Source organism: Camellia sinensis, chromosome 5 (genome assembly GCF_055761805.1).
Source record: "Camellia sinensis isolate YWXY chromosome 5, ASM5576180v1, whole genome shotgun sequence".
In the NCBI taxonomy this organism is placed as follows: Eukaryota; Viridiplantae; Streptophyta; class Magnoliopsida; order Ericales; family Theaceae; genus Camellia; species Camellia sinensis.
In genome coordinates this window covers 173506957-173579045 of record NC_138965.1, presented here as the reverse complement: position 1 = coordinate 173579045, position 72089 = coordinate 173506957, and the positions used below count along the sequence as shown (strand labels likewise).

The 72089-nt window shown below is 44.4% G+C and overlaps 1 protein-coding gene across 1 annotated transcript; it reads right to left on the bottom strand.

Moving 5' to 3' along the window:
- Positions 1-49720: 49720 nt before the first annotated feature.
- Positions 49721-50434, bottom strand: LOC145791875 (uncharacterized). The gene has a single exon (XM_082872334.1). The coding sequence runs from the start codon at positions 50432-50434 to the stop codon at positions 49721-49723; it is 714 nt and encodes a 237-aa protein (XP_082728460.1).
- Positions 50435-72089: the final 21655 nt, after the last annotated feature.

The following is a 72089-nucleotide window of genomic DNA, read 5'->3' as shown; positions in this document are numbered from 1 at the left end:
TAGAGGCCAATCTTTGATCGGACGAGCGGGGGTGCTCATTTCAGGACCTTCCCCTCTCGTACCCAAGTTCCCGAGCTGAGGGAACTTTGGTGATGACGAACACGCGGCCTTAGGCACGAGTCAGGGTTTCCTAAATTTCCCAAAATAAAATATTAAGGCGGCGACTCTGTATCTAGCAAAGCAGTCCATGTTTGGCACTTCTTTATTAAAATCAATTTTCCAAAACGATTTGCCGGATTTGGACTCTTTGGTGATTTATTGGTCTTGCATTGCAGTTTGCGAGATTAGATTCAGAACCGTGACATTGAGTCTGAACTGTAGTAGCTAATGAACAGAACGGATTCCGCGCCATTCGCGCTCGAAGCCGAGACATTCGGGCATTTTATAGGGTCTAATCTCGAAACCAGGATTAGAGAATGAACTAACAAGTAGTACCTCGACTTCCTGGTAGCCCATACCAAGGCTAAGCAAACTTTCTCCAGCAGAGTATAGCGGGTCTCATAATCCAGCATTTTCTTACTCAAGTAGTAGATGGCTTTCTCCACCCTATCTTTAGTTTCCTGAGCGAGCATGCATCCCATAGTCGTGTCTATCACTAATAGGTACAGAATCAAAAGCTTCCCCGACTCTAGCGGCGACAACACAGGCAAATTCTAGAGGTACTGCTTAATCAGCTCAAAGGCGAATTGACATCGATCATCCCATCATAATTTCTTCCCTTTCTTCAGGAGACCAAATAGTGGTTCACAAGTCAAAGGTAATTTGGAAATAAACTGTCTTATGAATTGCAGTTTGCCAAGAAAGCCTCGCACCTCCTTTTCAGTCCTTGGTGGTGGCATTTCTAGGATGGCCTTAATTTTTGAAGTATCTACTTCGACACCCCTCTGTGTGACCAAAAAGCCCAGCATTTTCCCTGCTATTACACTGAAGGAGCATTTCTGGGGATTTAATCTCAATCTATACTCTCTGATCCATTGAAAGAATTTCTCCAAGGCGGTGTAGTGGCACTCTCTTTCTTTGGACTTGACAATCATGTCATCCACGTACACCTCGACCTCTTTGTGGATCATACATGCAGAATATTGGTCGCAGCGCTCTGACAGGTAGCCCCGGCATTCTTCAACCCAAACAGCATAACCAGATGGCAATAGGTACCTGTGGATGCGCCTCGAGGGCTTCATGCTACTACAGTTTAGACTCATATGTCACGGTTCTGAATCTAATCCCGTAAAGTGCAATGCGAGACCGATAAATCACCAAAGAGTCCAAATCCGGCAAATCATTTTGGAAAACTGATTTTTGAGAAAGAAGTGCCAAACATAGACTGCTTTGCCAGATACAGAGTCGCCACCTAAATATTTTATTTTGGGAGAATTTAGGAAACCCTGACTCGTGCCTAAGGCCACGTGTCCGTCATCACCAAAGTTGCCTCGGCTCAGGAACTTGGGTACAAGAGGGGAAGGTCATCTATGAGCACCCCAACTCGCCCGATCAAAGATCGGCCTTTACTAACATGATATCTTGTTTTCCAAAACACATGCGTTCTTATTCTGGTTATTAGCTTAGAATTACTATGTGATGCGCACAACACACAAGTATAGACTAGATCGCCTAAGTTGGAACAAATCATCTCATGTTTGTTTGTTTGAAAATGGTTTGAAGGTGCTACTCACGAGTAGGCTAAGACGTGGATTTACCACCCTCAAGTGGACTTAGAAAACATGATTTTGCCACTCTCAAGTGGGCTTAAAACTCGCATTTCAATGAATTGTTCCAATTCAAGTAATCTAACATTCACCTATAGGCATTCAGGGAGTTATACACATAAGCAGTTAGCCTCATGGCAAGCATGCTATAATGGCAACACTTACACTCATGCAAGATGTTAAAGCATAAACACTTACCTAGTACTCCGAGCCAAAACAATAGCTAGTTAGAAATCAATGCATGATCCTAGCTATGTTAAGATGCCTAATGCAACACATACAAAATGCAACTAGAACAAGCTCGACTAATCTAAGAATGGCATGTGAAATGCGACACTTGATACATGTATTCAACTCGAAATGGAAATACAATGCAGTTAGTATGATGCGCCGAGCCCGGTGCATGTAACACAGATGAATGAATGCAAACATGCTATCATAAGGATGCTAATTGAAACATGACCTAAAACTAACCATTGAAAGCAGGTAAGTAAAAGGGAGAAAGACGTGGGGTCGGAAGACATTCACACACGCACGCACACTTATTACAAAGTTCGCCCTCTCGACGAAGAGTCCGAATGAATAATACAAACTGACTAATTAACTAACTAATTAGCTAATTAATTATTACACAACACTTAACTAATTAAACAGATTAATTAAGCTACTAAAGCGGTAAAGAGGCCTCGAAAAGAGGGACAAATGCGTCCATGCTCGGCTCCACTCGGAAATCTATCGCCATGCTCATGCTGCCTCTGTTTACACTTCTCTGCACCTCTGAAAACTGTGCAAGTCTCAAGGATGCTTCTGAATCACCTTCTGGGTGCTGTGAGAGGCCATCGACCAAGTGGAAAGGCCATCGACCAAGGGGAACTGATCATCGACCAATAATGGGGCCCTCGGCCAAAAATTTGTAGCCGACCAGCACTGAAGATGGCCAGCCGGCCATCTCTTCCTGTAGAATGCTATTTTGCTGCAGTAGAGGACAAACAGAGTATGGCAATGCATTTTTAAAGCAATGTGTGCACAAACACCCTCCCTATCATGTCATGAACTCAAGGGAGTATGGTTCTCGACCCTCGAGCCATTAATCACGCATTTCAATGCATGATGGCCAAAGGAGCCAAGTGTGCAAAGGAATATGGAATGAATGCACAAAACACTTGAAGGCCTCACACTCTATCATGTTGGATCAAGAGCGTCGGCGACTAAGGATTGAGGCACGTTTCATCACTTCAAGTACGAACGTTACTCGCTCCTCGTGTTTGGTTTGACACCCCAAACCAAACACAATGCAATGCTTGCAACATGGAAATGCAAGGTGATGTAACATGAGCATGACAAATGCCATGCAATGCAACCTAACATGTAAACAACATGGTATACAAATATGTAATACTACTATGCATCCTAGATATACAAACATAAAATATGATAAGCATGCAACAATGATAGCAACAATAAGTATGCAACAACATCCAATGCGATAGGCATACAACAATATACAAACCACATGATCCATGGACTTACACTGAAGATGGATAGGCCTCAGCCACACCAAAACAGTGGCCAAAATGATGAAGTGATAGAATGAAATGCACAATGAGCATGCACATGCAATGGTCCAAGAGTTAAGGCATAAGGTCACAACAACCAAACATGGGCGAGGGGTGACAATCATGGTAGTATGGTGACACCATAAGCTCTGAAATTATGTTAAGAGTGATACCAAATCAAACACATAACACAAGCAAGGCATGCTAATGGACTTCAAGTTCAAAGCTAGCCAAGATACTTGAACCATGGCCATGTCAACCAAGCCCCAAAGGACCAAGTTGACCCAAAACAGTCCCAAGGCAGTCTAAAACAAGGCTAGAACATGCATGGGATGAGGCCAAAACATGCTAGAAAGGTGAGCACAAAACAAGACACATACAAGGCCAAAAAGGGCAATTGCACTACACCTATTACAACCAAGCATGGCATGACTTAGGCCAATAAAATCAGAGTTATGGCATGTTAGAATAAGCCCAAAAAACCACTTAGATGGCATCCCAAAGGCCTAAGTATGATGGAATGCACAATGACCTATTCTTAAGGCATGAAACACAAACTATCCAAAGCATGGAATAGGTGATAAATGCAAGTATGTGACCATGAAACATGGACTGAAATTACATTTCACATGATGCCAAATCATGAAAATACTTCAAGTAACACATGCTAATGAACTCAAGGGACAAAGTTTACAAGCTAGAATGAACCAAGGCTATGCAAAAAAATGCATGCATGACCAAGACAACACCACACAGAGTTTAATCGTGGTAAAACATGAGGGAAAGCTCCTTGGAGTCGAGCCAAAACATGCAAGAATAGTGGTCCAAACACAAGATGCATGTTATGCAAACATGCAAGATTACTCTACAAGTATGTGAAGCATGCAAGATGCCGTCAAACCAACATGGAACAGAGTTAAGGCAGGTCCTAAAAGCCACTAAAAAGTGCTGAAATAGAACGAAGACATGCTAAGTAAACATGCTACTCTTATAAGCCAACAACACAAGCATATGAGACATAAGGACAGGGGGGTGTCCTCCTCCTATACAAAACTCCAAAACCACTTCTCCACCACTGAAAATCCTCTTGATTTCAGTGGTGGGAAGGTCAAAATAAGATGATCCCAAAGCTCAAAAGTAAAGGCACAAAACAAGGCCAAACAAGGCCTCAGAGTGGGTAGACAGCCCCCAACCAAAAAGTGACCTTAAGCAACCATAACAAGCATACAAAATCAGAACTTTTTGTAGTTTAGAGTCAAGCTTGAAACAATATAGAGGTATGTGTAAAAGCTTAAGCAAGAATGGGGTATCTAAAGTTTAGGATCTCACCTTTGAAGAACAACTTCAAGAACACAAGACCAACAACTCTCTCTGATCAAAACCAGCTCAAGAACCTTAAAACTAACCTCCTAGTACCTCAGCACATAAGGATGGTGTAACTCTAGGTGTTCTAGTGCAAAAGTATGAACAAAATGCACTTTAGAACACAAATGCACACACAAATGTAGAGAGAGGGAGATATAGAGAGAGATATATCTAACTTGTATATCAGATTTCTAGAACCCCTGGAAAGGGAAAGGAGGCTCTCCTTTTATAGAAATGGATGGGGGAATTGTACGTGCCAGCTATGCCTGCTGGCACAAAATATCTGCCAAAAGCAGATGGAGAGGGGTCGGCCGGAAAATATGGTCGATTGACCAACAAAGGTGGCCGATCGACCAAAAACAGTGCCAATCGGCCAGCACCTTTGGCCGATGGCAAGAAAAAGGGGCCGATGGCTTCATGCCTTGGCCGATGGGTTGAGGAAATGGCCAACAAGCCACCCTCTTTCCTTAAAAGAAAAAACACAAGTGCTTGGTCCACAACCAAGCACAAAACAGTCAAGTTGAGAGATCTTGAGGCAAGGCGCATGGCTGAGACCTCCGGGAACTCAAAACGAACACGAGCATAGATGAGCATCGAGTGTTCAAACGATGACGTCCAAGTCTTGAGGACGGTCAAAAATGGGGTGTCTACAGTTGCCCCTCTTTGACAGAACTCGAAAGTCATAACAATGACGGGAGTGAATGTCAAAGCCCAAAGACGACCTATTTTCGACAAGGCCGAAGACTTGGACAAGCATACAAGATAACAAAGATATGCACCCGCAGGCAGGGGCAAGATGCAAAGGACATGCACAAAGCCGAGCATAACTTATGATCATGCAGAGGGAGCTGTAATGAAGCACAACATGCAATAGTTTAAGCAAGCGAATAAGAATCAAACCGCATTTCATGTAGAAAGGATGTAGGAGAATTATACAATTCCTGCTACGTCTCACGCGGAGTACATACAATATTGTCTGCCTCGTCTGGTCATGCCAGCTTCAAATGAACCGTACATACAGTATCGTGCTTGCAAAAGAAAGAAACTTAACAGGTACAACACCGTTAGAAACATGCATAGCAATGCAAGTGAAAAGTGCGTGACAACGCAAGTGAAGGGGTGCATGACAATGCAACCTAAGTGTGACGCATAACAATGCGGAAGGGATGCAAAACAATGCAATTTGAAACAAGCGTAACAATGCAAGGAGGGCATGCACGACAACGCAAGCAAGGGTGCATAACAATACAACCTAAGTGTGACGCATAACAATGCGGAAGGGATGCAAAACAATACAACTGAAACAGGCATAACAATGCTTGTAGAACATGCGCGACAACGCAAGCAAGGAGTGCATAAGAATGTAGTTGAGCCATAAACACAAGTAAGTAAAGTATGCGCGGCGACGCAAGCAATGTGTAAAGCAAGGAAAGCATGAACACATGTAAGTAAAGCATACGCGACAACGTATAGCAATGTGTATAGCAGGAAAGCATGAACACATGTAAGTAAAGCATACACGACAACGTATAGCAATGTGTATAGCAAGAAAGAGCGTGAACACATGTAAGTAAAGCATACGCGACAACATATAGCAATGTGTATACCAGGAAAGCATGAACACATGTAAGGAAAGCATACACGACAACGTATAGCAATGTGTATAGCAAGAAAGAGCATGAACACATGTAAGTAAAGCATACGCGACAACGTATAGCAATGTGTATAGCAAGAAAGAGCATGAACACATGTAAGTAAAGCATACGCGACAACGTATAGCAATGTGTATAGCAGGAAAGAGCACGAACACATGTAAGTAAAGCATACGCGACAACGTATAGCAATGTGTATAGCAAGAAAGAGCATGAACACATGTAATTAAAGCATACGCGACAACGTATAGCAATGTGTATAGCAGGAAAGCATGAACACATGTAAGTAAAGCATACGCGACAATGTATAGCAATGTGTATAGCAAGAAAGAGCATGAACACATGTAAGTAAAGCATACGCGACAACGTATAGCAATGTGTATAACAATGCAACAACAAAAAGAGGTATATATTCCACGGAAGCATGGTAAAGGCATGTTATTCATGATGTTGATATGCAACTCGAAAGCAAGATGAAGCATGCTCAATGCAAGGGCAAAAACACGCATAACAAGCTCGCTTATTACAATTATGATAAAACATTGTAACATAACATGCTCTAAAGCAATTCTTGAATTTTGCAATATACAAAAGGATATGAAAAGGATACACCTCACGCGCATCGAATGCCGTACACGGAAGACACAGTTCGAGGTCAACACAAAAACCGATTGAGCTTTAAAAGTGTACTTTCTTGCACTATCTTGAGAGATGAAGGTCCCAAACCACATAACTGACCCAAACAAGGGTGTGGGAGGTGCATCGACCACAAGGGGAGGCCACCGGCCATACATCGGCCAAAAAAGGAGCTCATCGGCCAACTATTTAGGCGATCGGCTAACAATTTGGCCGACCGACCAAAAATGGCAGTTTCGGGGACAGTTTTGTCCTTTGGCCACGGGTCTTTAAATATAAGGTTCCAAACCTTATATTTCCACTTCACCCTAGCTCGAAAAACATTTATCTTCCTTTCTAGGTGATTTCCCGACCATCGATCCGTGTTTTTCTCTTATTTTCGACCCTTTTTCGTCGTTCGATTCGCGAAACCCTTCCCGTTTCGCACACTTTAAACCGAACAAAACTCGATTTTTGGTGTTTCTTTCTTGGTTTCCACTACTTGGGGTTTGTTCCCTCCCGAGTTTACTTGGTTTTTGTGCCTTTTCCACACTCCAACCTTTTCTCCCATTTTTCATCCTCTCGGGGTTGACTTTTGGGTTGACCTTTCGCATTCTTGCCCGTTTTTCACATTCTCGGCCATTTTCACGCCCCTTTTGAGATGGCGGACGACATTCCACGTGGTGGAACCCCCCGAGAGATGGATGTGAACCCCGAGGTCGAGCTCCTACCTCTTTGCATCCGGCCGTTCGATCCGGCGACTTACAGGCCGGCGATACACGTGTTGCCTCCCGACGACATCCGCCACTTTAGGAGCTACACGCGGGGCGCGCCATTGGAGCTTTTGCTGCGCGAGCCAGAGTCACATCTGTCCTACGGCGCTTCTGAGGTACACTCTTCCTCTGTTTCATTTTCTGTAATGTAGAACCTATAACTGTGATAGTCGATTCTGTTCTTTAACTACTTAACTTAGACACACTGATACATCACATGCTGTAGTTTACTATGAGCACACCCACACCTGATATCTGTTTAAATATGAACATATGCATCCGCATTGCATTTTTAACTGAACAATTCTGAGCGCATTCAACATTATATTTCTAACACTGCTTCGCAACTGTTTATTTTAAACACAGGGAGATTCCCATGCCTTCCGGGGGTATGGGAACACTGTCGCCTGAGGTTAGTATATGGAGCTGCCCGACGCGGTCCGTCATATTGTTGACCAGGGTGGTTTTGGGACTTTCTGCATGGGACTCTCGCGCCTCACTGCGAGCAGGCCCCTTCTTGCTGCTTTGGTGGAGAGGTGGTGGGACACCACCAACTCCCTCCACCTTTCTGCCACCGGGGAGATGACGATGACTTCCTTTGACTTCTCCATGCTCACAGGCATCGAAGTGGGGGGTGATTCGATCCCCTTTGACACAGATATGGATGAGTGGGACGCCGCTCAGCTATACTTGCTCGGCACTCAGCCACCTCTTGCCCGATCAGGGTTTGTGAGGTACTCATGGTTCGAGGATCACTTCCAGATCCAGGCGCCTACTACTCGGGAGGAGGAGGAGCAGTATGACCGTGGCTTCATCATGTTCCTGCTGGGGACCACGCTCTTCACCAACCCGGCGAACACTGTCGCCCTCTACCTACTGAGCACACTTGTGGATGTGATGCGGATCCGCGGCTACGACTGGGATGGCGCGAGCTTGGCCACCATTTACAGATATATGAGCTCATCCTCCCGCCTCAGCGAGCAGTTGCTTGGAGGCTACTGGTGAGCCTAGGAGGTATATGTTCCCTTTTCTGTTTTACAATTCTGCTTTACATTATCTGTATACCACACACACTGCACACATGCAATCTGCTTTACACTGGTTGTACACTGCACACACTGCACAATACACTGCACATACTACACTCTGCTTTATCTGTATACGGCTTTATCTGATAAGCATACTCATATCTGCTCTGTTGCATGATGTAGTTGTGGGTGTATGCCTACTTTCCTAGTCTTGCCCCAGTGCCGGATGAGGAGATGCCCCCCATGGTTCCGTTTTCCCACCGCTTCGATGTGAGATACGAGCGGAGGCCACGGGAGTCCTTCATGTTCTTCCGCCACTACTTTGACACCATCACCGCTGCCGAGGTATGTCAAACATTTCAGTTTATTTAAGTTTTGCTTTATACCGTACTCTCAATAATAGTAGATAACAAACTGTGTATTATTTGCAGATCACCTGGTAGTTTTGGGCCCCTTTGCCTGACGCAGTTCGGGAGCGGTATGCCGGTGCTCGAGAGACTACCTGGTTTAGGGTCTTGCTGGAGGGTCCAGTCTACCGAGCGTGGTACTTGGGTAAGCGCTTCTTGTGACAGACCCTCGGCTTACCGGAGCAGGTAGTCCCGAGGTCGCCTCTCACCCATATGAGGCATACTGAGAGGTATACCTTTGAGGAGATGATGGATTCTATGATCAGCTGGGACTCGGAGCGCTTTAGAGACGAGGGCGATTACGCCGGGTTCATTCAGGCTTATCTCATGCGGCCTCCGACCGGTGCTCGCTGAGTAGAGAGGGAGAGGCCTGCGGCGCTGACAGGAGTAGAAGCACCGAGGGCGACTTAGGCCCGTGGTAGGAGTGGATCTCGAAGGGGACGGGGTGCTGAGTGGCCAGCACTGCCCACGACGATCACATGCCGAGGGCAGGGTGGGGAGACTTATTAGATCCCTTTTGCTCCTTTCTCCTACTGATTATGAGCTTGTCGGAGTCTATGGCTCAACCCCGGTATGTACTACTAGACTTTGCATTCTGTACAGTCATTTCAATTCATCTGGTATCCCGCAAAATACTAATGACTTCAATACTTTTGCAGGCTTCCGTCAAGTACACTCGCCAGTCCCTGGAGTTGACAGCCTCAGCGGTAGGGATGCTGCAGCGGTGCATCGACTTGTTGACCATCTACAATATCCCGGTAAGTTCTTTCAACCACAGTCTCAAACTCTGCCTAATCTGTTTCATACATAATCTGATGCATCACACTATCAACACGACACTTGATACACAGCACTCACGGCACTGATACCCTGTAACCCACATACTGCTTACAGCGTTGCTCACGGCATTCATACACTGTACTCACACACTGCATTCTGTACTGATATACTGCTCACAGCATTCATACACTGTTTTGCGTAGCATGACTGATGCATTTTCTATTTGTCCTTTCCAGGCCCCATTCCAGATTCCGGCTACGGGAGGTGCTCCAGCTGGACCATCTGTTCCTGCTCGAGGAGGAGGGGGAACCAGGCAGGGGATGACTTTCCATAGCCGGGGCAGACGTAGGCACGCTCAGGGTGAGAGCAGTTCGCGAGAGCCCTCCCCTGATGATTTTGACGAGGAGGCGGCGTCGTCCCAGGGCAAGGCTGAAGACGGCTCAGACTCTGACTATGGAGATGGCGGTGGTGATCCTGGACCCTCGTCCAGGAAAATGACCAGGACTGACTCCCGCACTTGAGACCATTGATGTTGATCCAGACTTTCTGTTGCTTTTCTTCTTTTTTGCTCTGTTCAGACACTTTGTTGCATTTCTCCTCTTTTTTGCTTGGCTTTATTTTTCTTTTTACTGGTAGTTTGAGCACATTGTACTGCCTCAGGCTGGTTTTACTTTCTCAAAACTATGTACTTTTTGCAAAAGACATGATGAAATGAAATAGCAGTTTTGTTCAAAAAGTGTTACATTTTTTGCATTTTATGCATCGCATCGCATCGCATTACATAACAATGTAAATGAGATTTGAACTTTTGTTTGAAAATTAAGCACTTGCATCGTAATAATCAAGTAGTGAACCGAGTAAAAACAACTCGATAATCAAAACAAAGAACTAGATAAGCTAACCAAGTATAAATACAACTCGACAAGCAAAGCAGAGACTTAAAGAATGTAAAATACAACTCGATAAGCAAGAGTACAACAACTCGACAAACAAATTGCAGTACCAGGCGCGACTTCGCAAAATCATCACCGAAAGGCATTGAAAATGGAACCAGTTACAAGTTCTCAGCATGTTTCATACATAATCAGCTCAGGGAACAAGAAGGAAGGCCACCGGCCAAAGGGAAAAGCCACCGGCCACAAGAAATGGCCATCGGCCAACAGTTTTAGCCGATCGGCCAAAAGAGATGGTCGGTCGGCATTATTTTTGGCCCGTCGGCCAAAAATGGCAAACACCTCTAGAATGTTGACATCTGTCTTCCACTCACCACCTTATCTTCTATAAAAGCCTCAGCTTCGTAGTTTTCCTCATTTGAACACTAATTTGCACCAAATGGAAGAGCTTCTTGTCCAAAATCTCACAACTTGGATTGCCAACTTGGATGGCTCGGAAAAGCTGAATTTCCAGGGCTTTGGCATAAATGCACTATTCACGTTGAGTCGCACTCCGCTGCATTTTCCGTTCCTCCATGTCGTGGCAAGGTTTTGGAATCCGGTGACACACGTCTTTAGCTTTGGTAGCCAAATGATGTGTCCCACTTTCGAGGATTTCCAAGCTTTAATGGAATCCGAGCGCGATGAAGAAATCTTGCCTTAGCACCGGTTCGGCCACGTCCAAGCCTTATGATAGATGTGCGACCTTACTTTGCACGACGCTCGGTCATTGATTTACAACGGAGAGATGGATATTCCGAGCTTGGTTTGTCGATTTTCTGATGCGGGTGACCGTGGCGACCGTCATTGGCAGGGTTATGGACGACGTGCGCTCTGCTTATGCATGCTATCTCATTTCTTACTAGCCCCAGGCTCCGGCGGGTTTAGCACTCGTTTGATTGAGGTCGCTGAGGGCTTGAAAGAGGGCAAATGCTGCATCGCCATGACATTGGCCGAGACATTGATGGGCTTAGACGTTTTTCATCGTTAGGAGACAACTAGGTTTGCAGGGAGTCTACTACTATTGCAGGTAATGTTTCCCACCCCATCTCACATATGTATCTCACATCACTCAACCCTCAGGCTCGATTTTTCCCTCAAAACCTTCTGCTCAGTTTTTCTCTCAACGAACATCTCTTTATTCTTTATTCTCTCATTTTTCATCCCTCCCCAGGTGTGGTTGATGGACAAGTTGAGAGTTGTGGACTCGTGTCTGGCATATTCAGCTTGCAGCTATTTCTCCCGATGACGTCTAGTCGATGCTTCGGATGAAGGATAGTGGTACAGCTGGATGTGCAATTTGTCTGCGGACCATATTGCTTGGCGCTACCCTTAGCTTAACCTGCCAACAATGAGTTACAGCATGACCCGTCAGTCCGGGATTCAGTTGATTGGCTTGACACACTACGTCCTCTATTTTCCGTTCCAGTTCTAGCGCCAGTTCGAACATGATCAGACTTGCCCAGAAGAGGGGATTGAGTACCCTGCTACATTTCCGGTCCGAGGCGCGTAGCTAGCTCGGTATGCCGTAGCCTGGAGGATGAGAGAACTTCTGGCCCCCGCTCCTACTTTCAATTACACCCTCTCTGATGAGTGCTTAGATTGGCTCAATGAAGAGGCACAGATCGGGCCCAGCTTGGCATCAGAGGCTTCGACCGGCTCTGGTAGAGGACGCAGGAACACCTGACTATGCCCCGGATTTATTTGCTTTTAATCAGAACTTTCAAGCTTTCTTTATGAATGTAATAAAAAGCAACTTCAATTTTGTATTCAAGAGTAGGAGAACTCTGTATTGAAATCAATGTAATTGAAGGTTGTGGGTAATGAAAATTTTCTGTTCGGTCCCAAAATGGTCAAAGTTGTAAAAAGATTAATTTGAACAAAATCAACTTTTATTACAACTTTTCAAAACCATTTTCGATATGGATCAGAACTGGACACGCCTGAGATCTGTCACTGAGATGCACAACCCCGGATCCCAACAACTGGAAAGTTGCCCCTAGTCTGAGTAGCACTGCACCGGAGATTACAACCGAGCTTTTGAATGCTGAATGGACAAAGATGACCAAGGCGATCACATGGACAAAGTTGATCGGGGAAGTGTTTATTGCTGGACTTCAAAATGAAGTTGCCTACGTATCCCAAACATGGGAATCAAGCCTTACGTAGTTTGGCTTAGGTTCACTCGTGTATTAACCCTCACCTTTTACGCTCTAACTTTTGCCAAGGCCGCCCTTTGCAGTTTTTATCATTTCAAATTTTCTGTGCTCTAACTTTTGCCTAGGTCACCCTTTCAGGTTTTCGGCCTAGCGAGCCACTCAGGGAAAATATTTCTTCAACTTGTCCATATTGATCGGTTGGAAGAACTCTCGGCCATCTAGGTCCATCAGAACGATAGCTCCACCCGACTAGATAGACTTGATGATATAAGGACCAGTCCAATCGGGTCTAAACTTGCCCTTAGGGTCGTGGATGGGAGCTCGGTTGTCTTTGAGCACTAAATCTCCTTCCTTCAAATTCTTGGACTTAACTTTCTTGTTGAAAGCCCTGGCAATTCGTCGTTGATTACCTTGAACATGGTACAGTGCTTTCAGCCTTCTTTTATCAAAAAACATGAGTTCTTTGAATCTGCGATGCTACCAATCTGCCTTAGCTATTTGACACTCAGCCAGTGCTTGCAATGACGGAATCTCAATTTCAATAGGTAGAACGGCCTCCATCCCATAGACCAAGGAATACGGAGTCGCCTCAGTAGAAGTTCGAATTGAAGTCCAGTAGCCCCACAGAACAAACGCCAGCTTATCTAGCCAGTCCCAGTAGGTTTCCACCATCTTCTGCGGAATACGCTTGATATTCTTGTTGACGGCCTCAACTGCTCCGTTGGTTTGCGGCCAATATGTAGATGACTTGTGAAAAGCCACGTTGTATTTCTCCAACAAGTCGATCACTTCCTTTTTGAAATGGGAACCATTATCTGAAATAATCTTGTCCGAGACCCCGTAGCGACAGATGATGTTGTTCCTGATGAACTTTGCAACATACGACGCCTTCAACACCGCATAAGATTGGGCCTCAACCCACTTTGTGAAATAGTCTATCACGATCAGAATGAACTCATGCCCATTAGACCCCTTCGGAGTGACAACCCCGATCACATCAATCCCCAAGACTGAAATGGCCATGGCGAAGTCATGTTGTATAGCTTCGACGGCGGAATGTTCATGCGGTTTGCATGGATCTGGCATTTGTGGCAGCGCTGGACAAAGCCAATACAATCCTCCTCCATGGTGGACCAGTAGTAACCCTGCCTAAGGATTTTCCGGGCTAGTGTCACCCCGTTCATATGCACTCGACACTCTCCTCCATAGATGGCCTCCATTAGGCGCTTGGACTCTTCGGCATCAACACACAACTTATGCAACCCGAGATGACCTCTCTTGTACAGTTTTCCTCCGCAGACGATGAACTGGGCAGCCATTCTTCTAATTGCCCTTTTGTCCTTGGCATTTGCCCCTGGTGGATACGCCTCTTTTTCCAATAAGTTCCAGACATCGTAATACCAAGGGTTCTCATCTTGAACCTCATCTATTGCAGCAATCAGTTCGTAGGCTGGCACAAATTTCTGTTCGATGATGATCGGACGCATCCGGACTCCAAAAGGGATGTCTATCATGGAAGATAGAGTTGCTAGTGAATTTGCGAACCTATTGTTCTCTCTTAGTAGATGAGCGAAGTTCAGCTTCTCAAACCGAGGAATTAGCAAGTCCAAGGTCTGGTGGTATATTCTCATCTTTTCTTCTTTGACTTTCTAATCTCCTTTTGCTTGAGATACAACAAGGTTCGAGTCTCTGATGATGTCCAACCGTTTTTTCCCTAGTTCCAAAGCTGCTTCTAGTCCAGCAATACACATTTCATACTCTGCCTCATTGTTTGAGACTTTAAACCGGAGTTTGAATGCTAGAGGTAAACGGGAATTGTCGGGTGCTATCAGCAACACCCCTATCCCATACCCGTATTAGTTTGACACTCCGTCAAAGTACATTGTCCAAAACTCTTCTTCGACATGCAGGATGGCCTCGTCTAGGAATAGATACTCAATTGCTTCACCCCCTTCAACTGGGTGATCGGCTAGGAATTCTGCTACCGATCTCCCCTTCACTGACTTGCGCGTCACATACTTCAGATCGAATTCGGAAAACAGAAGCAACTGACGAGCTAGCCTACCCATAAGTGTCGGTTTCTCGAAGAGATATTTGATGGGATCTAATCTTGAAACCAATATTACAGAGTGAGTTAACAGGTAGTGCCGCAGCTTCCTGGTAGCCCATACCAAGGCCAGACAAGCCTTCTTCAGCGGGGTGTAGCGGGTCTCGTATTCCAATATCTTCTTGCTCAGGTAGTAGATAACTTTTTCCACTTTGTCCTCGGACTCCTGTGCGAGCATGCAGCCCATTGTAGTTTCAGTCACTGAAAGGTACAAAATCAACGGTTTCCCCGGCTCAGGTGGTGACAACACAGGTGGGTTCTGTAAATATTGCTTGATCTGTTCAAAAGCAGCTTGGCATCGGCCGTCCCATTGGAACTTCGTTCCTTTCTTCAGGAGACCAAAGAGTGGTTCACAAGTCAAGGTTAATTTTGTAATAAACCGTCTTATGAATTGCACTTTACCCAGAAAGTCCCGCACCTCCTTTTCAGTCCTTGGTGGTGGCATTTCTAAGATGGCCTTGATTTTGGAAGGGTCGACTTCGATACCTCTCTGTGAAATCAAGAACCCCAGCATTTTCCCTGCTATAACCCCAAACGTACATTTCTGAGGATTCAACCGCAACCGAAATTCTCTGATCCTTTGGAAGAACTTTTGCATGGCGGTGTAGTGGCCCTCTCTTTGTTTGGACTTGACAATCATGTCATCCACGTACACCTCAACCTCTTTGTGGATCATGTCGTGCAATATTGTGGTCGCAGCCCGTTGATACGTAGCTCCAGCATTCTTCAATCCAAATGGCATTACTCTGTAATAGTAGGTCCCCCACGAGGTGGTGAAAGCAGTCTTCTCCCGATCTTCGGGTGCCATCACAATCTGATTGTAGCCTGAAAAGCCATCTATGAACGAAAACAATGCGTGCCCAGCAGTGAAGTCCACTAATTCGTCAATATGCGGCAGAGGAAAGTCGTCCTTCGAACTGGCTTTATTCAAATCCCTGAAATCCACACATATCCGGATTCTGCAATCCTTCTTCGGCACCAGAACTATGTTGGCCAACTATGTTGGCCAACCAAGTTGGGTATTCAGATACCAGCAGGAACCCTGCGTCGATTTTCTTGGTGACCTCTTCTTTGATCTTGATAGCCCAGTTTGGGCGGATCCTTCGGAGCTTCTGCTTAACAGGTCGGGCCTCGAGGTTAAGAGGGATCCGGTGCTGTACAATCTCAGGATCGATTCCAGGCATGTCTTCGTAGGACCACGCGAAAACATCTTTGAAATCTTTTAATAAAGCGACTAAGCGCTTGCGCTCCTCCGAACACAACGTGGACCCGATCTGGACCAGCCACGGGTCCTTTTCAGTACCAACATTAATTTGGGTGATTTCATCAACCAGCGATTTTACAAACCTCTCTTGCTCTTGATCTAGCAAATATTTCAAAACCAGAGGAATTTCTTCCCCGTCGTTTTCATCCAAATTTTGAAAGTTTGAATTAATGCAATAAATCAAAGGCATAGAAAAATACTCAAAGGCCACAGCTATTCCATTCTCATTAATCACTTCCAAGTCGCCTGATTCCTCTGTTACAACAGACTCAAAGGAAAAAGAAAAAGACGACCTAGACAGGACTATGGCATCCGGGTTATCACCCCCAGGAATACCGAACTCAGACTCAGACGAGTTGGAACCTGATTCCGACCCACAAGACTCGGTGGAATCAGATTCTGGCTCACTACCTGACCCGGTGCTACTCGATAAGAATCCCTCCTTGTATTGCCAGACGAGGGAGGGTGCGATGGACGCGTCCAAAATGCTTGAAGATAGGCTCGCAACCGTTTCATTTCTAATCATGGACACTGAGAGGTCATCCCCTAAGCACTCATGTACAATCGAAAGATCTGATAGTAGACAAGCCAGTGCTACCCCCATTTCAATCTCGGTGCTCTCGAAATCCACTTCCTTACACTCCTCAACCTCAGCTAATGGGTCTGTCTGCTTCTCGACAACATTATCCCCGGACAATTATAAATCGAAGAAGATCTCAAAACCCAACAGGCCTCTCTTCTCAGCATTTAACCATGGCTTTGGGAAGCCGCAGAATGGAAAGTCTTCCCCCTCCCAGACAAGCGTCCGTTCAGGGTACCTGAATAAGTCGATGCATCAACTCAAAATGCTTCCCCGCCTGCTTAGCTCTGGCCCTTCTGGCCATTTCTTTGCCTTTCCTCACCCAGTCCTCCTTGGTAGGCAGGTAACCTAGACCAACGGTATGCGGGTTGTGCGGCACTTCGGCCGATGTTGCAATGCCTTTCTGGCCACTCCTTCCTAATCCCATCCCAGGGATATGCTGGAGCTTGTTCATGAGGTACACAGACTGTGTGCTAACATATAACCCCTCATCAACAGCCAAGATATTTTGAACAACCCGGGCCTTGGCTAGGGTGAATCCTGATAGGAACACATCCTCCGTGCCATGCTCGATTTCCAAAACCGATGTAGATGCCTCTAGCAGCGGATGGATTGACGAATTCCCAAAAACTATAGCCACCCCATTCCCGTGGAGGTATTTCAACATCTAATACAGGGTGGAAGAAACCGCCTTTACCTGGTGCAGCCACGGCCGCCCTAAGAGTAGATTAAAGGTTGCGGGAACGTCCAAGACATGAAAGTCAATCTCGTGATGTCCTGGACCAACCTTGGTTTGAATCTGCACAGTCCCCATCACTTCTCTGCTAGTATTGTCATGAGCCCTTATCACCTGGGCAGTTGGCACAAAGTCCGCAGGCTTCAACCCGATTGCATATGCCGTCCTCGACAGGCACACGTTAATGGCGGATCCCGTGTCGACAAGAACTACCGGTACCCACTTGTCTCTACACTCCACGGAGATGTAGAGTGGTTTGTTATGGTTTGCGCCCTCAAGCGGTAGTTCCTTGTTAGAAAAGGTCAACGTCGGGGAAGCTCCTCCCGGAAAAACCAATACTACCAGCTGCTCAGGCGTGGTATCTATTGAAAGTTTGGCCTTATCCATAGTAGAAAAGACAGCTTGTCTACGGACTTGTGAAGCCATAAACAGTCCCCAGATGGAGATGTCTACCTATATCTTCTTCAGCTGTTTCAACACAGTGTCCTCTTCGAGCAATTTATCCTTCTGCTTGTCTGCCTCCCTGTCTTTTCCGGACGCTTCTGGTTGATCTAAGTGCGAGGGCTTGAAATACCGCCCGCACCTAGTCATCTCATCAACTTCGCCAATGTACCAGGTGTCATCCGGCTGGTTACTCCCCCAGTCTTCATCTGTGTAGGCAAGACATAGATCATCATCTTCCCACCACATGCCATCGGCAGCCGACAGGCACCTGTCCAGCTCCGTTACAACTATTCCTGTGTCCACAACACCTTCCGTTCCTGTGCCCACAGCACGCTCTGTTCCTGTGCACACAGCACATTCTGTCCCCGCAGGGGCTTTGGCCTTTCTGGCTCTCTTAAAATCTTCGATCGCTTCCCGTTCAAACTGCTTTAGTGCAGCCTGCTGTTCAACATCTCCTGTATTCAAAATACCCAAATCCCGAGTGAAATTCTTGGCACCAGCGCTCTCCGGCAATGCATCCAGATTCCCGGCCCTTCCGGCCACAGTTGATGTCCCCATCTCTGACGGACCCTGCTCTAGCTGAGGTTGTTCAACAACATCCGACTGGTCGTCAAGCCACCCAGTAGACTCCGCTGGGCTATCCAAATCAAACCAGCTGACTGTCACGTCTCCCGGATCTTGCTCGTTGAAAAATTGAAGGTTAGCAATGTCCTCTTCTAGTTCTGCCAGGTCATCCAGCCCCTGATTAAGTCCATCCTCCCGCACTACACAAATCTCTACCTCCACTGGCAATTCCACATTCGGCCTAGCCTGGCCTGCTGATGTAATGTAACTGCTCGCGTTGTACATGAAGCTTGCAGACCTCTTAGGCTCTATATTTGTATTCTCATCTGCCTCTGCATTCGACCCACTTCTATCTTCGATAGCTACCACCACCGTTTCAAGTTGGGTTTGGGAGATGTCCAACACGCACAAATCATTGCTGTCAAGAATGAACACCTCCAACTTGGGTAGGTGAGAAGGGGTGATATATATACTAGGGTCGTATGACACAACCCCTGTTTGGATCAAATTGATGCGTTTGGGAGGTAGAGCTTGGTTATGTGGTGGGAGAGGGTTGGTTGTGACATTCGGTTTCTCCGGAGGCACGATCACCGTATTGTCAACGAGATCCTGAATCTCGTGACGTTATCTATAATGCTGGCCGGTGTCATGACCATGCTGTTGGTGAAATGCGCAGTATTTAGCTGGGTTGTGGGAGGGGGGAAGTTTTTCTGGCAATGGCCGTTGCTCTAGGGCTTCAAGTGCCCTTTCCTGATCGAAACCCCCAGAGCCTTGGACAAAGGCATGTATAGTAGGGTAAAGGTTCTTTGGCCTCTGGATGGAAACTTGGTTGTTTGTGAACTACTTCTAGACGCATCGGTGAATGGTGTCGCAGAAAGGGTTCTTGGGGTGGTGGTGGTAGTAACCATACTCACATCTGAAGCTCTGGCAGCTGTAGCACTGCTTGTGCCTACATTCGTACTGCGGTTGAATGCCCTTCTGGGCTGTTCTCTCTCATGATCAATGAGGCCTTGCTTCATAGCGTCCTCGATCTGCATCCCTATCTCATGTAAATCTGCAAAGGTAGGAAGGGGGAGGACGATCATCTTCTGCATGAGCTTGGGCTAGAGGTTGCGCACAACCATCCATATTGGGTCCCTGTCGACCGGCCTGATGGTCATCATCAAGGCCTTAGCCCTCCAACGGGTCACAAAATTGGAGAAGCTCTACTTCGGCTCTTGCCTAGTGGTCACGAGATCACGAGTTGTGACCTCGATCTGCGTATTGTAGGAGTATTGAGCTACAAAGGCCTCAGCCATCTCATCCCAATTCCTCTTAACAGCATCCTCCAGTTTTGCATACCAAATATCTGCTACACCCGACAGGGTCCAGCCAAACAAAGAAAGTTTCTACAATCTGGAGAGGCCCGTCGACCTTAGTATGTCCGAAAACAACCGTAAATGCACCATAGGATCCCCAGACCCGTCAAAGCGGTCAATGTGCGGCATTTTAAACTGATCTGGCAGTGTCACGACGGAGTCGGTGTATCCGTCCTCAATATCTGGAATGGACTTCACACCCTAAGATTTCTTGAACAGCTTTTCTTGCTTGCTCACTTTCAACACTGTGGGGTCCACCTAAAACTCAAAGGGAGAATCCAGTAGGTTGGTAGGTGTTTTGGATAGTTGGGGTAGGATTGGGGTTGGAGCCGGCCCAGTCGGAACGTCCGTATCTTCCTGGACATTTGGTGTCTGCCCGGGTATTGGATCTCTTGGTGGGGAAGGGACTTGGTGTGAAGCAGATGCTCTGGTTTGCTGCTGTAACCTGGCGATTAATTCTGCCGGTTGGGCCATGACCTTAGCATGTTGCTTGGCAAATTCTGCTTGACGGCAACATCCTGCTACATAGTTCTCATACTTTCCTAGAGTTGACGCACCATCTCCTCTATGCTTACCATATCGTACTGATCTATCTGCACAACCGGTTGTAGCACGCGCCCGCGAGGGACCCCCGCTACAGTTCGTACTCAATTTGTGTCACGGTTCTTAATCTGAACCAAAGAGTCCAAATCCGACAAATTATTTTCAGAAACAGATTTTTGAAAAGAAGTGCCAAACATGGACTGCTTTGCCAGATACAGAGTCGCCACCTAGATATTTTTTATGGGGGAATTTAGGAAACCCTAACTCGGTGCCAAAGGCCACGTGTCCGTCATCACCAAAGTTGCCTCGGCTCGGGAGCTAGGGTACGATTGGGGAACGTCAGCTATGAGCACCCCCTCTCGCCCGATCCGAAGATCGGCCTCTACTAACCGTGATATCCGTTTTTGAAAACGTTATGTGTTCTTATCCCGATTATTAGCCTAGAATTACTATGTTATGCGCACAGCACAAAAGTATAGACTAGATTGCCTAATTTGGAAATAAGCATTGCATATCCGTTTGTCCTTGAAAAATGGTTTGGAATTTGCTACTCGCAAGTAGGCTAAAATACGGATTTCAACGAGTTTTTCCAACTCAAACAATCCAACCTTCACCCGCAGGCAATCAAACAGTGATATCACATAAGCATTTAGCCGCATGGTAAGCATGCTGTCATGTTAATATTCGCACTCATGCAAGATGCTAAAGCATAAACACTTACATCGTACTCCGTGCCAAAACAGTAAACTAGTTAGCAAACATGCGCGATCCTAGTTCATGTAAAAAAATGGCTAATGCATCGTATACAGGATGTACTTAGGATAGGCTCGGCTAATCCTAAAATGGCATGTGAAATGCAATTGATAACACGTATTCGATTTGGAATTGAAGTACAATGCAGTTAGCGTGATGCGCCGAGCCCGGTGCATGCAAGACAAATGTATGGATGCACGCATGCATAGCATAAGGTATGCTAATTTAAACATGCCCTAATCTACCTTCATAAGCAGGTAAATAAAAGGGAAGAAAGAAGTGGGGATTGGAAGACATGCACACACACGCACCCACACTTATTACAGATTCGCCCTCGCCCGGAGGGACCAAATAAATATTACAGATAATTAACCTACAAGCTAATTAAATATTACAGACCATCTAATTAGCTAAGCAAATTAACTAATCTAGGGAAAACAGATAAACCGCCTCGGGAAGAGGGCCCAATGCAATGCATGCTCGGTCCTGCTCGGAAGTCCACTGCCATGCATAGCCGCCTCTGTTTTCCCTGCTTTGCCTCTTTGAAGACTGCCAAAGTCTCAGAATTGCTTCCCTGGACATTGGGAGACACCACCAGCTGAGTAGAATAGCCACCGGCAGTGGTATGTGATCATCGGCAGTTGGTGAAGCTATCAGTCACCAATGGATTGCCAGTCGGCACTAAAAACTGCCGGTCGCCAAATAATGTCTGCAGAACCTGCAATTGACAGCAGCAGAGGGCAAGGCATAGCATGGCAATGCAATTCAAGCAATGTATGCACCAATCCTATCCCTCATCATGTGTACGACTCAAAGGGACATGGTCCTTGGTTCTCGGACCATCAAGCGCGCATTTCAATGCGTGATGGCCCAAGAGACCAAGTTGTGCACTTTCATGTCAAATGAAATGCAAACCAAATAAGCACATAAAGGCCCAACCCCTATCACTTGACTTCAAGAGGCAAGGCATGCATGTTCAATGCGATGCAACCTAAGCATGTTAGCTAATATGCAACATGGCATAAAAGAGAGCATACAAACATGCAATGCACATTAGGTACACAAACTAAGCAATAAAGCAAACAAGCATGCCACAATTATGCAAACCACTAGAGCATGCAAGATGTAATCCAATCACGCAACATGCTAGCAACTCGACCAATGGAATGCAAGGCGAATGCAAGTGATTTCAAGCATGTAACATGTGCAACCAAAGCATGAAAACATAGGATGATTGAACAACACTTGAATGACATGCAAGGGATGGACTTACACTAATTGGACAGCTCTAAGTTAGGTCCAAAACAGTGGCCAAAAGCTTAAGAAAATGGGACCAAACACACATACACGCATGCACATGTTAAGGCCTAACGCGTAAGCATCAAAGGACAACTTTTAAGCACACTTAAAAGGGAATAATCATGGACATATGGCATGCATTATAAGCCTTGAAAATCATGCTATAAGAGGTGCCAAACCAACTTAAACAAGGCAAACATTAGCATGCAAATCGTCCAAGCATTTAAAGCAAGTCGAAGGGGACTTAAACCATGGCTAAGCCAACCGAGCCTCACAAGGCCAAGAAGGCTTAAAACAGGTCCAAGGCAGACCTAGACCATGCAAAGGGACACCTAGATGGCATCTAAGTGGCTCAAATTCAAAAGCATGCACAATGACCAAAACATGGAGCATGCAAGACAAGCTTTCAAAGCTTCAAAGAGGCATCTAAGGCAAGCATACAAGCATGTTAAAGGGACTGAAATAACATGGCAAATGGTCCCAACCCACTAAATTATGGCAAGGATGCATGCTATACATTCACACACTTAAGGCCAACAAACCAAAAATGCAAAGGGGCTATACTAAGCATGCCAAAGTCGACCCAAACAACTAAGGGCAGAGCTCAAACATAGCAAAATAAGCACAAAAGCTTCACAAAGCCAAGCCTAAAACATGCTAGAACAATGGTTTACAACCTAAGGCATGTTAAGGCCTAAACATGGCATTACAAGGTAGGTATGCTAAGCATGCATGGTGTACCAAAACCAACTAAAAACAGAGGCATATTATGACATAATAAGCACAAAAATCAGCCAAGGCATGGTCAACAAGAGCCTAAGCTAGGTGCTCCCTCAAGAGGCCAAAAATGGTCCTTTTCAAGGACAATAAGGAGAGGGGGTGGCCCTCTCCTTCTTGGGACCTCAAGGCACCATCCTTACCACTGAAATCCCTCAAGATTTCAGTGGTGAGGAGGCCCAAACACTAAAGTCCCGGAGCTCACTCAAAATAGCACAAAATGGAGCCTTACAAGGCTTAAGAGGGGTGAAATAACCTCAAACCACAAAACACTCTAAACAAACTATTTAGAGGGCCTAAAAATTGAACTTTTTTATATTATACACTAAGCTCAAAAACAGTTCTAAGATAGGCAAAAATAGTATGCAAGAATTGGGTAAAAAGGGGTAAGATTGTTACCCTTGTTGACCTTCTTCACAAATGGTGGACCAGCCCCTTCCTTGAGCTCAAAACAGCTCCAAAGCTTCAAGAACAAACCTCTGGCCCTTCAAGAACCAAGAAAAGGTGTAACACTATGTGTTTGTGTGCAATAGTAAGACACAAACACACTTATACTCACACAAGAGAGAGATATAGAGATAGGATATGTATGAAACCGTAAACCTAAAACCAGAGCTCTCACACAACTTTTCTAACCCTTTTTTGTCTAACCCTAAAGCCAAGAGAGGAGGGCTCCTCTTATAGAGAAGCCAATCTTGTAAAGCTTACTCAAGAAGCTAACAAGGAAGCCATCCCTCCATACACGTGTATGGAGGGGAACAAAATGCAAGCCAGCTGTATTAAAATATCTGCAAAAGCAGATGAACAGTAGTCAGCTGCTCAAAATTGCCATTTTGACAAAATGTACTGCCGACCGACAACAAAGAATGCCGACCGGCAATATACATAGCCGATGGCAACAAAACACCAGCCGGTGGCCTCTGGCCATGGCCGGTGATGTGTGGGGATGCCTCACAAGGCATTCCCTGCCCCTCCAAGGAAAAACGCAAGTGTTTGGTACAAAACCAAACACTAAACAATCGAGTTCGGAGATCCTGAGGCAAGGCGCGTAGCCGAGACCTCCGGGAACTCTAAACGAACACAAACATGGATAATCACCGGGTGTTCAGACGGTGACGTCCAAGTCTTGAGGACGGTCAAAAATGGGGTGTCTACAGTTGCCCTCTTTGACAGAACTCAAAAGTCATAACAATGACGGGAGTAAATGTCAAAGCCCAGAGATGACCCATTTTTGACAAGGCGGAAGACTCAGACAAACATGCAAGACAAACAAGATATGTGCCCGAAGGCAGGGGCAAAATGCAAGACAATGCACAGAGCCAAACATAACTTATGATCATGCAAAGAAAGCTGTAATGAAGCATACATGCGACAACTTTAAGCTAGCATACACCAAACTACACTACAATGCAGAAAGGATGTAAGTGAATTATGCAATTCTCGATACATCTCACTCGGAGGATACAATACCTGTGCGGCTCGTCTGGTTGCACCAGCCTCAAATAAATCGTACATACAATATCGTGCCTGCAAAGAAAACAACTCAACAGGTACGATGTTATTAGCAACATGCATGACAATGCAAAATGATATGCAATATATACAAAACAATGTATAAACAATGCAAATGAAAATGCAATGTAATTGAAACAATGCAAACTATATGCAAAGCAATTGAATCATGATCCAATCATGAGCGGTTCGAAACCACACCTATGTCAAATAGATTGATGGAGGTAACAAGTCTGTCTACCATAGAACGGTCAACTGAACTATGAGTAATGTAGACAGACACAAGAACAAGTATTGGGGGGGGATGACAAAGGTAGGGAAACGACCCACTGGGGAAAGGACAATGATCCTAATGCTGGATGCGACAATTACACTACAATGTAATATATACAATGAAAATGCTGGGGAAATGGCAATGGATATGGTACGCGGGCCAAACCAAATCTTGCCTAGGCAAAGCATGTACGCATACAAGCCACGTCTAACATAGAACGGTCCACTGCACTATGCTTCGACACGAGAAGTATAGGCACATACCAAACCAAGCTTAACATGGAAAGGCGCGAGCCATGGGCGAAGGTGATGCAGTGAATGCATGCAAGCTACAATGCAATATCTACAAATATGCAATGGAATGGAAATGCAATACAATGGATATGGCCTGCGGGCCAAACCAAATCTTGCCTAGGAAAGGCATGTATGCATACAAGCCGCGTCTAACATAGAACGGTCCACTGAACTATGCTTCGACGTGAAAAGGATGGGCACATACCAGACCAAGCTCAACATGGAAAGGCGCAAGCCATAGGCGGAAGTGATGCAGTGAATGCATGCAAATTATAATGCAATATCTACAAATATGCAATGGAAATGGAAATGCAATATAATGGATATGGCCTGCGGGCCAAACCAAATCTTGCCTAGGAAAGGCATGTATGCATACAAGCCGCGTCTAACATAGAACGGTCCACTGAACTATGCTTCGACGTGAAAAGTATGGGCACATACTAGACCAAGCTCAACATGGAAAGGCGCAAGCCATAGGCGGAAGTGATGCAGTGAATGCATGCAAATTACAATGCAATATACACTATATGCTAATGATGCGATGGACATGGCACGCAGGCCAAACCAAATCTTTGCCTAGGAAGGGCATGTACACGTACAAGCCGCGTCTAACATAGAACGGTCCACTGAACTATGCTTCGACACGAGAAGTATGGGCACATACCGGACCAAGCTCAATCATGGAAAGGTGCGAGCCATAGATGGAAGTGATGCAGTGAATGCATGCAAACGACAATGCAATATGCACTATATTCTAATGATGCATGACAATGCAACTATTTACGATGATGCATGACAATGCAATTATATTTTTTTGTTTTTGTTTTTGTTTTTGAAATGCAAACGATGCATGAAATGCATGTTGCATGGAATGCGCGACAACACGCGGCTTTTAAGATACATGACAATGTAAATGGACTGTGCACATCAATGCACTAAAGGTCTTGCACCTTCCGAGGATTTAAGGTCTCCTAGACCGTGTATATTGCACAAGAAATTCATAACAATGCAAGTGAACTTATAATGCGCAACAACGTGCGGCTTTTAAGATACATGACAATGCAAATGGACTGTGCACATTAATGCACTAAAGGTCTTGCACCTTCCGAGGATTTAAGGTCTCCTAGACCGTCAAAGGTCTTGCACCTTCCAAGGATTTAAGGTCTCCTAGACCGTCAAAGGTCTTGCACCTTCCAAGGATTTAAGGTCTCCTAGACTGTACAATACCTGTGCGGCTCGTCTGGTTGCACCAGCCTTAAATGAACCGTACATACAATATCGTGCCTGCAAAGAAAAAAAACTTAACAGGTACAATGTGATTAACAATATGCAAATTAATGTATTTGAAAATGCGTGACAACGCAAAGCAAGTGGGAAGCATAACAATGCTGTGAAGGCACAGGCATGTAAGTGGAGCACACGGTCTACGCAGGCAACGAAATTGATCATAAGCATGCGGTCTACGCAAGCAATGAGATCGAACATAAGCATGCGGTCTACGCAAGCAGAACATGCGGTCTACGCAAGTAATGGAATTGATTACAAATATGCGGTCTACGCAAGGAAAACATGCGGTCTACGCAAGTAATGAAATTGAATGCAAACATGCGGTCTACGCAAGGAAAACATTGCGGTCTACGCAAGGAAAACATGCGGTCTACGCAAGGAAAGCATTGCGGTCTACGCAAATAGTGTAATTAATTATAAACATGCGGTCTACACAAGCAAAACATGCGGTGTACGCAAGTAATGAAATTGATTACAAACATGCGGTCTACGCAAGTAATGAATTTGAACATAAGAATGCGGTCTACGCAAGCAAAACATGCGGTCTACGCAAGTAATGAATTTAAACAAACATGCAGTCTATGCAAGCAAAACATGCGGTCTACGCAAGTAATGAATTTGAACAAACATGCGGTCTACGTAAGCAAAACATGTGGTCTACGCAAGTAATGAATTTGAACAAACATGTGGTCTACGCAAGCAAAACATGCGGTCTACGCAAGTAACGAAATTGATTGAATGCATGCAAAATACAATGAGATGCGCAAAACCACGCGATGCGTTTTAGACAGCGCGAGCGCACAAGACAGTGCGATTGATATGCGATATGCATGGGGCAACTTTTGAGTTTTGTAAAAGCCAAAAGGATACGGAAAGGATACACCTTGCACGAATTCGAGTGCCACGCACAGAAGACACGATCCGAGGTCAAAACGGAGGCCGGTTGAGCGTCGAAAATGCACTGTTTTGCACTGTTTTGAGCACTAAAGGCCCCGAACCACACATATAACCCAAACAAGGGTGTAGGAGGCTCCAAAACCACTGTAGGAGACCACTGGATGTCCACCGGCCATCAGAATGCATCACCGGCCATCCATCGGCCATCAAAAATAGTCCACTAGCCAAATATTTGGCCGACCGGCCAACAGCAAAACAACTCAAACAAACCACTGCCCATTTTGAAAACTCAGCTCGTAACACAGTGCTTGGTTTAATCTGCAAACAGCCCACACAGCTCACAACTGATTCTGAACACTGCTCATTCTGAACTTCATGGTCCACAACACAGTATTCTTAGTTCATTCTGCACGCGGCGAAAACAGTTCAAATCTGAAAAGATGGAATACAAAGGTGGGATCAGCTGAAGTTGAAGCACACTCAGATGCAATCTGAAACCCACATGTTCACTGTTTCCAAGTGACCTGGTTTGAACCCCTGCGGTTTTACAAAAGAACCAAACCTGTTTTACAGAAATGTGGAGAATGGCACAACACTCTGAGCACAAAACGATTTGAGAAAAAGGGTTTTCAACCGGGTATTGAGCCTACGACTGAACACAGTGAAAAAGACTCAATAACGAAAAACAAAAGGTAAACAACCTAAACACAACGAGACACGCTCGGAACCGACTCAAAGCAAGAGTTAAGGTAAACAAAGCAAAAGACACGATACACAGACGCGTTATATAAACGAGAGACTTCTCAGATCACGAGGAGCCAGTTTCTCCGAGTGTTATTTCCCACCCTTTCTAATTTGGGATTCTCACATCACTCGGCCCTCAGGCTCAGTTTTTTCCTCTCAAAACCCTTTTTCTTACTTTTCTCTCAACTTACACCTCTCTATTCTTTATTCTCTCATTTTTTGTCCCTCCCCAAGGTGATTGATGAATGAATAGGAAGTTGCGGGTTCATGTCCAACGCCGTTAGCTCATAGCCATTTCTTCTGGCGGGTAGAGTTCCCTCCTGGCAAGTATGTTGACGACGGGGGAAAGACAGAACGCCTGACTCAACTGTGCCCCTAGTTCATCATTTTGACCATTTTTCGTTTTGGTTTTCTACTAAAACAGTTTTGATCAAGATGAGAGTCGGATTAACGTACTTGTTCGATTTTTGATTTGAAAGCCATGCAAGTCAGGCTGTAAGCACTGAAAATTTTCCTTTTTGGGTTCAAGAAAATGGAATAGTTTTCGAGAAAATAGTCAACCTCAGTAAAAATTTTCAAAAACTATTTTGCAAACAATCAATGCTCAACGAGCATGGAACTTACTCTTTGAGATGCGCAACCTCGGATCAGAGGCAATGGAAAATTGCCCCTGGCTTGAAGGACGCTGCACGGCAACGGAAAGTTGCCCCTGGTTTGAACGGCGACTCATGGCAACAGAAAGTTGCCCCTTGTCTGGATGGTGTCGCAGCATATCGTAAACAGTCCTTACCAGTGATGATCATGACCGAACTTTCTCGGATACAGAGAAGACGAAGATGGCCAAAACCAATATATGGACACAGTCACTTTGAAGGTGTTGGCGACTGGACTTTGGGATGAAATCGAAACCATTGTATGGACCGAGACGTTATGAAAGCGTTGGGGGCTGGACTTCAGAATGAAGTTGCCTACGTATCCCAAACATGGGAATCAAGCCTTACAAAGTTCCGGTTAAGATACACTCGGGTATTTTAACCTTCACTTGTTAGGCTCTAACTTTTGCCAAGGTGCCCAATGCGGGTTTTCGACCTTGCGAGCTTCTTTTTCTTTTCTTTTTTTCATTTTCTTTTTTTTTTTAATTTTTTTCATTTCTTTTTTCTTTCTTTCTTTTTTCTTGCATTTTTTGCCCCCTTTTTTTTTCTTGTATTTTTCTCTTGCTCTAACTTTTGCCTGGGTCGCCCTTCCGAGTTTTCGGCCTAGCGAGCGTCTCAAAGGGTAAAAGTGTAACGAGTCCATGCCAAATGGTTTTTGAAGTTGAAGCCTCTCTGTATCTAGGAGAACGGTTGTTGCAATGATTTGTAGGAGAATCCATCCTGGCTGCTCCACGAGCTTCTTCTGGTGAGATCTACTCTTTTTTATTTGACTTTGGTGCCTCTTGTTCGAGGGCTGCTTCTAATTTGGCCATACAGATCTTACATGGCGTTTGACCGTTGAACTTTCTGAATGGGTTCAAGGTTCGAAACAGACGGGTTGAATCTTGAGGCTGAGAGCGATCCTAGGCTGCACAATCTCAAGAGCGATTCCACACAAGTCTTTATAGGGCCGCGCAAAACATTCGTTTTTGAAAGTTTTTAAGAAAGCGACAAATCGCTCGCGCCGAAGATAGTGTGGAACCAATCTGGATCAAGCCAGGGTCCTTCCCAGTACTCACGCTGACAAGCATGATTTCATTCGTTAAAAGGCTTAGCATGCCTCTCTTTCTCTCAAAATGATCAAAATTTTGCAAAACCCGAGGAATTCCTTCCTCTTCGTTTTTTATCACGCAGTGTTCAAAAGGGGTTTTTGAAAAACTTAGGCTAATGCAATGAGTTTGGCGTGCATGAGAGCAGGCGAGATGTACTGTTAGCCCATTCAAATCCTCTGGCACAACTAACTTACACTGAATGCAAGCATGAAAATGAGATAGCCGCAGCTGTTTCATTCAGATTTGTTGGTATAACTGGCCCCTCGGCAGAAACAGACTCAAAAACAAAAACGAGTAATTACAAGACAAAACGGTGTTCGAGGCAACAACCCCGGAATCACCTGGTATTCTATACAAAGGGGACTGACTCGCTACAACAAGACAGACCCTTAAGCAAAAAGACTGACTCAAGACAAAGAGACAGACTCAAAACAAAAGACTGACACGATACCCAAGCCAGAATTTACAAAGCTAGCGTTCACAAATGCTCAAAAATGCGTGCCAGACGCCACATCCAAAATATACCAAATGCCGCCCGTAGGTGGTTCACTTTCTGATTACATACTTGCAGTATCTGTGTCCTCAAAATCCAATAACTGGGTGGTAACGGACTTGGCTGAGGTGGGCGGGAGGATAACCTCGTTGTCAATCAAATCTTGCACTCCACGGCAAAGGCGGAAACAGTTGTCGGTGGCGTGACCGGTCTGCCGGTGGTACGCGTAGTACAAAGCAGCATCATGTGTGAGAGGGAGATTCTTCGGGAGAGGCCGAGGTTCAAGGGGTTTGAGGTGCCCCCTTTCGGCAAGGATCTGAAGTGCCTTAGATAGAGGCATGTAGAGAGCATGAAAGACCCTGCGCCCTCGGGGCAGGTATTTTGAAGTCTGAGCGTTCTTACTAGACGCACTAGCAAAAGGGTCGGCAGGCTCTGCCTTGGTTTTCTGATCTTTCCCAGGTACAGGGTTGGGAATAGGAGGGACTGTTCTGGTATGGCGGGGCCTATCCCAATTTTCTGACTGACTTGAACTACCCTCAGGTGGAGTGGGAAAAGCATCCTCCACAGTTTTTGCCACAACTGCGGATATCTGTTGCTTGTTCATCCCCCTGTCTTTCAAAGCCTCGACTGCCTGCAGCAGTTGTTCAATGGGATCAGCGTCTGCCTTCATTTTGTTCTGGCCTCCGGCCTCAGCCTGGTCAAGGGTTTGGGTTGCTACTTCAAAGCGAAGCTCGGTTGTTGCTGACATGTCGTGGCTGTAGCTGGAAGCCACCTCTGGCTGGCTGAGCTCTATCACAATCCGCCCCAGTAGCGGGGGCTCCCGTGGTATGAAATTCCCGGCATACGGTGCCGCTGGTGGTGAAGCCGACATTCCATAGGCCAGATCGGCCACGGATCTCTGGAGATCACCAATCATTCCCATCAGCTCAAATGTAGTGGGCTCGCGAGCCTGATACAACTGGGGAGCCCAGATCGGGTGCGCGACAGGCGACCTAGGCAGATGCAATACATCAACATTGGTTTCATCCTGTAGGGTGATCCCTTGATCCAACATAGCTGTCATAACCACAATCTCTTCTGAATTCTGCGTCATCATAAGTCCTGCCTCAGCAAAGGGGAACACTAGCTATTCTGTATCAATTTCCTGGACACTCTGAACTGAAAGGAAAAACGAACAGCATTTCAGCCCAAACAGATCAATCACAGGTGTAGCCGAACAACTACACTCTACTACTGATCACTGTTCCCCGGAATCACTGTCCCCAAAACTGAACCTGATACCCACAGATAACTGATTCTCATAAACTGATACTGATGCCCTCAGGTCTAATACTCAATCTTGCAAACTGGTATGTACGCTCCTGTAGAGAAAACACTCTAAAAGCACATAGCAGATAAGTGAGAGCCAAAACACCCCTATGTTGGGGTAGGGTTTACCTGTCATATTTTGTCAGGAGCTAGGGTTCCACTATGCACGCAGCAGTTTTCAAACAACCTATAATCGGGTAAGCAACCTGTCCTAGCTTGGAATGGTCACTATGGATCCGAATATGCACTAGGTCGAATGGTCAAAAAGGGTGCCCCGGTAAAACCGGGGTTTGTGTTCCCATATTGTCAAAGCCCATAACCGGTCAGCCTTATGGTTATGTCTTGACAAGACAAGCCTCCAGCAAACCGTTCAGGAATGGCAGATGGCAAACACGGTGTCCTTGGCGCACCGATGCACATGCAATGCAAAGAGACACATAAATGAAATCAAAATAGGATATCACGAGTTCGAGTCAAGCTCTCTAAACTCCCTAGCAGAGTCGCCAGAAACTGTAGCACGCGCCCGCGAGGGACCCCCGCAACAGCTCGGAATCGATTTGTGTCATGGTTCTTAATCTGAACCAAATAGTCCAAATCCGGCAAATTGTTTTGAGAAACAGATTTTTGAAAAGAAGTGCCAAACATGGACTGCTTTGCCAGATACAGAGTCGCCACCTAAATATTTTTTATGGGGGAATTTAGGAAACCCTAACTCGGTGCCAAAGGCCACGTGTCCGTCATCACCAAAGTTGCCTCGGCTCGGGAGCTAGGGTACGATTGGGAAAGGTCAGCTATGAGCACCCCCTCTCGCCCGATCCGAAGATCGGCCTCTACTAACCGTGATATCCGTTTTTGAAAACGTTATGTGTTCTTATCCCGATTATTAGCCTAGAATTACTATGTTATGCGCACATCACAAAAGTATAGACTAGATTGCCTAATTTGGAAATAAGCATTGCATATCCGTTTGTCCTTGAAAAATGGTTTGGAATTTGCTACTCGCAAGTAGGCTAAAATACGGATTTCAACGAGTTTTTCCAACTCAAACAATCCAACCTTCACCCGCAGGCAATCAAACAGTGATATCACATAAGCATTTAGCCGCATGGTAAGCATGTTGTCATGTTAATATTCGCACTCATGCAAGATGCTAAAGCATAAACACTTACATCATACTCCGTGCCAAAACAGTAAACTAGTTAGCAAACATGCGCGATCCTAGTTCATGTTAAAAAATGGCTAATGCATCGTATACAGGATGTACTTAGGATAGGCTCGGCTAATCCTAAAATGGCATGTGAAATGCAATTGATAACACGTATTCGATTTGGAATTGAAGTACAATGCAGTTAGCGTGATGCGCCGAGCCCGGTGCATGCAAGACAAATGTATGGATGCACGCATGCATAGCATAAGGTATGCTAATTTAAACATGCCCTAATCTACCTTCATAAGCAGGTAAATAAAAGGGAAGAAAGAAGTGGGGATTGGAAGACATGCACACACACGCACCCACACTTATTACAGATTCGCCCTCGCCCGGAGGGACCAAATAAATATTACAGATAATTAACCTACAAGCTAATTAAATATTACAGGCCATCTAATTAGCTAAGCAAATTAACTAATCTAGGGAAAACAGATAAACCGCCTCGGGAAGAGGGCCCAATGCAATGCATGCTCGGTCCTGCTCGGAAGTCCACTGCCATGCATAGCCGCCTCTGTTTTCCCTGCTCTGCCTCTTTGAAGACTGCCAAAGTCTCAGAATTGCTTCCCTGGACATTGGGAGACACCACCAGCTGAGTAGAATAGCCACCGGCAGTGGTATGTGATCATCAGCAGTTGGTGAAGCTATCAGTCACCAATGGATTGCCAGTCGGCACTAAAAACTGCCGGTCGCCAAATAATGTCTGCAGAACCTGCAATTGACAGCAGCAGAGGGCAAGGCATAGCATGGCAATGCAATTCAAGCAATGTATGCACCAATCCTATCCCTCATCATGTGTACGACTCAAAGGGACATGGTCCTTGGTTCTCGGACCATCAAGCGCGCATTTCAATGCGTGATGGCCCAAGAGACCAAGTTGTGCACTTTCATGTCAAATGAAATGCAAACCAAATAAGCACATAAAGGCCCAACCCCTATCACTTGACTTCAAGAGGCAAGGCATGCATGTTCAATGCGATGCAACCTAAGCATGTTAGCTAATATGCAACATGGCATAAAAGAGAGCATACAAACATGCAATGCACATTAGGTACACAAACTAAGCAATAAAGCAAACAAGCATGCCACAATTATGCAAACCACTAGAGCATGCAAGATGTAATCCAATCACGCAACATGCTAGCAACTCGACCAATGGAATGCAAGGCGAATGCAAGTGATTTCAAGCATGTAACATGTGCAACCAAAGCATGAAAACATGGGATGATGTAACAACACTTGAATGACATGCAAGGGATGGACTTACACTAATTGGACAGCTCTAAGTTAGGTCCAAAACAGTGGCCAAAAGCTTAAGAAAATGGGACCAAACACACATACACGCATGCACATGTTAAGGCCTAACGCGTAAGCATCAAAGGACAACTTTTAAGCACACTTAAAAGGGAATAATCATGGACATATGGCATGCATTATAAGCCTTGAAAATCATGCTATAAGAGGTGCCAAACCAACTTAAACAAGGCAAACCTTAGCATGCAAATGGTCCAAGCATTTAAAGCAAGTGGAAGGGGACTTAAACCATGGCTAAGCCAACCGAGCCTTGCAAGGCCAAGAAGGCTTAAAACAGGTCCAAGGCAGACCTAGACCATGCAAAGGGACACCTAGATGGCATCTAAGTGGCTCAAATTCAAAAGCATGCACAGTGACCAAAACATGGAGCATGCAAGACAAGCTTTCAAAGCTTCAAAGAGGCATCTAAGGCAAGCATACAAGCATGTTAAAGGGACTGAAATAACATGGCAAATGGTCCCAACCCACTAAATTAAGGCAAGGATGCATGCTATACATTCACACACTTAAGGCCAACAAACCAAAAATGCAAAGGGGCTATACTAAGCATGCCAAAGTCGACCCAAACAACTACGAACAGAGCTCAAACATAGCAAAATAAGCACAAAAGCTTCACAAAGCCAAGCCTAAAACATGCTAGAACAATGGTTTACAACCTAAGGCATGTTAAGGCCTAAACATGGCATTACAAGGTAGGTATGCTAAGCATGCATGGGGTACCAAAACCAACTAAAAACAGAGGCATATTATGACATAATAAGCACAAAAATCAGCCAAGGCATGGTCAACAAGAGCCTAAGCTAGGTGCTCCTTCAAGAGGCCAAAAATGGTCCTTTTCAAGGACAACAAGGAGAGGGGGTGGCCCTCTCCTTCTTGGGACCTCAAGGCACCATCCTTACCACTGAAATCCCTCAAGATTTCAGTGGTGAGGATGCCCAAACACCAAAGTCCCGGAGCTCACTCAAAATAGCACAAAATGGAGCCTTACAAGGCTTAAGAGGGGTCAAAAAACCTCAAACCACAAAACACTCTAAACAAACTATTTTGAGGGCCTAAAAACAGAACTTTTTTATATTATACACTAAGCTCAAAAATAGTTCTAAGATAGGCAAAAATAGTATGCAAGAATGGGGTAAAAAGGGGTAAGATTGTTACCCTTGTTGACCTTCTTCACAAATGGTGGACCAGCCCCTTCCTTGAGCTCAAAATAGCTCCAAAGCTTCAAGAACAAACCTCTGGCCCTTCAAGAACCAAGAAAAGGTGTAACACTATGTGTTTGTGTGCAATAGTAAGACACAAACACACTTATACTCACACAAGAGAGAGATATAGAGATAGGATATGTATGAAACCCTAAACCTAAAACCAGAGCTCTCACACAACTTTTCTAACCCTTTTTTGTCTAACCCTAAAGCCAAGAGAGGAGGGCTCCTCTTATAGAGAAGTCAATCTTGTAAAGCTTACTCAAGAAGCTAACAAGGAAGCCATCCCTCCATACACGTGTATGGAGGGGAACAAAATGCAAGCCAGCTGTATTAAAATATCTGCAAAAGCAGATGAACAGTAGTTGGCTGCTCAAAATTGCCATTTTGACAAAATGTACTGTCGACCGGCAACAAAGAATGCCGACCAGCAATATACATAGCCGATGGCAACAAAATACCAGTCGGTGCCCTCTGGCCATGGCCGGTGATATGTGGGGATGCCTCACAAGGCATTCCCTGCCCCTCCAAGGCAAAACACAAGTGTTTGGTGCAAAACCAGACACTAAACAGTCGAGTTCGGAGATCCTGAGGCAAGGCGCGTAGCCGAGACCTCCGGGAACTCCAAACGAACACAAACATGGATGATCACTGGGTGTTCAGACGATGACGTCCAAGTCTTGAGGACGGTCAAAAATGGGGTGTCTACACCGGTATATCTGTCCCTACAGTAGAAACTAAAACCTCAGCTTGACTGTCCATTGATGGGGTAGACCACTGATCTGACGACCATTGTACCGATACACTACGCCCTTTTGACCTCCGTCTGGTAACCGGGGGTAAAGAAAGGAACACTGCTTGTCCGTCTATCAAACCCCTAGATCGATTAAGTCTACGACCTCTAATCCAGAGTGCTCGGGGGATATCTTCCTAGTCAAATGCAATGGTGCTAAACTACCTTGCAAAAAGATAAATAAAGCATAATAAGGAAATAATGAACAAAAAAAAGTACAGCATAACGGCTTAAATTAACACAACACACAGTTTGGTAAACACAAGCTGAATGAACCGTCCTCAACCACTGATCACTGTTCCCAAATCACTGCCCCAAATCTGAATCTGATACCTGCAGATAAAACTGATTCCCAAGTACTGATGCCCGCAGGCCTGATACCCAAACTTGCAGACTGATACGCGCATTCCTGTAGAGGCCAACTCTAAAAGCACATAACAAGCAAGTGAGAGCCAAAATACCCCTATGTTGGGGTAGGGTTTCCCTGTCCTATTTTGTTAGGAGCTAGGGTTTCACTACACACACAGCGGCTTCAAACAACCTATAATCGCGTAAGCAACCTGTTCTAGCTTGGAATAGTCACTATGAATTCTAATATGCACTAGGTCGAATGGTCAAAAAGGGTGCCCCGATAAAAATCGAGGTTTGTGTTCCCGTCGTGGCAAAGCCCGCTACCGGTCAGCTTTATGGCATTCTTCTCAAAACATGCCTCTAGCAAACCGTTCAGGAATAGCATACGACAAACACAGTGTCCTAGGCGCACCAATGCAAATGCAATGCAAAGAGACACATAAGTGTAATCAAAACAAGATATCACGAGTTCGAGTCAAGTTCTCTAAATCCCCAGCAGAGTTGCCAGACACTGTAGACACGCCCCGAGGGCTTCATGCTACTATAGTTCGGACTCATATGTCACGATTCTGAATCTAATCTCGCAAAGTGCAATGCGAGACCGATAAATCACCAAAGAGTCCAAATCCGACAAATCGTTTTGGAAAACTGATTTTTGAGAAAGAAGTGCCAAACATGGACTGCTTTGCCAGATACAGAGTTGCTAGATAAATATTTTATTTTGGGGAAATTTAGGAAACCCTAACTCGTGCCTAAGGCCACGTGTCCGTCATCACCAAAGTTGCCTCAGCTCGGGAACTTGGGTACAAAAGGGGAAGGTCATCTATGAGCACCCCTACTCGCCCGATCAAAGATTGGCCTTTACTAATATGATATCTTATTTTCGAAAATACATGCATTCTTATTCCGGTTATTAGCCTAGAATTACTATGTGATGCGCACAACACACAAGTATAGACTAGATCACCTAAGTTGGAACAAATCATCTCATGTTTGTTTGTTTGAAAATGGTTTGAAGGTGCTACTCGCAAGTAGGCTAAGACGTGGATTTGCCACCCTCAAGTGGGCTTAGAAAACATGATTTTGCCACTCTTAAGTGGGCTTAAAACTCGTATTTCAGTGAATTATTCCAATTCAAGTAATCTAACCTTCACCCACAGGCATTCAGGCAGTTATACACATAAGCAGTTAACCTCATGGCAACACTTACACTCATGCAAGATGCTAAAGCATAAACACTTACCTAGTACTCTGAGCCAAAACAATAGCTAGTTAGAAATCAATGCATGATCCTAGCTATGTTAAGATGGCTAATGCAACACATGCAAAATGCAACTAGAACAAGCTCGGCTATTCTAAGAATGGCATGTGAAAAGCGACACTTGATACATGTATTCAACTCAAAATTGGAATACAATGCAGTTAGTATGATGCACCGAGCCCGGTGCATGCAATACAAATGAATGAATGCAAACATGCTATCATAAGGATGCTAATTGAAACATGACCTAAAACTAACCATTGAAAGCAGGTAAGTAAAAGAGAGAAAGACGTGGGGTCGGAAGACATTCACACACGCACGCACACTTATTACAAAGTTCGCCCTCTCGACGAAGGGTCCGAATGAATAATACAAACTGACTAATTAACTAACTAATTAGCTAATTAATTATTACACAACACTTAACTAATTAAACAAATTAATTAAGCTACTAAAGCGGTAAAGAGGCCTCGGAAAGAGGGACAAATGCATGCATGCTCGGCTCCGCTCGGAAATCTATTGCCATGCTCATGCTGCCTCTGTTTACACTGCTCTGCACCTCTGAAAACTGTGCAAGTCTCAAGGATGCTTCTGAATCACCTTATGGGTGTTGTGAGAGGCCATCGACCAAGTGGAAAGGCCATCGACCAAAGGGAACTGATCATCGACCAATAATGGGGCCCTCGGCCATAAATTTGTAGCCGACCGGCACTGAAGATGGCTGGCAAGCCACCTCTTCCTGCAGAATGCTATTTTGCTCCAGCAGAGGACAAACAGAGCATGGCAATGCATTTTTAAAGCAATGTGTGCACAAACACCCTCCCTATCATGTCATGAACTCAAGGGAGTATGGTTCTCGACCCTCGGGCCATCAATCACGCATTTCAATGCATGATGGCCAAAGGAGCCAAGTGTGCAAAGGAATATGGAATGAATGCACAAAACACTTGAAGGCCTCACACTCTATCATGTTGGATCAAGAGCATCGGCGACTAAGGATTGAGGCACGTTTCGTCACTTCAAGTACGGACGTTCCTTGCTCCTCGTGTTTGGTTTGACACCCCAAACCAAACACAATGCAATGCATGTAACCAAGTACAATGCAACATGGAAATGCAAGGCGATGTAACATGAGCATGACAAATGCCATGCGATGCAACCTAACATGTAAACAACATGGTATGCAGTAAATATGTAATACTACTATGTATCCTAGATATGCAAACATACAATATGATAAGCATGCAACAATGATACCAACAATAAGTATGCAACAACATGCAATGCGATAGGCATACAACAATACACAAACCGCATCATCCATGGACTTACACTGAAGATGGATAGGCCTCAGCCACACCAAAACAGTGGCCAAAATGTTGAAGTGCTAGAATGAAACGCAAAATGAGCATGCACATGCATTGGTCCAAAAGTTAAGGCATAAGGTCACAACACCCAAACATAAGCGAGGGGTGACAATCATGGTCGTATAGTGACACCATAAGCTCTGAAATTATGTTAAGAGTGATGTCAAATCAAACACATAACACAAGCAACGCATGCTAATGGACTTCAAGTTCAAAGCTAGCCAAGATACTTAAACCATGGCCACATCAACCAAACCCCAAAGGACCAAGGTGACCCAAAACAGTCCCAAGGCAGTCCAAAACAGGGCTAGAACATGCATGGGATGAGGCCAAAACATGCTAGAAAGGTGAGCACAAAACAAGACGCATACAAGGCCAAAAGGGGCAATTGCACTACACCTATTACAACCAAGCATGGCATGACTTAGCCCAATAAAATCAGAGTTATGGCATGTTAGAATGAGCCCAAAAAACCACTTAGATGGCATCCCAAGGCCTAAGTATGATGGCATGCACAATGACCTATTTTTAAGGCATGAAACACAAACTATCCAAAGCATGGAATAGGTGATAAATGCAAGTGTGTGACCATGAAACATGGACTGAAATTACATTTCACATGATGCCAAATCATGAAAATACTCCAAGTAACACATGCTAATGAACTCAAGGCACAAAGCTTACAAGCTAGAATGAACCAAGGCTATGCAAAACAATGCATGCATGACCAAGACAACACCGAATAGAGTTTAATCATGGTAAAACATGAGGGAAAGCTCCTTGGAGTCGAGCCAAAACATGCAAGAATAGTCAAAACAATGCATGCATGACCAAGACAACACCGAACAGAGTTTAATCATGGTAAAACATGAGGGAAAGCTCCTTGGAGTCGAGCCAAAACATGCAAGAATAGTGGTCCAAACACAAGATGCATGTTATGCAAACATGCAAGATTACTCTACAAGTATGTGAAGCATGCAAGATGCCGTCAAACCAACATGGAATAGAGTTAAGGCAGGTCCTAAAAGCCACTAAAAAGTTCTGAAAAAGAATGTAGACATGCTAAGTAAACATGCTACTCTTATAAGCCAACAACACAAGCATATGAGACATAAGGAGAAGGGGGATGTCCCCCTCCTATACAAGACTCCAAAACCACTTCTCCACCACTGAAAATCCTCTGGATTTCAGTGGTGGGAAGGTCAAAATAAGATGATCCCAAAGCTCAAAAGTAAAGGCACAAAACATGGCCAAACAAGGCCTAAGAGGGGGTAGACAACCCCTAACCAAAAAGTGACCTTAAGCAACCATAACAAGCATACAAAATCAAAACATTTTGTAGTTTAGAGTCAAGCTTGAAACAATATAGAGGTATGTGTAAAAGCTTAAGCAAGAATGAGGTATCTAAAGTTTAGGATCTCACCTTTGAAGAACAACTTCAACAACACAAGACCAGCAACTCTCTCTGATCAAAACTAGTTCAAGAACCTTAAAACTAACCTCCTAGTACCTCAGCACATAAGGATGGTGTACCTCTAGGTGTTCTAGTGCAAATGTATGAACAAAATGCACTTTAGAACACAAATGCACACACAAATGTAGAGAGAGGGAGATATAGAGAGAGAGATATATCTAACTTGTATATCAGATTTCTAGAACCCCTGGGAAGGGAGAGGAGGCTCTCCTTTTATAGAAAACTAATTTTGCAAAGCTTCTTGGAGAAGCTAAGCAAGGCTCAAATCCCTCCATACACGTGTGTGGAGTGGGGGAATTGTGCGTGCCAGCTGTGCCAGCTAGCACAAAATATCTGCCAAAAGAAGATGGAAAGGGGTCAGCCAGAAAATATGGCCGATTGACCAACAAAGGTGGTCGGTCGACCAAAAACAGTGCCGATCGGCCAGCACCTTTGGCCAATGGCTTCATGCCTTGGCCGATGGGTTGAGGAAATGGCCAACAAGCCACCCTCTTTCCTTAAAACCAAAAACACAAGTGCTTGGTTCACAACCAAGCGCAAAACAGTCAAGTTGAGGGATCTTGAGGCAAGGGGCGTGGCCGAGACCTCCGGGAACTCAAAAGGAACATGAGCATAGATGATCATCGAGTGTTCAAGCGATGACGTCCAAGTCTTGAGGACGGTCAAAAATAGGGTGTCTACAGTACCCCATAGTGTGGTAAATGCAGTTTTCTCTCTATCCTTAGGCGCCATCAAAATCTAGTTATACCCGAAAAACTTGTCCATAAAGGATAACAATGCATGGCCCGCAGTGAAATCCACTAACTCGTCAATGTGCAGCAGAGGAAAGTCATCCTTCGGACTGGCTCTGTTCAAATCCTAGAAGTCTACACATATTTGAATTCTACCATCCTTTTTCGGCACTGGGACGATGTTGCCCAACCGAGTAAGATACTTAGATACTAACAAGAAACCTGCCTCGATTTGCTTGGTGACCTCTTCCTTGATTTTCAGCTCCCAATCTAGATGGATTCTACACAGTGTAGACACCCTATTTTTGACCATCCTCAAGACTTGGATGTCATCGTTTGAACACTCGATGATCATCCATGCTCGTGTTTGTTTTGAATTTCTGAAGGTCTCGGCTGTGCGCCTTGCCTTTGAACCTCTCAACTTGTCTGTGTTGTGCTTGGCTGTGGACCATGAGCTTGTGGTTTTGTTTCTGAGGGAATAGGGTGGCTTGTTGGCCATCCCTACTACCCATCGGCCAAGCCTTGTGCTTATCGGCCGTGTTTTCTTTCTATCGGCCATCAGTGTTGGCCGGTCGGCACTCTTTTTGGCCAATCGGCACCCTTTTTGGCCGATTGGCCATATGTTTTGGCCAAGGCCTTTTTATTTGCTTTTGCAGATATTTTTATGCCAGCTGTGACAGCTGGTGAGCACAAAACCCATCCTCCATACACGTGAATGAAGGGATGGAACCAAGCCCTTAGCTTGTCCAACAAGCTTAGGGATTGATTTTCTATAAGAAGGGAGACCTCTCTTCCTTTCCAGAGGTTCTGAAAAATTTGGTTAGAGAATACATATCTCTCTCTCTATATTTCTTCCTCTCTCTTTATATTTGTGAGTTTGTGCCTTAAAGTGTGTTTTCTCTTCACTTTTGCACTACAACACCTAGTAAAGCACCATTGCTTTGTTGCTGAGGTGCTAGAGGACCTTGTTTGGACTCTCAAAGTTTATATCTTTGGCTCAGAAGTTGCTATTCTAAAGAAGTTCTTCAAGGGTGAGTCTCTTACCTCTTTAAGGCTTTGTTTTCATAGCTTGTTTAGCCAACTTTGTGTGCTTCCTTTGGCTTAGCTTTCAACTGAAAAAAGTCTTGTTTTGAAGTGCTTAACATGTTTGTTTCAAGCCTTGTTGGTGTTGGGGGTGGTCTACCCCCTTTGTGCCTTATTTGGACTTATTTTGAGCCATCTCTTTTAGGCCTTTGGATCATCTTTGTTTGGCCTCTTCACCACTAAAATTCCTTTTCAGTGGTGGAAGTGAGGTTTTGAGGCCTCAAATAGGAGGGGGTTGTCCCCCATCTTCTCCTCTTGTGTGCTTGTGGTATTGGCTTACCAAGTTAGCATGTTTTTCTATCTCTTTGAGGCTCCATCTTAGCATGTTCTTTTCTAACCTGTTATACCTCTGTTTTGGGATGGTTTGATCACTTGTTGCATGTTTCATATACTTGAAGTGCAATCGTCCTTGCTAGCCTAACCTGCTTTGTTCTTTAAGCCATCGTTTTAGCATGATTTTGGCTCAACTCCAGGAAGCTTTTCTTCATGTTTTTCCATGCTTAAGCTCTATTTGAAGTTGTTTTGGTCATGCATGCCATGCTTTGTATAGCCATAGTTCATTCTTGCTCATTAGCTTTGAATTTCCAAGTCACTAGCATGCATTGCTTAGGCTATTTGCATGATTTGGCATCATTTGGTATGTAATTTCAGAGCATATAGCATTTCCATACACTCACATGTGTCACTCTTTCAATGCTTTGGAGGGGTTATGCTTTATGCCTTAAATATGAGCCTATATGCATGCCTTATTGCCTAAGCTTTTGGGTTGCCATATCAGTGCATTTTTGGTGTTATTTTGACATGTCCTAACTCTGATTTTAGTTGGTAAAGTCATCTCATGCTTGGTTTTGGTGGGTGTAGTGTAATCTTCTTTGTTGGCCTAGTATGCTCCTTGCTTCATGCCTTTAATTCTAGCTTGTGTTAGCTATGTTCAAGCATGTTTTTTGTCACACCCTACACCTGCCCCTAAAGGTTTGGGCATGACCTAAGCAAAAATTGACATAAAAACTGATGTACACACTGTACGGGGCCTTATCGGAAGCATAAAATATTAATAAAACACAAATACGAGCATACTCCATTGAGCTATTTCTAATATGCCAGGATCTCATGCATTACATACATCATCAAAAGTGAATAAAGTTTAAAACTATATCCTTGGATATCGTGTATAACATATACATTTACAGTCCTGGCCCGATAATTGGGCATAACAAAAGGAATATAAAAGTTAAGTACAACATCCGTAGGTGGCTCTCAAAAGCAGACCCATAACTTAGCAGCTTCACAAAAATAAATGGCCTGGTATGGTGCCTGAACATGTAAAGGTTGACAAAAGGGACAGCATCAAAGTTAGGACTGACCCCCTGACTGATAACCTATAGAAACAGACATAATAGAGAGTGAGCCGAGCTCAATGAGCAGTAATACATAATGAAAGACGTCTGACTTGAAGCTTAAATACATCAATACATAAAAAGATGCAGCATGCACATGATTTGTCTGATTCTGCGTTTAGCTCATAATGGCCCTAGGCCTATTCCCGTGACATAAGCATGTGGCTATAAGCCCTTGAAACATGATGGCACGAAGCCCTTGAACATATGGCACGAGGCCCTTGTATTACACTTGAAACTTGTGGCGCGAGGCCCTTGAAAATACACTTCAAACTTGTGGCACATGGCCCTTGAAAATGTACTTGAAACTTGTGGCACATGGCCCGTGAAATGTACTTGAAACTTGTGGCACACGGCCCTTGAAAATGTACTTGAAACTTGTGGCACATGGCCATTGAAAATGTACTTGAAACTTGCTTTAACACCAACATATCTTAAACATGCATAAGTACATTACATACTTAAGACATTAACATAATTGCCTTACATGCCTTGAAACATTGACATGATTACATAACATTACATAGGTACTACTACTCACAGTGTTGAGGTGGCGTGTTGCTTCCTTCTGGAATGTGCCCTGCACACAATTAATACATTAGTTTCTTTTGTTTTATAAAGCATTTCCTGAGTCTTACACCTTGCATGCTTACAACCGCTTTAAAATCATCTGTAAAATATTCTAAAAATACCAGAGAAACAAGCACTCAAAGCTGAACAAACATTTCATTTTTCCTGAAAATGAGTCCCCCGCTCGAGCGCCACTTTGGCCACTCGAGCGGACTGTAAAATACACCAAACTGCTGAGAGGTGGTTTTTCCCGCTCGAGCGGGCTTTCCGACGCTCGAGCGGACCAAGCGGATTTCTGAAATTCTGGACCTCCATTCGAGTCCCAACCTGGTATTCATTCCATTTTTACATGCAACCCAAGGTTAGGTTAATGTAATATTCCTACCTAACATCACTATAACATGGATTCTACATTGAGTATAACAAATTAACCAAGATTAGAAGCTTCAACAAGCCATCTCTCTCTCTAATTCCATTCTTGGATTCAAGTTCTTCATATCTTGAAACATAACACATGATATATGCATAATTCCATGAAGTGATGATAGAAAACCATAGATGGAAGTATGATTCCCTACCACACTCAATCTAGATGCCTAAGCAACCAATTGAGAGAAACCCTCATTAATTAAGCATGAATTGGACATGAATCAAACATACACATCAATTACAAACTCTAAGTAACCATAATAAGAAGGATTTGAGCTTACCTTGAATTCAATCCTACACCTCTAACAACTTTGCCAAGCTTTCTTGTTGGATCCCTTCTCCCCCAATTTCTCTTCTTCACTTTCTCTTCTTTTCTCCCCCAAAATGGTATTCACGTTTTTTCCCTTTTTTTGACTAAGGCTCATGAAGTCTTAGAAGTATATATGCATAAATAAGGCATATAAGACAAAAATGAATCGTTTAATCATTCCAAAATTAAAATTTCGCAAACATGCTTAATATTACTTAAAAATTATGCTGATCACAGATATATAATCAATTTCAGCTAATTAAGCTGTTAAGGCTTCCAATTTCTAATGCAAACGTTTTAATGGTGACAGATAGTTTCCTTGTGAGACAAATAGACATTCATAGATATGGATTTCACTTCCTTAATCATAATTTTTCACGAAACGACACAGTAAGCATTTAAAAGTACCATTTGAGGACTGAGAATATAACAGAAATCATGTACGAGGGTCGGGTTATTACACTCTCCCCCCCTTAAATAAGTTTGGTCCTCCAAACTTGGGTTACCTTAGGGTTGGAACAGGTGTGGGTATTGATGTTGCATCTCTTCCTCTCTTTCCCATGTTGCGTCGATCCCGTAATGTTCTTGCCATTCAAATTTTACCATTGGAATCTCACGGGTTCGTAATTGTTTTACTTGTCGGTCCAAAATGCGAATTGGTCTTTCCTCATAAATCAACTTGTCATTCAACTCAATTTGATGGTAGTCAATAACATGTGACGGATCCGGAAGGTACCCACGAAGCATAGAGACATGAAACACGTTATGCACTTGACTCATATGTGGTGGAAGGGCAACTCGGTAAGCTACCGGACCCACTTTTTCCAGAATTTGGAACGGACCGACATACCGGGGTGTCAACTTACCTTTCTTTCCGAATCTTGGGTGCCCTTTCATCAGAGTGACTTTCACGAAAACATAGCTATCCACGTCAAATTCTAAATCTCTTCGTCGGTTATCAGCATAGCTTTTCTGCCTACTTTGAGCAGTTTTTAATCTTTCCCGAATAACGTGAACTTTTTCAGTAGTCAACTGAACAATTTCAGGCCCTAATAAGGATTTATCCCCAACTTCAGCCCAGCACACGGGAGAACAGCATGGTCTTCCATACAAAGCTTCATAAGGTGCCATGTCTATGCTCGAATGGTAACTATTATTATACGCAAATTCTATCAACGGGAGATGGGTTTCCCAACTGTCTTGAAAATCTAGTACACACATTCGGAGCATATCTTCGAGAGTCTGTATCGTCCTCTCGGATTGACCGTCGGTCTGAGGATGGAAAGCTGTGCTGAACTTTAATTCTGTACCCATTGCTTCCTGTAAACTTTGCCAGAATCTAGAAACAAACTTAGGATCTCTGTCTGACACAATTGAGACCGGAACACCATGAAGCCTCACAATTTCATTTACATAAATCTCTGCTAATTTATCTGCATTATATTGAGTTTTTACTGGCAGAAAGTGGGCGGACTTAGTTAATCGGTCCACAATGACCCAAATTGAATTCGTACCTCGAGGAGTTCGTGGCAACCCCATAACAAAATCCATAGTCAAATGTTCCCATTTCCATTCTGGGATGGGAAGGGGTTGCAATAATCCGGCAGGTCTTTGATGCTCCGCTTTTACTTGTTGGCATTGCAAACACTTAGAAACAAACTCCGCAATCTCCTTCATACTTGGCCACCAAAAATTCTGCTTTAAATTTCGGTACATTTTAGTACTCCCTGGATGCATTGAGAACCTTGAGGTATGCGCGTCCTCCATCAATTTTTGTTTAAGACTCATCACATTGGGAACACATAGTCGGTTTTGAAATTTGAGCACTGAATCTACCACACTGAATCCCGGTTTTGGTTTTGTTTCGAACTCATCATGTATCTTCCTCAAAGTTTCATCTTCCATTTGGTGCACTTTAATCTCTTCAAGTAAGGTTGGTTGTGCTACTATCGTTGCTATTGGGGCTTTTTGACCATGTAACACAAGGTTCAATTCCACCTTATCCAATTCGATTGCCACGTCCTTTTGTCCTGTAATCATACTTGCCATATCTGCCAAAATCCCCATATTTTTCCGACTGAGCGCATCAGCAACTGTGTTGGCTTTACCAGGATGATAATGAATCTTCAGGTCATAATCTTTCAAAAGTTCCAACCACCGTCGTTGCCGCATATTTAATTCTTTCTGAGTAAAAAGATACTTGAGACTTTTATGATCAGTGTATACCTCACAGGTGCTACCATACAAATAGTGTCTCCATATCTTTAAAGCAAAAACTACTGCTGCTAGTTCCAGATCATGCGTGGGATAATTCTTCTCATGGGGTTTCAGCTGTCTAGACGCATAGGCGATAACTCTTCCGTTTTGCATAAGTACGCAACCAAGCCCTTTGTGCGAAGCGTCACTGTAGATTACAAATCCTTCTGTACCGGATGGTAAGGCCAAAACTGGTGCTGTTGTCAACCTTGTCTTCAATTCCTGGAAAGCAGATTCTCGTTTCTCTGACCATTCGAATGCAACTCCCTTTCGTATTAGTTGTGTAAGTGGCACAGCAATTTTAGAAAAATCTTGAACAAATCTCCTGTAATAACCAGCTAACCCCATAAAACTACGCACCTCAGTCACATCAGTAGGAGTTGGCCAATTTACGATTGCCTCAATCTTGTGTAGATCAACAGAAACTCCTTCCTTTGTGATGATATGCCCTAGAAATGCCACTTCTAGTAGCCAGAATTCACATTTCTTCAGCTTTGCGTACAATTTCTTTTCCCGGAGGGTTTGAAGGATCAAACGGAGGTGATTCTCGTGAGCATCTGCATTCTTCAAATAGATGAGAATATCGTCAATAAAGACCACCACAAATTCATCCAAATAGGGCTTGAAAACACGGTTCATCAAATCCATGAAAGCTGCTGGCGCGTTAGTAACTCCGAATGGCATAACCAAAAATTCATAATGACCGTACCGGGTTCGAAAAGCTGTCTTCTCAATATCATCAGCCTTGACCTTTAATTGATGGTACCCAGACCGCAGATCAATCTTGGAAAAGACTTGTGCCCCCTGCAGCTAGTCAAATAGGTCATCAATCCTTGGTAATGGATACTTATTCTTGATTGTGACTTTATTAAGTTCTCTATAGTCAATACAAAGCCGGAGTGTTCCATCCTTCTTCTTTACAAACAGAACCGGTGCACCCCACGGAGACACACTCGGACGAACGAACCCCTTGTCCAATAAATCTTGCAACTGCACTTTCAATTCCTTCATCTCAACTGGCGACATTCTATACGGAGTCTTTGATATGGGTTGAGTTCCCAGTGCTACTTCAATGGTAAACTCAATTTCACGGTCTATCAACTGCCCTGGTAATTCTTCAGGAAAGACATCCGGAAATTCACACACAATTGGGATCATGTCAACAGTTCCATTCACTACTTGCCCCTCCAAAACACTGCATAAATACCCCTGACACCCTTTTTGAATTAATTTACATGCCTTTGCTGCCGAGATAAAATAAGGTGGAGAAATTACGCCATGCCCCTGTAAGGTGGACTCTAATTGTCCCGGAGGATGGAAACTGACTCATTTAGTTAGACAATCTATAGTTGCACCATATTCACCCAACCAATCCATTCCCAGAATAATATCAAAACAAGTCATGTCGAGAGGTAGTAGATTGGCATACACCCGGACATCCCCAAGCTCGAGTTCGCAACCATAATAGACAGAAGCACAAAGTACAGAATCTCCCATAGGTGAAGATACACATAACATATAAGACAGTGTTTCTTCAGTTTTATCTAAGTTTTGTGCAAATAATTTTGACACAAAGGAATGAGTAGAGCCAGAGTCAAATAAAATAGAAGCAGAATGACCGTGAACCATAAATGTACCTGACACAACTGTTGCTGCATTCTGCACATCTCCTGGAACCAATGCAAACACTCTGCCTTGTCTCGCTATGTCTTTATTGTTGTTAGGTTTGACCGGTGCCTTGGTGTTAGTAGTTGGTGTAGACCCTGCTGAGCTAGTAGCAGTCCTGTTACCATTTCGTTGATTCCTCTGAAGGCAATCCTTTATCAAATGGCCCGTTTTGCCGCACTGATAACAGGCTCCAGATTTCCATTGGCATATCCTATGATGCCTCTTTCCACATTCCGAACAAACAGGAATCGTACCCTGATTAGGGGCAAAAGTATTTGAAGTCCCTGAGTTTTGTTTCTTGTTTGGTGGAGTAGCCACTCCCTTTGACCATTGATTATTTTGGCTCTTTCCTTTCCATTAAGCAATCCGGTTCTGAGCAGCAAGGTTTCCCTCAGCTATAACAGCCCTCTCCAGCACATCTACGTAGGTAGGCAACTTTAACATATTGACTCGATCCAAGATGGCACCCCGTAAGCCCCCTTCAAATTTTCGTGCCTTTTTATAGTCCGTGTCCACCATATGCAGTGCAAACCGGGCTAACTCTGCAAATTGGGCCTCATACTCAGCAACAGTCTTGTTCCCTTGTCTGAGAGTTTCGAATTCCGTCACCTTTTTATCCCGCATGCTTTGGGGGAAATATTTATCATAAAACAGCCCCAAAAATCTATCCCATGTTAACTCTGGATGGATTGTCCTCATAAGCATCCACCACCTCCGTGCCTCGTCCTCAAGAGTGAAGGCCGCTAGTTGTACCTTTTGAGCTTCGGTGCAGGGAAAGACTTCAAATAACTTCTCTATGCCTAATACCCAGGCCTCAGCTTTCATCGGTTCTATTCCTCCTTTGAAGGTTGGCGGTTTCATCTTTTTAAACTCCTTAGTGAGGGTGATAGTTCGGTCTTCAGCATGAAAATCTTGCACTACAGGTGGGGGTACTGGTGGTGGTGGCGGCTGTTGGGGAGGCTGTTGCTGTTGTTGCCGTAGGGTCTCTGCCATTTCCATAAGCATCCTTTCCATCCTATCCAGTCGTGCTGAGGTGGCATCTTCCACATCTTCTGTCCTTGTTCTCACCATGATCTACACAACAATTAATTAAATACTATAGACATAGTGCGACATGGTTAGCATTATCAGAGTACACTTAATGTTGCCATCGAACTCGTCTTATATTTTTAGGATGTCATGCATGAGGCCTAAATCCTTTCTAAACACCCTACAGCTCAATGGATCTATGTGTGAGATAGCAACTCGTGCTCCGATACCACTGTCACGCCCTACACCTGCCCCTAAAGGTTTGGGCATGACCTAAGCAAAAACTGACATAAAAACTGATGTACAAACCGTATGGGGCCTTATCGGAAGCATAAAATATTAATAAAACACAAATACGAGCATACTCCATTGAGCTATTTCTAATATGCCAGGATCTCATGCATTACATACATCATCAAAAGCGGATAAAGTTTAAAACTATATCCTTGGATATCGTGTATAACATATACATTTACAGTCCTGGCCCGATAATTAGGCATAACAAAAGGAATATAAAAGTTAAGTACAACATCCGTAGGTGGCTCTCAAAAGCAGACCCATAACTTAGCAGCTTCACAAAAATAAATGGCCTGGTATGGTGCCTGAACATGTAAAGGTTGACAAAAGGGACAGCGTCAAAGTTAGGACTGACCCCCTGACTGATAACCTACAGAAACAGACATAATAGAGAGTGAGCCGAGCTCAATGAGCAGTAATACATAATGAAAGACGTCTGACTTGAAGCTTAAATACATCAATACATAAAAAGATGCAGCATGCACATGATTTGTCTGATTCTGCGTTTAGCTCATAATGGCCCTAGGCCTATTCCCGTGACATAAGCATGTGGCTATAAGCCCTTGAAACATGATGGCACGAAGCCCTTGAACATATGGCACGAGGCCCTTGTATTACACTTGAAACTTGTGGCGCGAGGCCCTTGAAAATACACTTGAAACTTGTGGCACATGGCCCTTGAAAATGTACTTGAAACTTGTGGCACATGGCCCGTGAAATGTACTTGAAACTTGTGGCACACGGCCCTTGAAAATGTACTTGAAACTTGTGGCACATGGCCCTTGAAAATGTACTTGAAACTTGCTTTAACACCAACATATCTTAAACATGCATAAGTACATTACATACTTAAGACATTAACATAATTGCCTTACATGCCTTGAAACATTGACATGATTACATAACATTACATAGGTACTACTACTCACAGTGTTGAGGTGGCGTGTTGCTTCCTTCTGGAATGTGCCCTGCACACAATTAATACATTAGTTTCTTTTGTTTTATAAAGCATTCCCTGAGTCTTACACCTTGCATGCTTACAACCGCTTTAAAATCATCTGTAAAATATTCTAAAAATACTAGAGAAACAAGCACTCAAAGCTGAACAAACATTTCATTTTTCCTGAAAATGAGTCCCCCGCTCGAGCGCCACTTTGGCCGCTCGAGCGGACTGTAAAATACACCAAACTGCTGAGAGGTGGTTTTTCCCGCTCGAGCGGGCTTTCCGACGCTCGAGCGGACCAAGCGGATTTCTGAAATTCTGGACCTCCATTCGAGTCCCAACCTGGTATTCATTCCATTTTTACATGCAACCCAAGGTTAGGTTAATGTAATATTCCTACCTAACATCACTATAACATGGATTCTACATTGAGTATAACAAATTAACCAAGATTAGAAGCTTCAACAAGCCATCTCTCTCTCTAATTCCATTCTTGGATTCAAGTTCTTCATATCTTGAAACATAACACATGATATATGCATAATTCCATGAAGTGATGATAGAAAACCATGGATGGAAGTATAATTCCCTACCACACTCAATCTAGATGCCTAAGCAACCAATTGAGAGAAACCCTCATTAATTAAGCATGAATTGGACATGAATCAAACATACACATCAATTACAAACTCTAAGTAACCATAATAAGAAGGATTTGAGCTTACCTTGAATTCAATCCTACACCTCTAACAACTTTGCCAAGCTTTCTTGTTGGATCCCTTCTCCCCCAATTTCTCTTCTTCACTTTCTCTTCTTTTCTCCCCCAAAATGGTATTCACGTTTTTTCCCTTTTTTTGACTAAGGCTCATGAAGTCTTAGAAGTATATATGCATAAATAAGGCATATAAGACAAAAATGAATCGTTTAATCATTCCAAAATTAAAATTTTGCAAACATGCTTAATATTACTTAAAAATTATGCTGATCACAGATATATAATCAATTTCAGCTAATTAAGCTATTAAGGCTTCCAATTTCTAATGCAAACGTGTTAATGTTGACAGATAGTTTCCTTGTGAGACAGATAGACATTCATAGATATGGATTTCACTTCCTTAATCATAATTTTTCACGGAACTACACAGTAAGCATTTAAAAGTACCATTTGAGGACTGAGAATATAACAGAAATCATGTACGATGGTCGGGTTATTACATTTTTGGTCTTGTTTTGACCTGTCTTGGGACTATTTTGAGCCATCTTGGCCCTTTGGGGCTTGGTTGATATGGCCATGGTGTAAGTCCCTTGGCTAGCTTTAGACATTGAGCCCACTAACATGCTTTATTTGTCATATGTGCATGATTTAGCATCCTTTGGAATGTGATTTCAGAGCCTATTTCACTGCCACACTCTCACATTTTTCACCCCTTTCATGTACTTGAGAATTGGTGCCTTCATGCTTTGTTTGTGAACCAATTGGCATGCATGCTTGTATATACTTTTGGACTTCATTTTTAGCATGCTTTGGCCATTGTCTTGGCATGCATAAGGCTTGTTTGAGGTTGGTTTGGTATTTTAAGTGTTGCATTACATAGCCCTTGCCATTGCATTATTATTTGCATGTTGTTGCATGACATTGTTGTTTGCATGTTGTTGCATGCTCATGTTGCTTGCATATTGTTGTTGCATCGTGTTTGCATGATTGTTGCATTGCATTGTGTTTGGGTTGGGCGTCAATCCAAACACGAGGAACGAGAGACGTTTCATACCCAAAGTGATGAAACGTGCCTCATTCCTTAGGTCACCGACACCTTTGATCTTGTATGATAAGGTGGAGGTTCATTGAGTCCTATGTGTTATTTGCGTGCATTCATTGTCATTGATTTGTGCAACCCGCCATTTTTGGCCATCATGCATTGAGATGCGTGATTGATGGCTCGAGAGCCGAGCACTACACTCCTTTAAGCTCTAGACATGATAAGGAGTGTGGTTGCACACACATTTTCTTGCAAATACACTGCCATGCCTCTATTAGTGCTCTGTTGCAGCAAAGGAAAAATTTGCAGGAAGCAGTGGCCGATCGACCACTTTGTCTGCTGATCGGCTATAAAAATTGGTCAATAGCCATCAAAATCTAGCCTGTGGCCACTCCTCTTGGCCGACCACCCCTCATCATGTTCATAAGGTGGATCAGAAGCATCTTGGAAGTTGGCACAATTTTCAGAAGTCTAAAACAGTGCAAACAGAGGCATCACGAGCCACGGTAGTGGATTTCCGGGAGGATGCGATCGAGCATGCATCCTTCATTGTTCGAGGCGGAGCTGTGGCAGCCTATTTTAGTTTCTTTTACTTAGTTGGTTTTGTAATTTAATTAATTTGTTTAATCAGTTAAAGTTTTGTAATAATTAATTAGCTAAGTAGTTAATTAGTTTATTTGTAATTAATTAGCTTAGCGTAGCTAGTTAGTTTGATTCATTCGGACCCTCCGTCGAGAGGGCAAATGTTGTAATAAGTGTGCGTGTATGTGATGCATGTCTTCCAACCCCACGTCTTTCTCCCTTTTACTTATCAGCTTTTGATGGTTAGTTTTAGGGCATGTTTCAATTAGCATACTTATGCTTCGCATGCGTGCATCCATTCATCTGTCTTGCATACACCGGGCTCGGCGAATCATACAAACTACATTGTATTTCAATTCCAATTTGAATACATGTTATCAAGTTGCATTCATATGCCATTTTAGAATAGCCGAGCCTATCTTAGTTGTAATTTTGCATGTGTTGCATTAGGCATTCTTAACATAAGCTAGGATCATCTATTGATTACTAACTAGCTTTTGTTTTGGCTCAGAGTACTAGGTAAGCTTTTACGCTTTAGCATACTGCATGAGATGTGTAAATGTTGCCATAAGGCTAGTTGCTTAACTGCTATAACTGTCTGAATGCCTGTGGATGAAGGCCTCATTGCTTGAATTGGAACAATTCATCAAAATGCGAGTTTTAAGCCCCCTTGAAGTGGCAAAATCATGTTTTCTAAGCCCACTTGAGGGTGGCAAAATCCGCGTCTTAGCGTACTTACGAGTAGCACTTTCAAACCATTTTCAAACAAACAAACATGAGATGTTTTGTTCCAACTTGAGCGATTTAGTCTACACTTGTATGCTGCGCGCATCACGTAGTAAGTTAGATTAATAAACAGGAATAAGAGCGAATGTGTTTACAAAAACAACATATCATGCTAGTAAAGGCCGATCTTTGATTGGGCGAGCGGGGGTGCTCATTGCATGACCTTCCTCTTTCGTACCTAAGTTCTCGAGCCGAGGCAACTTTGGTGATAACGGACACGTGGCCTTAGGCACAAGTCAGGGTTTCATAAATTTCCCAAAAACAAAATATTTAGGTGGCGACTCTGAAATCTGGCAAAGCAGTCCATGTTTGGCGCTTTTTGATTAAAACTGATTTTTCAAAATGATTTACTGGATTTGGACTCTTTGGTGATTTATCAGTCTTGCATTGCACTTTGTGAGATTAGATTCAGAACCGTGACATGAGTCTGAACTGTAGTAGCTAGAACTACGATTCGCGCCCTTGCGCGCGGTGCGGAGTTCCGGGCGATCTACAGTTTCTGGCGACTCTGCTTGGGATTTAGAGAACTTGACTCGAATTCATGATATCTTGTTTTGTTTACACTTATGTGTCTCTTTGCATTGCATTTGCATTGGTGCGCCTAGGACACTGTGTTTGCCGTCTACTATTCCTGAACGGTTTGCTGGAGGCTTGCTTTGAGAAGCGTGCCATAAGGCCGATCGATTGCGGGCTCTGCCATGATGGGAACACAAATCTCGATTTTCACCGAGGCACCCTTTTTGACCATTCGACCTAGTGCATATCGGAATCCATAGTAACCATTCCAAACTAAGACAGGTTGCTTACCCGATTGTAGGTTGTTTGAAACCGCTGTGTGCATAGTGGAACCGTAGCTCCTGACAAAATAGGACAGGGAAACCCTACCCCTCCATAGGGGTGTTTCGGCTCTCACTTGCTTGCTATGTGCTTTTAGAGTGTGCCTCTACAGGAATACATGTATCAGTTTACAAGTTTTGGTATCAAGCCTGCGGGCATCAATATTTGAGGAAATTAGTCTTACCTGAGGGTATCAGATTTGGGGCAGTGATTTGGGAGTAGTGATCAATGTTTGAGAATAGTGTGTTCAGCTTACAATGCCAACTGTGTGTTGTCTTAATTTAAGCCGTTATGCGGTCTGTTTTTCTGGTTGTTTGTTTCCTTATTGTGCTTTATTTATCTTTTTGCAAGGTAGTTTAGCACCATTGCTTCTGACCAAGTAGATATTCCCCAAGCACTTTGGATTAGAGGTCGAAGACTTCTTCGATTTGAGGATCTGATAGACAGACAACCAGTGTTCCATTCCTTACCCCCGGTTACTAGACGGAGGTCAGTTAGGCGCAGTTCATCAGTATTGCGGTTACCGGATCAGTGGTCCTTATCCACCCCGCCAGTGAGTAGTCAGGCTGAGGTTTCAGTTTCTACCGCAGAGAGGGAACATACACCGGTTCAGTTAGATCCACACTTTACAGTCGAAATGGAGGAGATGATGCGTCAGCTCCAAGAGACTATGCAAGCCATGCAGCGGGATGCTACCCGCCAGGCAGAGTTTACCGCACGTCAGGCTGAGGTTGTAGCCTAGCAAACAGAGTTGATTGCTAGACTTCAGCAACAACAACAACCACCACAGCAAGCCGGAGCATCTGCTTCACACTCGCCTCCTCCTCGGCTTAGAGTTTCAACACTCGAGGAGACCGCAAATGTCAAGGAAAATACGAACGTCCCAACGGGGCCAGTTCCACCCCTGATCCTACGTCAGCTGTCCAAGGCACCCACCAATCTAGTGGATACACCGTTTGAGTTCGAGGTGGATCCAACAGCATTGAAAGTGAGCAAGTTAGAAAAACTGTTCAAGAAGGCTCAAGGCGTTAATTCCATTCCTAACATAGAGGATGGATATACCGATTCAGCAGTGACTTTGCCGGACCGGTTCAAGATGACGCACATAGACCGTTTTGACGGTTCTGGGGACCCCATGGTGCATCTACGATTGATTGTTTTCGAATATCCTAAGGCCAATGGGCCTCTCCAAATTGCAGAAGCTTTCCCTCTTCGGCTGGACCCTGTCGGGTGTTGCGGCTATTTGCTATGCAAAGCTGGAGGACTCTGTCAAGAGAAGTTAGGAGGAGATGGCTGAGGCCTTTGTAGCTCAATACTCCTACAACACGCAGATCGAGATCACAACTCGTGATCTTGAGACAACCAGACATGAGCCAAAAAATATCTTCTCTGACTTTGTAACCCGTTGGAGGGCCAAAGCTTCTATGATGACCATCAGGCTGGTCGACAAAGATCAGATACGGATGGTTGTGCGCAACCTCCAACCTATGCTGATGCAAAAGATGATCGTCTTACCCCTTCCCACCTTTGCTGATCTACACGAGATTGGGGTACAGATTGAGGACACCATGAAACAGGGTCTAATTAACCACGACAGAGAGCAGCCCAAGAGGGCATTTTCCCAGAGTACGAATGTAGGCACGAGTAGTGCTGCAACTGCCAGAACTTCAAATGCGGGCATGGTCACCACCATCCCTCCAAAAACATTTACAGCCACACCATTCACCGGTGCGTCCGGAAGTAGCTCACAAACAGCTAAATATCCATCCTGAGGCCAAAGAACCTTCACTCCACTATACATGCCCCTGTCCAAAGCTCTAGGGGTTTTGATCAAGAAAGGGCACTTGAAGCCCCTAGAGCCACGGCCATTACCAGACAAACTTCCTTCCTCCCACAGCCTAGCTATACTGTGCCTTTCACCAACAACATGGTCACGACACCGACCAGTGCTATAGATTGCATCATGAGATCCAGGATCTCGTTGACAATAGGGTGATCGCACCTCCAGAAAAACCAAATGTCACAACCAACCCTCTCCCACTTCATAACCAAGCTCCACCACCTAAACGCATGAACCTGATCCAAACTGGGGTTGTGTCATACGACCCGAGTATATACATCACACCCTCCCACCTACCTAAGCCGGAGGTGTTCATTCCAGACAGCACAAACCTGTGCATGTTGAGCACCTCCCAAATCCAACCCGAACCGGTGGTGGTCACTATCGAAGATAGAACAGGGCTCACTTTGGGTGCAGATGGGAATGGTGATTCAGAGCCTGAGAGGTTTGCGAGCTTCGTGTACAACCTAAGTGGTTACATCACATCAACGAGCTAGATTAAGCCGAGGATAGAGCTGCTGGTTGGGGCAAAAATCAGTGTAGTTCGGGAGGATGGACCTAATCAGGGGCTAGATGACCTAGTAGATCTGAAAGAGGATATCGCAAATCTACAGTTCTTTGAAGAGCAGGACTCAGAGAAAGTGACTGTCAACTGGTTCGACTTGGATGGGTCAGCAGAGAATACTGGGTGGCTCGATGACCAGCCGGATGTTGTTGAATAACCTCAGCCAGAATAGGGGCAATCAGGAACTGGGACATCATCAGTGGCCGAAATGGCCAAGAATCAAAAGGGATCGCCAGAGAGCACCGGTGTTAAGAATTTTGCTCGGGATCCAGACAGTTTGAATACAGAAGATACTGAACAGCAGGCTGCACTGAAGCAGTTTGACCAGGAAAAGATCGAAGATCTGGAGAGGGCTAGAAAGGCCAAAGCCCCTGCGGGGATGGAACGTGTTGTGCGCACAGAAACAGTTACAACGGAATTGGACCGCTGTCTGTCGGTTACCAACGGTATGTGGTGGGAAGACGACGACTTACGTCTTGCCCACACTGATGAAGATTGGGGACAGAACCAACCGGATGATACCTGGTACATGGATGAGGTTGACCACATGACTAGGAGTGAGCGGTATTTCAAGCCCCCACACTTGGATCAACCAGAGGCGTCCGGAAAGGACAAAGAATCGGAAAGGCAGAAGGAAAAACTGCTCGAAGAGGAGGCTGTACTAAAACAGCTTAAGAAAATCCAAGCAGGCATCTCCATCTGGGGACTGCTTATGGCCTCAAGAGTTCACAGACAAGCTGTCCTTTCTGTGATGGACAGGGCCAAACTTTCAATCGATACCACGCCCGAACAGCTGGTAGGGCTGATTTTTCCAGGAGGAGCTTCCCCAACATTGACATTCACTGACAAGGAACTGCCACATGAGGGCTCAGATCATAACAAACCGCTCTCTATCTCTGTCGAGTGTAGAGAAAAATGGATACCGGTGGTTCTTGTTGACACAGGATCTGCTATCAACGTGTGTCCGTCAAGGACGACAAATGCTATCAGGTTAAAGCCCGTGGATTTTGTGCCTACAGCCCAGGTGATACGGGCCTACGATAACACTAGCAGAGAGGTGATGAGGACTATACAGATTCGGACTCAAATTGGTCCAAGGAAACAGGATATTGATTTCCATGTCTTGGATGTTCCTGCAACCTTCAATCTACTCCTGGGGTAGCCGTGGCTACACCAGGTGAAGGCGGTCTCTTCCACCATGCACCAAATGCTTAAATACCCCCACGGAAGGGGGTGGCAATCATTTTTGGAAATTCTTCGATCCATCCGCCGCCAGAGGTTTCTACACCAGTTCTGGAAATTGAGCATGGCGCGGAGTATGTATTCTTGCCAGGATTTACCCTAGCTGAGGCCCGGGTTGTACAGAATATCCTAGCTGTTAATGAGGAGCTATACGTTAGCGAATAGTCAGTCTACCTTATGAACAAGCTTTAGCACATCCCCAAGATGGGATTAGGGCGCAGTGGCTGAAAAGGCGTTGTAACATCGGCCGAAGTGCCGCATAACCCACATACCTTTGGTTTAGGTTATCTGCCTACCAAGGAGGACTGGGTGAGGAAAGGAAAAGAGATGGCCGGAAGGGCCAAAGCAAAGCAAACCGGGAAGCCTAATGAGTTGGTGCACCGGCCTATCCAGGGTACCCTGAACGGACATTTTATCCGAGAGGGGGAGGACTTCCCGTTCTATGGCTTCCCAGAGCCATGGCTAAATGCAGAGAGGCGGCGCTTGCTAGGATTTGAGATTTTCTTTGACTTGTAATTATTCAGGGATGATGTTGCCAAAGAGTAGACAGACCCATCAGCTGAAGCTGAGCAGTTCAAGGAGGAGGAATCCGAGCGCACAGAGATTGAAATGAGGGTAACACTGGCTTGTCTACTCTCAGATCCTCAGATCGTGCAAAAGTGCTTGGTGGATAACTTCTCAGTGTCCATGATCGGGAATGAAGCGGTTGTGGGCCCATCTTCAAACATTCTGGATGCATGCATCGCATCCTCCCTCATCTGGCAATACGAGGAGGGCTTTTTGTCGAGCAGAACTAGGTTAGGTAGTGAGCCAAAATCTGATTCCACTGAGTCTGTGGAGTCAGAATCAGGTTCCAGCTCATTTGAGTCAGAATTTGATATTCTTGGGGGTGACAACCCAGATGCCACTGTCTTGTCCAGGTTGTCTTTTTCTTTTCCCTTTGAGTCTATTGTAATAGAGGAATCAGGTGGACTGGATTTTATTAATGAGAATGGTACGGCTGTGGTTTTCGAGTACTTATCTGTGCCTTTAATTTATTGCATTAATCAAGACTTTCAAAATTTTGATGAAAACGATGAGGAAGAAATTCCTCCGATTTTGCAATATTTGCTTCATCAAGAGCAGGAGAGGTTTGTAAAACCCTTGGTTGATGAAATCACCATAATTAATGTTGGTACTGAGAAGGACCCGCGGCTGGTCTAGATCGGGTCCACGTTGTCTTCGGAGGAGCGCGAGCGCTTAGTCGCTTTATTAAAAGATTTCAAAGATGTTTTTGTGTGGTCCTACGAAGACATGCCTGGAATCGATCCTGAGATTGTACAGCACCGGATCCCTCTTGACCCAGAGGCCCAACCTATTAAGCAGAAGCTCCGAAGGATCCGCCCGGACTGGGCTCTGAAGATTAAAGAAGAGGTCACCAAGCAAATTGACGCAGGGTTCCTGTTGGTATCTGAATACCCAACTTGGTTGACCAACATAGTTCCGGTGCCGAAGAAGGACGGCAGAATTCGGGTATGTGTGGACTTCAGGGATTTGAATAAAGCCAGTTCAAAGGACGACTTTCCTCTGCCGCATATCGACGAATTAGTGGACTTCACTGCTGGGCATGCGCTACTCTCATTCATGGATGGGTTTTCAGGCTACAATCAGATTTTGATGGCACCCGAAGGCCGGGAGAAGACTGCTTTTACCACCCCGTAGGGAACCTATTGTTATAGGGTGATGCCGTTTGGGCAGAAGAATGCTGGAGCTATATATCAACGGGCTGCGACCACAATATTGCACGACATGATTGTCATGTCCAAGCAAAGAGAGGGCCACTACACCACCTTGTAGAAATTCTTCCAAAGGATCAGAGAGTATCGGTTGCGGCTGAATCCTCAGAAATGTACGTTTGGTGTTACAGCAGGGAAAATGCTGGGGTTCTTGATCATACAGAGAGGTATCGAGGTCGATCCTTCCAAAATCAAGGCCATCTTAGAAATGCCCCACCAAGGACTGAAAAGGAAGTGCGAGGCTTTCTGTGTAAAGTGCAATTCATAAGACGATTTATTGCAAAATTAACCTTGACTTGTGAACCACTCTTTGGTCCCCTGAAGAAAGGAAAGAAGTTCCAATGGGACGGCCGATGCCAAGCTGCTTTTGAATAGATCAAGCAATATTTACAGAACCCACCTGTGTTGTCACCGCCTGAGCCGGGAACCATTGATTTTGTACCTTTCAGTGACTGAAACTACAATGGGTTGCATGCTTGCACAGGAGTCTGAGGACAAAGTGGAGAAAGCTATCTACTACCTGAGCAAGAAAATGCTGGATTACGAGACCTGCTACACTCTGCTGGAGAAGGCTTGTCTGGCCTTGGTATGGGCTACTAGGAAGCTGCGGCACTACCTATTAGCTCACTTCGTAATACTGGTTTTGAGATTAGATCCCATCAAATATCTCTTCGAGAAACCAGCACTTACGGGTAGGCTAGCCCGTTGGCTGCTTCTGCTTTCTGAATTTGATTTGAAGTACATGACGCGCAAGTCAGTGAAAAGGAGAGCGATAGCGGAGTTCCTAGCTGATCGCCCATTTGAAGGGGATGAAGCAGTTGAGTACCTGTTCCCAGACGAGGCCATTCTGCATGTCGAAGAAGAGACTTGGACGATGTACTTTGACGGAGCGTCAAATGAATACGGGTACGGGATAGGGGTGTTGCTAATAGCACCCGACAATTCCCACATACCCTTAGCATTCAAACTCCGGTTCAAAGTGTCAAACAATGAGGCAGAGTATGAGGCATGTATTGCTAGACTCGAAGCCGCCCTGGAACTAGGGGTAAAACGGTTGGATGTCTTCGGGGAGTCAAACCTTGTTGTATCTCAAGCTAAAGGAGATTGGAAAGTTAAAGAAGAAAAGATGAGAATCTATCACCAAACCTTGGACGTTTTGATTCCTAGGTTTAAGAAACTGAATTTCGCCCATCTATTAAGAGAGAACAACAGGTTCGCTGATTCACTAGCAACTCTATCTTCTATGATAGACATCCCTTTCGGAGTCCGGATGTGTCCGATCATCATCGAACAAAAATTCGTGCCAGCCTACAAGCTGATTGTTGCCATAGATGAAGTACAAGATGAGAATCCTTGGTATTACGACATCTGGAACTTCTTGGAAAAGGAAGGGTATCCACCAGGGACAAATGCCAAAGATAAGAGTGCAATTCAAAGGATGGCTGCTCAATTCATCGTCTGCAAGGGTAAACTGTACAAGTGGGGTCATCTCGGGATGCATAAACTGTGCGTTGATGCTGAAGAATCCAAGCGCCTGATGGAAGCCATCCATGGAGGAGAGTGTGGAGCACACATGAGTAGGGTGATGCTAACCCAGAAGATCCTTAGACAGGGTTATTACTAGTCCACCATGGAGGAGGATTGTATTAACTTTGTTCGGCGATGCCACACATGTCAAATCCATACAAACCGCATGAACATTCCGCCGTCAAAGCTGCACAACATGACTTCGCCGTGGCCATTTTCAGTCTGGGGGATTGATCTAATTGGGGCTGTCACTTCGAAGGGGCCCAACGGGCATGAATACATTCTGGTAGCGATAGGCTACTTCACGAAGTGGGTTGAGGCCCAATCTTACGCAGTGTTAAAGGCGTCGCATGTTGCAAAGTTCATCAGAAAGAACATCATCTGTCGCTACAGGGTCCCGAATGAAATTATTTCGGATAATGGTTCCCACTTCAAGAAGGAGGTGATCGACTTGTTGGAGAAATACAACGTGGTTTTTCATAAGTCATCTACATATCGGCCACAAACCAACGGAGCTGTTGAGGCCGCCAACAAGAACATCAAGCACATTCTGCAGAAGATGGTGGAAACCTACAGGGACTGGCCAGATAAGCTGTCATTTGCTCTTTGGGGCTACCGGACTTCAATTCGAACTTCTACTCGGGCAACTCCGTATTCATTGGTTTAAGAAATGGAGGCTGTTCTGCCTATCAAAGTTGAGGTTCTGTCTTTACGGGTATTGGCCGAGTGTCAGATAGCTGAGGCAGATTGGCAGCAAAGCAGGTTCGAAGAATTCATGCTCTTTGATGAAAGAAGGCTGAACGCACTGTGTCACATCCAGGGTTATCAATGAAGAATTGCCAGGGCTTTCAACAAGAAGGTTAAGTCCAGGAATTTGAAGGAAGGGGATCTAGTGCTCAATGACAACCGAGCTCCCATTCACGACCCTAGGGGTAAGTTCAGACCGAACTGGACTGGCCTTTACATCATCAAGTCTATCTGGTCGGGTGGAGCTGTCGTTCTGATAGACCTAGATGGCCTAGAGTTCTCCCAGTCGATCAACATGGACAAGTTGAAGAATTACTTCCCCTGAGTAGCTCGCTAGGCCGAAAACCCGAAAGGGCGACCTAGGCAAAAGTTAGAGCATGAAAAATTTGAAATAATAAAAACTGAGCTCGCACGGTTGAAAACCCAGAAAGGGCGGCCTTGGCAAATGTTAGAGCGCAAAAGGAGAGTGTTAATACACGAGTGAACCTGAGCCGAACTACATAAGGCTTGATTCCCATCCTCGGGATACGTAGGCAACTTCATTCTGAATTCCAGCCATAAACACTTCCAAATCAACTTTGTCCATGTGATCATGTTGGTCATCTCTGTCTATTCTGCATTCAAGAGCTCGGTTGTGATCTCCAGTGCAGTGCTATTCAGACTAGGGGCAACTTTCAAGTTGCTGGATCCGGGGTTGTACATCTCAGTGATAGATCTCGGGCGTGTCCAGTTGTGATCCATATCGAAAATGGTTTTGAAAAGTTTTAATAAAAGTTGATTTTGCTTAAATTAATCTTTTACGACTTAGACCATTTTTGGACCAAACGGAAAATTTTCAGTACCCGCAACCTTCAATTACATTGATTTCAGTACAGAGTTCTCCTACTCTTGAATACAAATTGAAGTTGCTTTTTATTACATTTATAAAGAAAACTTGAAAGTACTGATAAAGCAATAAATTCGGAGCATAGTCAGGTGTTCCTGCGTCCCCTCCCGGAGCTTGTAGAAGCCTTTAATGCCAAAGTAGGCCCAACATGTGTCTCTTCATCGAGTCAAGCTATGCACTCATCAGAGAGGGTGCAACTGAAAGTTGGAGCGGGGGCTAGAAGCTCTCTCGTCCTCCATGCTGTGGCATACCGAGCTAGATGTGCGCCTCGGACTGGAAATGCAGCAAGGTACTCTATCCCTTCTTCCGGGCAATTCTGATCATGCCCAAACTGGCGCTGAAATCAGAATACGAAACAAAGGACACAGTGTGTCAGGCCGATCAACGGAATCCCGTGCTGGCGAGTCATGCTATAGCTCATCGCCAGCAAATTGAGCCAGGGGCAGCGCCAAGCAATACGATCTACGGACAAACTGCACATCCATTCGTACGACCATCCCTCATTAGGGGCATCGACTAGACGTCGCCGGAAGAAATAACTATGACCTGAATATGCTGGACATGAGTCCACTACCTTCAACTTATCCACCAACCATATCTGTGGAGGGATGAAAAATGAGAGATTAAAAAATAGAGAGGTGTACGTAGAGAGAAAAGTGAGAAAAGGGTTTTGAGATAAAAACCGAGCCTGAGGGCCGAATGATGTGAGAAATATATGTGAGATGGGGTGGGAAACATTACCTGTAGCAGTAGTGGACTCCCCACGAATCTAGTCGCCTCTCAGCGATGGAAAGCATCCAAGCCCATCAACGTCTCGGCCAGTGTCATGGCGATGTAGCTCTTGCCCTCTTTCAAGCCCTCGGAAGCCTCAATCAAATGGACGCTAGATCCACCGAAGCCTGGGGCAAGCAAGAAATAAGACAACATGCACAAGCAAAGCACATGTCGCCGAAAACCCTGCCAGTGATAGTCGCTGCGATCACCAGCATCAGAAAAGCAACGAATCAAACTCGGAATGTCCAGTTCCCCATCGCGAATCAAAGACCAAGCATCATGCAAAGTGAGCCCGCACATCCTTCCTAGGGCTTGGACGTGGCCGAAGCGTAATTGGGGCAAAATTTCTTCATCGCACTGAGACTCCATCAAAACTTGGAAGTCTTCGAAAGTGGGACACATCTCTTGTCCGCCAAAGCTAAAAACGTGCGTTACCGGATTCCAACACCTTGCCGCGGCATGAAGGAATGGAAAACACAGCGGGGTGCAGGGCAACGTGAATAGTGCATTTATTTCGAAGCCCTTAAATTTTAGCTTTTTTGAGCCATCCAAGTTAGCAATCTAATTTGTGAGATTTTGGACAAGAAATGCCTCCATTTGGTGCGAAAGCTGAGCTGACATGGAGAAACTACGAAGCTTGGGCTTTTGTAGAAGATAAGGTGTTAAGTGGAAGACAGGTGGCAGCATTCTGGAGGTTCTTGCCTTTTTTGGCTGACCGGCCATCTTTTTAGCCGATCGGCTAGTATTGGTGGCCGATGGTCATTTGTCTTGGCCGATGGCCTTCTACCTTGGCCGATGGTCCTTCCTTTGTCCTCTGAAGCTGTCCATGTGTTGGAGGTGTTGAGAACTTGTGACTTGCTCCACTTCAAATGCCTTTTTGTAAGGATTTTGCGAAGTCGTGCCTATGTTACTTCAATTTGTTTATCGAGTTGTATATTACATTAATTGTTAAGTTCTTGTCTTGCTTATCGAGTTGTATTTATGTTTGATTAGTATGTCAAGTCCTGTTTTGCTTATCAAGTTGTTTTGGTCTTTCAGTCATCAGTTGGTTCACTACCCGATTAAGGCAATGCAATTCGAATGTTTAGTTTTCAAAACAAATTTCAATCTCATTTACATTGTTATGTGATGTGATGCGATGCGATGCTTAGAATGTACAAATGTAACACTTTTTCAATAAAAAAGTTGTTTTCATTCCATCATGTTTTCTTTTGCAAAAGAGTGCAAAGTTTCGAAGAAAATAAAACATGCCTGAGGCAGTACGATGTGCAAAACTACTAGCAAAAAGGAAAATAAAGCAAAAAAATAAAACATTTTAATCAACATCCAAATTGGCGCCAGTCGCCTCAAGTGCGGGAATCCCTCCTCGTCCTCTTCCTAGATGAAACTCCAGGATCACCACCATCAGCTCCACTGTCTGAGTCTGAACTCGAGCCGTCTCCAGCCTCATGCTGAGACGACTCTGCCTCCGCATCAGACTCATCGTCATCTAGGGCAGGCACCCGTGAACTACTCCCGAAGTGAGTACGCCCGGCTCTGCTATGGCTGCGCGCTGAAATCCCTCGTCCTGCTCTCCTTGCTGCTTGGGGAGGTACTGATGGTCTCGCTGAGGCACCTGCTGTAGCTGGTATCTGGAATGGGGCCTAAAAAGAACCAATTGGCAGATGCATCAATTATGCTATGCGAAGCTGAGTATGGTATCAAATGAAGTATATGATTACAGTGTATGAATGCCGTGAGCAATGTATGATCACAATGTATGAGATGTAGTGTATGAATGCCGTGAGCAGTGTATGATTACAGTGTGTGAATGCTGTGAGCAGTATATGAAATACAGTGTATCAGTGCTGTGAGTGGTATGCGAGTATAGTGTATCAAATGCCGTATTGATAATGTAATGCATCAGATCAGTATGGAACAGATTATGCAAGGTTTTGGGATTGAAGTTGAAAGAACTTATCGGGATACTATAAATACTCAGCAGGTCCATGCTCCTCTGCAACATCCCCATCACTGAAGCCGACAGCTCCAGAGCCTGCTCAGTGTACTCTATTGAAGCCTGCAAAAGTGTTGAGGCAATTAGTAATCTGTGGGATATCAACTGAAATGAAATGAATGTACAGAATGCAAAGGCATAGCATATACCGGGGTCAAGCCTCGAACTCCGACGAGCTCATGATCAGCCGAAAGAGGAGCGATGGGCATCTGGTAAGTCTCTCCAGCCTGCCCACGGCATGTCATAGTGGTGGGCAAGTCTGGCCACTCTACTCTGCGTCCCCTCCAGGAACCCCTCCTGTCGTAGGCCTGAGTCGCCTTCGATGCTCCTGTTCCTCCTACTGGGGCCTCAGCTCTCTCTCTCTCACCTCGGCGAGCACTGCCCAGAGGCCACATAAGATGAGTCTAGATGAAGGCGGTGTAGTCGCCCTCATCTCTAAAAAAGTCAGCGTCCCAACCGATCGTGAAATCGGGCATCTCCTGCGGGATGTGTGTCACTGTATGCCTCATGTGAGAAGGAGGCAGCATCAGGACTATCTGCTCATGTTAGCCGAGGGCCTGCTGCAAGAAGCACTCTCCCAAGTACCATGCCGGCAGACCGGACCCTCCAGCAAAACACGAAATCGGGCAGTCTCCCGAGCGTCCATGTACTGGTCTCTGACTGCGTCAGGCAGCATTGCCTAGGGCTGCTAAGTGATCTGCAAATGATAGATGTACGGTTTGTTATCTACTATCGAAAGTACAATGTAAAGAAAAGCTCAAATGAACTGTAAGGTTTGAAATACCTCTGCTGCGGCTATAGTGACAAAGTATCTGCGAAAGAACAAAAAAAACTCTCGCGGCCTCCGCTCGCATCTCACATCATACCTATGAGAATATGGAACAACATGGCTGTAAACGCGCCCCGAGAACTCCCCGGGCTCCGCGCCTGCGAAGGGTGCGAATTCTGTCTTGTTCTCTAGCTACTACAGTTCGAACTCAAATGTCACGGTTCTGAATCTAATCTCGCAAAGTGCAATGCAAGACCGATAAATCACCAAAGAGTCCAAATCCGGCAAATCGTTTTGGAAAACTGATTTTAATAAAGAAGTGCCAAACATGGACTGCTTTGCCAGATACAGAGTCGCCACCTAAATATTTTATTTTGGGAGAATTTAGGAAACCCTGACTCGTGCCTAAGGTCATGTGTCCGTCATCACCAAAGTGTCCTCGGCTTGCGAACTCGCGTACGAGAGGGGAAGGTCACGCAATGAGCACCCCCGCTCGCCCGATCAAAGATTGGCCTATACTAAGCATGATATGTTGTTTTTGAAAACACATGTATTCTTATTCCGATTAATTAGCTAATCTTACTACGTGATGCGCACAGCAAACAAGTATAGACTAGATCACCTAATTTGGAACAAAACATTGCATGTTTGTTTGTTTGAAAATGGTTTGCGGTTTGCTACTCGCAAGTAGGCTAAATCGGGGATTTCAATGAATTGTTCCAATTCAAGCAATCCAACCTTCACCCACAGGCATTCAGGCAGTTATATCAAATAAGCAGTTAGCCTCATGGCAAGCATGCTAAACATGGCAGCACTAACACACATGCAGTATGCTAAAGCGTAAACACTCACAGTGTACTCCAAGCCAAAACAGAGAACTAGTTAGAAATCATGCATTATCCTAGTTCATGTTAAGATGGCTAATGCAACACATGCAAAAATGCAGCTAAAATAGGCTCGGCTATTCTAGAATGGCATATGAATGCGACAATTCGATACATGTATTCAACTTGGAATTGAAATACAATGCAGTTAGTATGATGCGCCGAGCCCGGTGCATGCAAAACAGATTAATGATGCACTCATGCAAGCATAAGGATGCTAATGAAATATGCCCTAAAACTAACCATCGTAAGCGGTTAAGTAAAAGGGAGAAAGAAATGGAGGTTAACAGTTGGCCCTCTCGACAAAGGGTCCGAATAATGAGCTAACTAGCTAATCTAAGCTAATTAAACTAATTATTACATCACAAAACTAATTAACTAACAAGCTAATTAATTATTACAAAACAAGCTAATTAACTATTCCTAGTTAACTAACTATTACAAAACAAATAAGCAGCTAAACGCATTAACTACTTAAATACATAACCAAAGCATAAACTAGCTAAGGAAAGCAATAAATAGAGGTCTCGAGGTGAGAAGTGTATGCATGCTCGGTCGCCTCGTTAAGAAATCCGTCACAATGCTCCAACTTGCCTCTGTTTGCAACTGTTCTCAGAACCTTGCACCAAGCTCCTGAAAGCTTCTAACACACCTTCGGGACCTGTGGGAGGGTGGCCGACCAGTTGTTGAGGAGGGAGACCACCTGCCGGCCACTTTCTGTTGCTAAAATCCAGAAAAAGTGGTCGGCTAGCTAGGTTTACTGGTCGGCTGACCAGTTGTTGCTGCCAGACTCCACTTTGCTACAACAGAGAGTAAGAAAGGGCATGGCAATGTATTTGCAGGATATATGTGCACAACCACCCTCCCTATCATTTCATAAGCTCAAGGGAGTATGGTTCTCGACCCTCGGGCCACCAATCACGCATCTCGATGCATGATGGCCGAGAAGCCAAATTGTACAATTCAATATGGAATGAATGCACAAATAAACACATAAAGCCTAGAACTCTATCATGATTGATCAAGAGCATCGGCGATCGAGAATTGAGGCACGTTTCATCACTTTAAGTATGAAACGTCTCTCTTTTCCCGCGTTTGGACTAACACCTATTCCAAACAAAATGCAAGCAACAACAAGCATGTTAAACATGTAATGCAACATGGCATACTCAATGCAAACAACATGGCATGCAAAACATGTAAGATGGCATACTCAATGTAATGGACAACATGACATACACAATGCGATGTAATACAAGCATGCAAACAACATGCAATCAAACATGCTCAATGGACTTAAACCAAAAAGGACAGACCTCAATCATGCCCAAATCAGTGGCCAATAATGATGAAACTAAGGCATGAAGCACATAATAAATGCATGCGCAATGCAAAGGCCCATTGACTGGGCATAAGAGCACAACTCTCAAGAGTGCTCAAAGAGTGACAAATATAGAAGTGTAACCACATTAAGTGCATTGAAATTAAGTAAGAAATGATGCCAAATCATTCAAACGACACAACTATAGCATGCAAAGGTCCTAAAGCATTAGAGCTAGCAAAGAGGACTGCAAAGGAGGCATGCACTACATGGCACAAATGCATGAACCAACCATGGACAGAGCTTAATTAGGTCTAAACGAAGACCAAAACATGCTGAGATGGGGGCTCAAGTGCCTAGGCAAGATGGCATACATGCTAGGCCACAAATTAGGCAACAATGCATAACACTCAAAGGCACTGAAAGCATGAAAGAAATAGGAACATGGCAGTCCTATATGCTCTGAAATGTCATGTTAAATGATGCCAAATCATGTACACAACACAAATGAGGCATGCTATGAAGCTCAAGGCTTGAAACTAGCATAGGATTTACACTATAGCTATGCAAAACATGAAACATATGGCAAAGGCAACCCAAAATAGTCCTAGAACATGTCAAAATGAGTCTAAAACATGTATGGAAGAAAGCCAAAATATGCTAGCATGAAGGGCATAAGGCATGATAGATGCAAGGCAAATAAGGTGGATTACACTACACCTACCAAGACCAAGCATGAGACGGCTTCGCCAACAAAAATCAGAGTTATATCATGGCAAAATAACCCTAAAAACACATTGAAATGATAGCTCGCAAGGTTAGGCATGAAGGCATACGCAATGATTCATGTTAAGGGCATAAAACACCAACTCCTCAAAGCATGGAATAAGTGAAAGATGCAAGAGTATGACCACACTATATGGACTGAAATCACATTTCAAATGATGCCAAATCATGGAAATAGGCCAAGCAATGCATGCTAGTGGACTTGATACACAAAGCTAACAAGCTAGAATGCACTATAGCTATACAAAGCATGGCATGCATGACCAAAACAACACAAATCAGAGCTTAAGCATGCTAAAACATGGACAAAATCTTCTTAGAGTTAAGCCAAAAGCATGCTAGAATGACATGTTAAAGCATGGCACACATTAGGCTAGTTCATGGAAATGCGCTACAAGTGCATGGAGCATGCATGGGCCAACCAAACCAAACCTTAACAGAGGTATGGCATGGAAAAAAATCACCAAAAACATGTTGAAATGGACTCAACATAAGCTAGAAAGACATGCTACTTCATGAAGCACACAAGACTAGTTTATGAAATTTACACTACAAGTGTATAAGGCATGAAAGAGCTAACCAAACCAACCCAAAACAGATCTAAGGCATGTTAAAACAACACCAAAAACCTACTAAGATGGCCCTAAAACAAGCTAGAAAGACATGCTTAAACATGAGGCACACAAAGCTAGTTTGTAAGATTTGCACTACAAGTGTATAAGGTATGCAAAGGATGATCAAGGCAACCAAAAAAAGTGGCATGCCACCTCAAAATAACCCCAAATACATGCTAGGAACAAGCCAACACAAGATTAAATAACATGCTCAAACATGAGGCATATGAAGCAAGTATTCAAAATACAGGGAGACGGGATGACCCTCTCCTATTTGGGACCTTAAAACACCATCTCCACCACTGAAAATCCTCTGGATTTCAGTGGTAGAAAGGTCATGCAAAGGTGATCCCAATAGCTTAAAAAGAAGGCACAAGAACAAGACCAAACAAGGCCTAAGAGGGGGTATACTACCCCCAACACAAAAGTGACCTTAAACAAACATTTTAGGCATGCAAAAACAGAACTTTTTGCAGTTAAGAGTTAAGCTTAAACCAGTATAAAAATAGGTCTAAAAGCTTTAGCAAAACAAGGGGTTTATGGGGTTAAAGGCTCACCCTTGTAGAACCTCTTCAAGGCTGTAACTCCAGCAAGTTTCTTGGATCAAAAACAGTCCAAAAGCACCAAAAGCAACCTCAAGAAGCCTTAGCAACAAAAGGATGGTGTTTGAGTGTGTGTTTGTGTGTTAAAGTGTGGTAAAACTACACTTTTGAAGCACAAAAATGAAGTAAAAGGGAAAGATAGATACAAGCGTGTATCTATAGTTCCA

Excerpts from the sequence above, each read along its gene's own strand:
- LOC145791875 (XM_082872334.1), bottom strand. The coding sequence starts at position 50,434 with ATGGTGAGAACAAGGACAGAAGATGTGGAAGATGCCACCTCAGCACGA.